Source organism: Lolium perenne, chromosome 4 (genome assembly GCF_019359855.2).
Source record: "Lolium perenne isolate Kyuss_39 chromosome 4, Kyuss_2.0, whole genome shotgun sequence".
In the NCBI taxonomy this organism is placed as follows: Eukaryota; Viridiplantae; Streptophyta; class Magnoliopsida; order Poales; family Poaceae; genus Lolium; species Lolium perenne.
The window spans coordinates 130,336,271-130,407,752 of record NC_067247.2 but is presented as its reverse complement, the minus strand read 5'-3'; the positions used below and the strand labels follow the sequence as shown (position 1 = coordinate 130,407,752).

The window sequence follows — 71,482 nt, the reverse complement described above, 5'->3', positions numbered from 1 at the left end:
GACAACAATCCTCAATCTCTTATGAGAATATTATTTGTTGTTGAATGCTTATGCATTAAAGAGGAGTCCATTATTTGTTGTCTATGTTGTCCCGGTATGGATGTCTAAGTTGAGAATAATCGAAAGCGAGAAATCCAATGCGAGCTTTCTCCTTAGACCTTTGTACAGGCGGCATAGAGGTACCCCTTTGTGATACTTGGTTAAAACATATGTATTCAAGTGATAATCCAGGTAATCCGAACTAATTAGGACAAGGTGCGGGCACTTATTGGTAATCTATGCATCAGGCTTGCAACTTGTAGGATATAATTTACATAATACATATGCTTTATTACTACCGTTGACAAAATTGTTTCTTGTTTTCAAAATAAAAATCTCTAGCACAAATATAGCAATCGATGCTTCCCTCTTTGAAGGGCCTTTCTTCTACTTTTATGTTGAGTCAGTTTGCCTACTTCCTTCCACCTCAAGAAGCAACCACTTGTGTTAACTGTGCATTGATTCTTACATACTTGCATATTTGCATTCATCATATTATTTTATGTTGACAACTATCCATGAGATATACATGTTACAAGTTGAAAGCAACCGCTGAAACTTCATCTTCCTTTGTGTTGCTTCAATGCCTTTACTATGAATTTATTGCTTTATGAGTTAACTCTTATGCAAGACTTATTGATGCTTGTCTTGAAAGTACTATTCATGAAAAGTCTTTGCTATATGATTCAGTTGTTTACTCGTTGTCTTTACCATTGCTTTGGATCGGTGCATTCATTACATGTGCTTACAATAGTATTGATCAAGATTATGATAGCATGTCACTTCAGAAATTATCTTTGTTATCGTTTACCTACTCGGGACGAGTAGGAACTAAGCTTGGGGATGCTTGATACGTCTCAAACGTATCTATAATTTCTTATGTTCCATGCTACTTTATTGATGATACTCACATGTTTTATACATAATTTATGTCATATTTATGCATTTTCCGGCACTAACCTATTAACGAGATGCCGAAGAGCCAGTTGTTGTTTTCTGCTGTTTTTAGTTTCAGAAATCCTAGTAAGGAAATATTCTCGGAATTGGACGAAATCAACGCCCAGGGGCTTATTTTTCCACGAAGCTTCCAGAACACCGAAGGGAAACGAAGTGGGGCGACGAGGCGCCGCCACACTAGGGCGGCGCGGCCCAAGGGGGCCCGCGCGGCCCTAGCGTGTGGCCCCCTCGTCAGCCCTCCGACTCCGCCCTTCCGCCTACTTAAAGTCTTCGTCGCGAATACCCCAGTACCGAGAGCCACGATACGGAAAACCTTCCGGAGACGCCGCCGCCGCCAATCCCATATCGGGGGATTCAGGAGATCGCCTTCGGCACCCTGCCGGAGAGGGGAATCATCTCCCGGAGGACTCTACACCACCATGGTCGCCTCCGGATTGATGAGTGAGTAGTTCACCCCTGGACTATGGATCCATAGCATTAGCTAGATGGTCGTCTTCTCCTCATTGTGCTATCATTGTTGGATCTTGTGAGCTGCCTAACATGATCAAGATCATCTATCTGTAATGCTACATGTTGCGTTTGTTGGGATCCGATGAATAATGAATGCTATGTTATGTTGATTATCAATCTATCATCTATGTGTTGTTTATGATCTTGCATGCTCTCCGTTGCTAGTAGAGGCTCTGGCCAAGTCGTTACTTGTAACTCCAAGAGGGAGTATTTATGCTCGATAGTGGGTTCATGCCTCCATTAAATCTGGGACAGTGATAGAAAGTTCTAAGATTGTGGATGTGATGTTGCCACTAGGGATAAAACATCAATGCTATGTCTAAGGATGTATTTGTTGATTACATTACGCACCATACTTAATGCAATTGTCTATTGTTTGCAACTTAATACTGGAGGGGGTTCGGATGATAACCTGAAGGTGGACTTTTTAGGCATAGATGCATGCTGGATAGCGGTCTATGTACTTTGTCGTAATGCCCAATTAAATCTCACACTACTAATCATGACATGTATGTGCATTGTCATGCCATCTTTATTTGTCAATTGCCCAACTGTAATTTGTTCACCCAACATGCTATTTCTTATGGGAGAGACACCACTAGTGAACTGTGGACCCTGGTCCATTCTTTTACATCAAATACAATCTGCTGCAATACTCGTTCTTACTGTTCTCTGCAAACATCATCATCCACACTATACATCTAATCCTTTGTTACAGCAAGCCGGTGAGATTGACAACCTCACTGTTAAGTTGGGGCAAAGTACTTTGGTTGTGTTGTGCAGGTTCCACGTTGGCGCCGGAATCCCTGGTGTTGCGCCGCACTACACTCCGCCGCCATCAACCTTCAACGTTCTTCTTGACTCCTACTGGTTCGATAACCTTGGTTTCTTACTGTGGGAAAAACTTGCCGCTGTATGCATCATACCTTCCTCTTGTGGTTCCCAACGGACGTGTGCTTTACCGTCACAAGCAGCAAGGCTTTTTCTGGTGCAGTTGCCGGGGAGATCAAGACACGCTGCAAGGGGAGTCTCCACTTCCAATCTCTTTACTTTGTTTTTGTCTTGCTTTACTTTATTTACTATTTTCTTTGCTGCATTATATCAAAACACAAAAAAATTAGTTGCTAGCTTTACTTTATTTATAATCTTGTTTGCGTTCTCCATATTAAAAACACACAAAAAATAGTTACTCGCATTTACTTTATCTAGTTTGCTTTATTTACTATTGCTAAAATGGGTACTCCTGAAAATACTAAGTTGCGTTACTTCACAAACACAAATAATAATGATTTCTTATGCACACCTATTGCTCCACCTGCTACTACAGCTGAATTCTTTGAAATTAAACCTGCCTTACTAAATCTTGTTATGAGAGAGCAATTTTCTGGTGTTAGTTCTGATGATGCTGCTGCCCATCTTAATAATTTTGTTGAACTATGTGAAATTCAAAAGTATAAGGATGTAGATGGTGACATTATAAAACTAAAATTGTTTCCTTTCTCATTAAGAGGAAGAGCTAAAGATTGGTTGCTATCTCTGCCTAAGAATAGTATTGATTCATGGACTAAATGCAAGGATGCTTTTATTGGTAGATATTATCCTCCTGCTAAAATTATATCTTTGAGAAGTAGCACAATGAATTTTAAAAAATTGGATAGTGAGCATGTTGCCCAAAAGAATGAAATCTTTGGTTAAAAATTGCCCAACCCATGGACTGACTACTTGGATGATCATCCAAACCTTTTATGCAGGACTGAATTTTTCTTCACGGAACCTATTGGATTCAGCTGCTGGAGGTACTTTTATGTCCATCACTCTAGGCGGCGCAACAAAGCTTCTTGATAATATGATGATTAGTTACTCTGAATGCCACACGGAAAGAGCTCCACAAGGTAAGAAGGTAAATTCTATCGAAGAAACCCCCTCCTTGAGTGATAAGATTGATGCTATTATGTCTATGCTTGTGAATGGTAGGACAAATGTTGATCCTAATAATGTTCCGTTAGCTTCATTGGTTGCCCAAGAAGAACATGTTGATGTGAACTTCATTAAAAATAATAATTTCAACAACAGTGCTTATCGGAACAATTCTAGTAAAAACTATAGGACATATCCTTATAATAATGGTAATGGTTATGGTAATTCTTATGGGAATTATTACAACAATAATAGGAATACACCCTCTGGTCTTGAAGCCATGCTTAAAGAATTTATTAGTACACAAACTGCTTTTAACAAATCTGTTGAAGAAAAGCTTGGGAAAATTGATATACTTGCTTCTAAAGTCGATAGTCTTGCTGCTGATGTTGATCTTTTGAAATCGAAAGTTATCCCTAATGAAAATAAAGATATCAAGTCATTTGCTACAGCAAACGCCATCCAAGTTAGAATTAATGAGAATATTAGATTGATGGCCGAATTGCGTGCTAGGTGGGAAAAAGAAGAAAATGCTAAAGATAACAATGTAGCTAAAGTTTGGACTATTACCACCACTAGTAATGCTAATGCTTCACATGTTGCTGAACCTCCTACTATTAATGTTAAAATAATTGGTGTTGGCAATGTTTCTACTTCTAATGCAAAGCATGAAAAACTGCCTGAAACTGCTAAAACTGCTGAAACTGCCTGTGATAAAACTGCTGAAATTTTTTCCAATGTTGGGGATAATGATCCCATTGCTTTAGATCATAATGGTTTAGATTTTTATGATTGCCATATCTCTGAAGTTATAAAGTTCCTACAAAAACTTGCTCAAAGTCCTAATGCTAGTGCTATAAATTTGGCCTTTACAAAACATATTACGAATGCTCTCATAAAAGCTAGAGAAGAGAAACTAAAACTTGAAACTTCTATTCCTAGGAAGCTAGAGGATGGTTGGGAGCCCATCATTAAGATGAAGTTCAATGATTTTGATTGTAATTCTTTATGTGATCTTGGTGCAAGTATTTCCGTTATGCCTAGGAAAATCTATAACATGCTTGACTTGCCACCATTGAAAAATTGTTATTTGGATGTTAATCTTGCTGATAATTCTACAAAGAAACCTTTGGGGAGGATTGATAATGTTCGCATTAAGGTTAACAATAATTTTGTCCCCGTTGATTTTGTTGTCTTGGATATTGAATGCAATGCATCTTGTCCCATTATATTGGGAAGACCTTTTCTTCGAACTGTTGGTGCTATTATTGATATGAAGGAAGGTAATATTAAATATCAATTTCCTCTCAAGAAAGTGGAACACTTCCCTAGAAAGAGAATGAAGTTACCTTTTGATTCTATCATTAGAACAAATTATGAGGTTGATGCTTCATCTCTTGATAATACTTGATACACACTTTCTGCGCCTAGCTGAAAGGCGTTAAAGAAAAGCGCTTATGGGAGACAACCCATGATTTTACTACATCACTTTTGTTTTATATTTGAGTCTTGGAAGTTGTTACTACTATAGCAACCTCTTCTTATCTTAATTTTGTTGCATTGTTGTGCCATGTAAAGTCTTTGATAGTAATGTTCATACTAGATTTGGATTACTGCGCAGAAACAGATTTCTTTCTGTCACGAATCTGGGTTGAATTCTCTGTAGGTAACTCAGAAAATCTGCCAATTTACGTGAGTGATCCTCAGATATGTACGCAACTTTCATTCAATTTGAGCATTTTCATCTGATCAAGTCTGGTGCCTCTTAGTAATTCGTATATACGGACTGTTCTGTTTTGACAGATTCTGCCTTTTATTTCGCATTGCCAGTTTTGCTATGCTTGATGGATTTCTTTGTTCCATTAACTTTCAATAGCTTTGTGCAATGTCCAGAAGTGTTAAGAATGATTATGTCACCTCTGAACATGTGAATTTTGACTATGCACTAACCCTCTAATGAGTTCTTTTGAGTTTGGTGTGGAGGAAGTTTTCAAGGATCAAGAGAGGAGGATGATACAATATGATCAAGGAGAGTGAAAGCTCTAAGCTTGGGGATGCCCCGGTGGTTCATCCCTGCATATCTCAAGAAGACTCAAGCATCTAAGCTTGGGGATGCCCAAGGCATCCCCTTCTTCATCGAAAGCATTATCAAGTTCCTCTAGTGAAACTATATTTTTATTCCGTCACATCTTATGTGCTTTACTTGGAGCGTCTCTTTGTTTTTGTTTTTGTTTTTGTTTTGTTTGAATAAAGTTGGATCCTAGCATTCATTGTGTGGGAGAGAGACACGCTCCGCTGTTGCATATGGACAAATATGTCCTTAGGCTTTACTCATAATGTTCATGGCGAAGGTTGAACTGCTTCGTTAATTGTTATATGGTTGGAAACGGAAAATGCTACATGTGGTAATTGGTAAAATGTCTTGAATAATTTGATACTTGGCAATTGTTGTTCTCATAAGGATCATGTTTAAGCTCTTGCATCATATACTTTGCACCTATTAGTGAAGAAATACATAGAGCTTGTTGAAATCTGGTTTGCATGATTGGTCTCTCTAAAGTCTAGATATTTTCTAGTAAGGGTTTGAGCAACAAGGATGACAGTGTAGAGTATTATAATGCTTGCAATATGTTTTTATGTGAGTTTTAATGTACCGGTTCATACTTGTGTTTGCTTCAAATAACCTTGCTAGCCTAAGCCTTGTATTGAGAGGGATTACTTCTCGTGCATCCAAATCCTTGAGCCAATAACTATGCCATTTGTGTCCACCATACCTACCTACTACATGGTATTTCTCCGCCATTCCAAAGTAAATTGCTTGAGTGATACCTTTAAACTTCTATTCTTTGTCTTTGCAATATATAGCTCATGGGACAAATAGCCTAAAAACTATTGTGGTATTGAATATGTACTTATGTATCTTATTTCTTATTAAGTTGCTTGTTGTTCGATAACCATGTTCCCGGGGACGCCATCAACTACCCTTTGTTGAATATCATGTGAGTTGCTATGCATGTTCGTCTTGTCTGAAGTAAGGGCGATTTACCATGAGTTGAATGGTTTGAGCATGCATATTGTTAGAGAAGAACATTGGGCCGCTAACTAAAGCCATGATTCATGGTGGAAGTTTCAGTTTTGGACAACAATCCTCAATCTCTTATGAGAATATTATTTGTTGTTGAATGCTTATGCATTAAAGAGGAGTCCATTATCTGTTGTCTATGTTGTCCCGGTATGGATGTCTAAGTTGAGAATAATCAAAAGTGAGAAATCCAATGCGAGCTTTCTCCTTAGACCTTTGTACATGCGGCATAGAGGTACCCCTTTGTGATACTTGGTTAAAACATATGTATTGCAATGATAATCCAGGTAATCCGATCTAATTAGGACAAGGTGCGGGCACTATTGGTAATCTATGCATGAGGCTTGCAACTTGTAGGATACTATTTACATAATATATATGCTTTATTACTACCGTTGACAAAATTGTTTCTTGTTTTCAAAATAAAAATCTCTAGCACAAATATAGCAATCGATGCTTCCCTCTTCGAAGGGCCTTTCTTCTACTTTTATGTTGAGTCAGTTTGCCTACTTCCTTCCACCTCAAGAAGCAAACACTTGTGTTAACTGTGCATTGATTCTTACATACTTGCATATTTGCATTCATCATATTATTTTATGTTGAAAACTATCCATGAGATATACATGTTACAAGTTGAAAGCAACCGCTGAAACTTCATCTTCCTTTGTGTTGCTTCAATGCCTTTACTATGAATTTATTGCTTTATGAGTTAACTCTTATGCAAGACTTATTGATGCTTGTCTTGAAAGTACTATTCATGAAAAGTCTTTGCTATATGATTCAGTTGTTTACTCATTGTCTTTACCATTGCTTTGGATCGCTGCATTCATTACATGTGCTTACAATAGTATTGATCAAGATTATGATAGCATGTCACTTCAGAAATTATCTTTGTTATCGTTTACCTACTCAGGACGAGTAGGAACTAAGCTTGGGGATGCTTGATACGTCTCAAACGTATCTATAATTTCTTATGTTCCATGCTACTTTATTGATGATACTCACATGTTTTATACATACTTTATGTCATATTTATGCATTTTCCGGCACTAACCTATTAATGAGATGCCGAAGAGCTTGTTGTTGTTTTCTGCTGTTTTTGGTTTCAGAAATCCTAGTAAGGAAATATTCTCGGAATTGGACGAAATCAACGCCCAGGGGCTTATTTTTCCACGAAGCTTCCAGAACACCGAAAGGGAAACGAAGTGGGGCGACGAGGCGCCGCCACACTAGGGCGGCGCAGCCCAAGGGGGCCCGCGCGGCCCTAGCATGTGGCCCCCTCGTCAGCCCTCCGACTCCGCCCTTCCGCCTACTTAAAGTCTTCGTCGCGAAACCCCCAGTACCGAGAGCCACGATACGTAAAACCTTCCAGAGACGCCGCTGCCACCAATCCCATCTCGGGGGATTCAGGAGATCGCCTTCGGCACCCTGCCGGAGAGGGGAATCATCTCCCGGAGGACTCTACACCGCCATGGTCGCCTCTGGATTGATGAGTGAGTAGTTCACCCCTGGACTATGGGTCCATAGCAGTAGCTAGATGGTCGTCTTCTCCTCATTGTGCTATCATTGTTGGATCTTGTGAGCTGCCTAACATGATCAAGATCATCTATCTGTAATGCTACATGTTGCGTTTGTTGGGATCCGATGAATAATGAATGCTATGTTATGTTGATTATCAATCTATCATCTATGTGTTGTTTATGATCTTGCATGCTCTCAGTTGCTAGTAGAGGCTCTGGCCAAGTCGTTACTTGTAACTCCAAGAGGGAGTATTTATGCTCGATAGTGGGTTCATGCCTCCATTAAATCTGGGACAGTGACAGAAAGTTCTAAGGTTGTGGATGTGTTGTTGCCACTAGGGATAAAACATCAATGCTATGTCTAAGGATGTATTTGTTGATTACATTACGCACCATATTTAATGCAATTGTCTGTTGTTTGCAACTTAATACTGGAGGGGGTTCAGATGATAACCTGAAGGTGGAATTTTTAGGCATAGATGCATGCTGGATAGCGGTCTATGTACTTTGTCGTAATGCCCAATTAAATCTCACACTACTCATCATAACATGTATGTGCATTGTCATGCCATCTTTATTTGTCAATTGCCCAACTGTAATTTGTTCACCCAACATGCTATTTCTTATGGGAGAGACACCACTAGTGAACTGTGGACCCCGGTCCATTCTTTTACATCAAATACAATCTACTGCAACACTCGTTCTTACTGTTCTCTGCAAACATCATCATCCACACTATACATCTAATCCTTTGTTACAGCAAGCCGGTGAGATTGACAACCTCACTGTTAAGTTGGGGCAAAGTACTTTGGTTGTGTTGTGCAGGTTCTACGTTGGCGCCGGAATCCCTGGTGTTGCGCCGCACTACACTCCGCCGCCATCAACCTTCAACGTGCTTCTTGACTCCTACTGGTTCGATAACCTTGGTTTCTTACTGAGGGAAAAAACTTGCCGCTGTACGCATCATACCTTCCTCTTGGGGTTCCCAACGGACGTGTGCTTTACCGTCACAAGCAGCAGTGACTCACGGACACGGCCGCGCTACATGAGCATCTCCATCTCCATGTAATATTCATCAATAGTCTTCACAACTTGTCTTAATAGGGTAAACTTATCATAGATATGTCACAAATAATTAGTGGGCACAAAACGATCGTGCATTGCCGCCTTCATTGCACGCCATGTGATAATAGGCGGCTCACCATCTTCTTCGCGAGCACGAACATATCCATCCCACCAACGAAATGCATAGCCATCAAATTCGGAGGAAGCAAGCTTGATCTTCCTATCTTCAATGTAATTATGTAAGCGCCATAACTTCTCAATTTTCAGCTCCCAAGTGAGGTATTCTTCTACATCAGCACCTCCTTCAAACTTGGGTATGGAGAACTTAGGCTTACCCAATCCATCTTCTTCCTCAAACCCACGACCTGGCCGTCAGAGTTTAGAAAACCCACGAGGGCGGTTACCACGTGCTGCACCACGAGCATTAGGTGCTTCATCTTCTGCTTCGTCTTCATCTTCTTGTTGCTGTTGTTGAGTGAGATTACCAACAGCTAGTCACAAATCTTGAAGACTGCGCAGGATATCCGTCATTTGATCTCGTATTGTGGTGACGGTAGCATTAGTAGCATCCACCTTTTGGGAGATCCCTTGGACCGTCCCCCTAAGCTCATCATCCTCAGTGCGGAATTCACGTCGCATCTTATTACGAAGATCTTCATACTCCCTCCATGTCATCAAATCGGCGGATTTCTTGTTTTCCTGGTTAACAATTTTCTTATCACTAGCAGACATGGTTAGTATGTTAGTGCACTAAAACAAATATATATGGTGGTACTCTCACAACTCACTCAAAACTGATAAGAAAAGAAAATCTTACCGCTCCAAAGTGAATTAGTATTGCTTACCACTTGTATTGATGACTTGTGCACGGATGTAGCGAAGTGAATATCAAGGGTATAAGAACAAATCACACGGCAAAGCAGGATATATGTGGGGCTGTAGGTGGGCTACCTATTTGCACCAATAACAAGCTTTAGCGCTGACCGTAGACAACCAATGATACTCACACAAGGCGATAAATGTGGCAATGCAACTATATGGATGAAAGGTTGCAATGCTCTCGAGAGACGCTAGCAAAACTCAATGGGACAGGCACAAGATTGCTCAACTACAGGTGCAGTAAAGAAAACTTAGGCCTTCACTTGATTCTACTAGCACTTCACTTATCTTTTTGGATTTTCTTTTGGTATAACACGCAGCTGTGTAGCTCTTTTTGTTTCTTTTCAATTTTCTCTTTTTTTGACTCAACTCCTTGATAACACGGCCAACAGATTATGCAAAGCACAAAAACCCTAATGAGCATCCTGCCGAGCGGTAAAACTAGTCTCTTCTGGGGAAGTTCCTAGTCACTTATATCGAAAGGTTGTGGCTATGGTTTGGACAAACACACTGTTTGGTATGTGGACTCGGAGAAACAAAAACTGAAACTAGATGATCGGAAAACACAAACCCTAACAACTAGATGGAAGAAAAGATACGCAAAAACAACTTCGAAAAGGAACTAAAACTCAAAATTAGTGCAATCTAAGGCTATGGCAAACCCTAACCCTAATTTTTTTTGGCTTTTTCTGGATAGGAAACACCCACAACTCAACTATGGGGAGGATTGTGGATGGATTACCGAGGAAACGCTAAAATCTAATACCAAGATGATATGGGGTAGCCCGATCTTCTCAGTAAGCAACGGTGGTGATGATGATCACGAGGCGAACACAGCGGAGATAACTTGATGAAGTGGATGATATCTTGTATGACGCAACGAGATCTCTCGATTGGTCCCTGTCGCCAATGCAACATCTGTGAACCCTGCAAAATATTCTCAACTCCACACACTTGCGCACGTAGCCGTCGACCACGAAGCGGTAAGTTGCAACCTTCTAATTCCCAATGGAACAGCAGATCACACAAGACTTTTATGATTACACCAAATCAATGCAATATGGTGTAGGGATTCAATAGAGTTGGAAAGCAATCAACTATGAACTAGGGTTTATCTTAAACATGGTCTAAAGCAACTTTGGGGGCATCCTGGGCACTTATATAGGCGTCCGGGACGACCTCAGGTGGAAAAAGTACGAAAATAACCGACCCAGAATAGATCTGGTCAAGATAGACTCAGACTCGGCCGGTCTGGGGGCCGGTCGACCGGGTCTGGGACCGGCCGGTCCGGTTCAAATCGGACCTGGTGCAGGGTGCTGACCGGGTGGCGGAAGTGCTCTGCAGTACCCCTCCCGGTTGGCATCAGCGTAGCGCCCGGTTGTCGCCGGGTTGGATCCGGCGTGCCGCCTGGTTGGACCGGGCCAGGGACCGGGCGCGCCGGCGTGGCGGCCGGTCTGACCGGATGCTGGGCCGGCCTGGACTATGTCGTCTCCTCTCGCGCATGCCTCCTGCTCCTCCCTCGCGCGTTCATGGAATATCTTCATGTCCAGCTCCATGTCCAACGATAAATTTATCAGGTTGATATGTTTCGCTAACTTTTTTCCAGGCTAAAATTTATCAACCTTCAAAATGTGATTTACGAACGATAAATTTAAAAATTTACCAACCTAAAAATTAATTTCATATAGAATAATTTGACAACTTCTTTTTTATCTCACAAGTTATCAACCATCTACCCCTTATTTATCAATAATATATGTGAAAAGGGACCCCATAAGTTAATATCATTTACAATAATATATGTGAAAAGGGACCCCATCACTTCTTTTTTATCTCACAAGTTATCAACCCTCTTGCCGGTATTTATCAACAATAATTATGAAAAATTATCGACACGAAAAGTTAATTTCCGTTACAATATTCTGGCGATATTTTTGTCTCCCAAGTTATCAATCATCTGCCCGTTATTTATCAATGGTAGATGTAAAAAGCATATGAACTTCAAAAATCGAACAGTTCTCTTGCGCGCGCTTTTTAAGTTTGTAGTTTCATATGTCATATCTGAACTGTGTGTGTTGTTGCCTAATCGACGATACCTCGGAGGAGGGATCCTCACGAGGGGAAGAAGAAGTAGGGGCCATAGGGCGGAGTGCACACGGGACGGTGGTACGCGATTTACCCAGCTTCGGAACACCTGCACGATGACAGGGCCTACTGCTGCTTGTCTGGAATTATCTGGGCGCTTTCGCGATGTTACAATGAGTTGTGGTTGTGCCTCTAGGGCTCCCGGGATCCGGCTTATAAAGGCGCACGAATCTAGGGTTTACATGGAGAGTCATATCCGGATACAGGTTGCCTAACTACGGTACAATGTCTTGCCGTGCACGTTAAGGATCCGCCTTCCCATCTATGTCGTGCCGGATCCGGGTTTCCTTAATGGGCCTTCGTGGATCCGGGTTCCTCCTCAAGGTCGGTCGGATCCGGCTCCCTGCTCCTGGGCCGGACTTCCTCCGTCAGGATCAACAGCAACTGGGCCGCCCGATGGGCCACATGCCTCATCACCATCTGTGGGCCACCAGGGCTTGCCGGATCTAGGCACTGTCGATGGTACACCCATGAAGTATACCCACAACAGTGTGTGTGCTTTTTGAACCCCAAATCCACGTTGGGGTGCCCTGGATACGCGGATTTGGGGTTTGGGGTTTGTCGTATTTGTTAGTGATGCTCTTACCAAATACACACAAGAACACCAATATTGAGAGAGGTGAGACCGAGAGGGAGGAGAAAAGAGCAGAGAGAGGGGGACATGGAGAGGGGAAGACCCGGGAGATAGGACATGGTAGAGGAAGGACGGCACCCTATCTACAAGGGTTGCCCCATCCTTTGCTCGGTGGAGGTCGACCGCAGGCTGAAAGGCCGAGGCACGAGGTCGTAGGAAGAGAAAAGAGAGCGGCAGGAGGGTGACTAAGAGGATTAGCTGCGCTGCCGGCCGCTGCGAGGTCGCTGCTTGGTCTCCGGCTTCATTGTCCAGATCCTCGTCAAGAGGATCATCATCACGTGCGGGTGATGGATTTGGAGAAGAGGAGGGAGAGAAAACTAAGCTCACAGGTGCAGCAGGATTTGGAAGGCAGGACGGAGGCGAGGATAACCGAAAACAAAACTACTACCTACGGTTGGTCGGTTGCGGACCGACAAACTGAAGAACCGCCATCGAGAAGGCAGATCGAAGAGTCTCACAAATGCACAGACAGGTAGGCCCAGGCTCAACGATAGCGACCTGTGGATTCACCTGAGACCCAACCCTGGGAGTTTATAGCTCTTGTAAGACAGTTGCGTAGCTATTATTCTCATGTTAATTCTATAAATAAATTTTAAATCTTACTACCTCCATCCCAAGCCTTAAGGCTTATATTTTTTTTTGAAAAAGTCAAAGCAAGTAAAGTTTGACCAAATTTTTAGAATAATCTATCAATAAATATGATATTTTGTAGATAGCACATGAAAATATATTTCATTATCTATCTAATAATAGTAATTTTGTATTTCACATGTTAATGATTTTTTATAAAAACTTAGTCAAACTTAACATAGTTTGACTTTCTGAAAAAGAAAATATAGACCTTAAGCCTTGGGATGGAGGTAGTATTAATTAATAAAAAGGTTTATATGATGGGGATTAACGTGGTGAATCTAGTAGATAACCGTATATTGCCATCCCTACCTGCAGGCCTTTGCATTTTCATACAATTCTCACTCCGTTCCGGTTACTTAAGCACTCTAGGCTGAAGCATAAGTCCTCTTGTTGGCTGTCAAAATAGCCCACATAGTACGAGACGGTCAAGACACTCTTGCATCGATCACCAACAATGAGAGGGTTTCAATATTCATTTTTTCCCTCTTCGCCGAGTGTTTGTGGCACACATCGAACTCTTGATTTCCCATAGTAACTAATAGTTTCTCAACTTTAATTCAAGTGCATCACCAAGCCTTATTATTTCAAGGAAGCTTGTTGTAGAATTAGGCAATATTTTCATGATTTATTCTAGAATAATAAACATGAAGACATCAGCCAGGGCCAGGCCAGTGAAATTTGAGGCCATGTGCGACATTGTAAATGGGGCCCTATTTCACTAAAAATATAATTGATGAATAACTATAATTTATATATACCTTAGATGAGTATTTAAACTGTGAATTACTTGCTTGCGCTTGTAGATTCTAAATTTGTGATAAAATCAGCTTAAAATTATTTTAAGAGGAAACATATTGTATAGCTTAAAAACCGATCATACCGGTGGTCTAACCGTAATGGTTTCCTACTTAGGTTTTAAAAGTAGGAAAATACTTTCAGAATCTCAAAGACTTCTATCCCAGTATGTAGTGCATATAACGCTATATTAACTTACCTAACAATCTATGAAATTAAAACGTAGTGCCAATTTTTATATGATTTGAATCTGAGAAATCTTGGCATGTTTAAGACTTAGAACTAGAATTTTATTTTATAGTATGTCTTAGCCATTAGTCAGAATAGCTAAAATAGGAGGGGAAAAAACTAGACGCAGCCAGCAAGAAAATCAGAGGAAAAAATACAAGACGGGGCAAGCATAAATCGAACCTGCACCTCCAATTATACGTACCCACACTTAAACCCGATTGTGCACCATTACCGCTAGAGCTGCAATACTTTTGTGGTTGTACTTCCATTTACAGACTATATAATACAAAGTCAGAAATTTTGGGCCCCCAAAATTTTGGGGCCCCGTGCGGCCGCACGGGCCGCACTCCTGCGGGCCCAGGCCTGACATCAGCTACTATTATATGAAACTCAAACATACTAGTAGGCTATTATGTACTAGTGAATGGACTGATTAGTTACAACCCTTTTCACTAGAGTTTGAATTTTCCGACAAAAGCAAATATTACACTACTAGGTGTGTTTGCTTTCTATGTATATAGCATAAATTTAAATTATTACCATTGACAAATAAATACATTAATAGCGAACAATTCACTTTCAATATTTTATTCGCATTTTAATTTTTACAACATCGGAGATACACATTAATAGCGAACAATTCACTATAAAGAAAGGTGTGAGTAACAATAGAGTATTTCTCAAAATCCTAAAAAGGAAGCACAATGACTTTTATGAGTAACACATACTTAGATTGTGAATGATTGTCCTTAAATTCATATTGAGCCCCGATAGTATTATATGTTGTGCTATTAATCAGAGTTAAATGTTGAGCAGTCTTTGGGGAGGAGTCTCGACTTGAGTTTGACAGGAAGTCCAAGATCTGGTGTAGGCTTTGGGTCCCTCATGTAGGTTTCTTGTTCACATGTCATTTTCCACCTGAATTGCCTCACTAGATAGTGCATGGCTACCATGGTTTCTACCCTTGCAAATTCATTCCCAGGACACATTCTCGAACCTCCACCAAATGGCATATAGCAATACGGTGGTATAAGTTTCTCAAACCGAGACGGATCAAACTTGCTAGGTTCATGAAAGAAATGTGAATCCATATGTGTGACGCTTTGTGCTGCGAAAACCTGCATGTTTCCAGGAACTAAAGCGTGTAAGGGTTCTTGTTTTTTGAGTGAAGGGTGTGAACAAGTTCATTCATATGAAGGAGTACTTACTTTCCAGCCTTTAGGGATATGATAGCCTTGATATTCAATGTCTTTGGTTGTTGTTCGGAAGCTCCCAAACACAGGAGGAACTGTTCGCAGTGTCTCCATCGCCACTTTCCATGTATACTTCATCTTTGCAACATCATCCCATGTCAGAGCATCCCCTAGTTTTTTATTGATTGCAATCTCATCTTGCTCTGCGGAGATCAAATGTCATAAATAGATTATTTTCATACCACGGAAGAAGAATTCTTATTTGACACAAATATCGAAGAAATGCACCGCAATGATTTATAGACCTTTAGTAACTTTGTCAAGGATCTCTGTCTCATTAGCAAGATACCGGATCATGAAGGTTATAAGAACAGAGGATGTCTCGTGCGCCCCAACGATAAGTCCCATTGCATTGTCCACAATGTCTTCTAGAGTGAGGGAGTGGACACCTTGAGATCGCAGAATAAGCATGTAGCTGATGAAGTCATTATCAGAAGTGGTAATGCATTCCTGCAGCAGCGACTCTTCTCTCTTGCGGGCAATGTTTGTAATGGACTTCCGTATCTTGGCACTTGCTGTCATACCTTTGCTGAAGCGAGTGAGAGGTATCTTCACTGGAAATGATAAGATTGACTTGCCAAGAGTAACAAAATCTGTGCAAAGGCCTTCTTTGACAGGAGCTGCCTCTTCGCCCAGGACAATCGAACATATGATACCAAGTGTAAGTCTCCTCACTGTTGGTAGGACCTGTAAAATTAGCAACTGTTCATTTCTAAACTGGTACGGCATTCATCATATAAATATTAAAAAATCAATATATGAAATAGGTCACATCGCTTTGAGAGAAATGGGTTATTACTGCTTACCAATTTTGAAGATGTGGTCATCTCTACAGAAGCTAGTCTTTCCCCGCTGGAAAGTCATCAGAAATACATGGCACGTTTTTTCCGAAAGGGGCAGCCATGTGCTCTACATCGATCTATGCGTACAACCTCTTACCTTATAATAAAATATGTTTTACTAGTTCTTTGACATGGCGCCTATTAATAAATTGCTGAAAACTTTGGTAGTAGCAGCTATAATAGGGGATATTCACTTTGGCTCATAGAAGAATTTTTTCCCGTTATGTGAATCTACATTTTGAAGTGTTCAAAAATTATAAAATAAAATTTTTCATGTACATCTACACATTTTATGTTCGTACACAAGTTTTAAAAAAAACTAAAAAAAATTGTGGCTCCTTAAAAAAGACAAATTTTGATGCTATAATTAACAGGACATTTTTTTGTTTTTTTGTACATGCCACATAAAATGTTGTTTCTCCACGAAAAATTGTGCACTAACATAGAATGCCATGATATACACCAAAAAAATTATATCAGATTTTTTTAACATTTTTAAAATTATTTTAAAATTATTTTGTATAATGGTAGCTACTTGTAATGTCCATATAGTAGCTAGTACTACTGATTTATGCACATTACAAGTAGCTACCAGTAGGACTATTTCTCCTCCTCTATCATTATTGGAGGAGCTACCGAGAAAAATACTACCTTTCATTGCTTTTGGATTCTTGTGGAAACGTTGTATCGAGATCATTGCTTCTGTCAGCTGTGGCAAGATTGGGACAAGATTGTGGTTTGTGGGTTTTTGAGCCGATGATTCTTAGGGTTGAGGCAGCATATTGTCATGGCAGCTGTCCGAAGATCTTGCTATGATGAATTAATGCATATGACGGGACATGATGGCTGTATAAAAGCAACAAGTTGTAGTATGGGTGATGGTCCATTTTCCTCAACCTACCCTTGGTGGTTTCTTTGACACTAGCATGCACAATGATTTTTTTGTGTTGGGAACCGGCTAGCACGAGGTGTATTCTTCTTCGGTGCAAGTTTTTTCGTTCTATATATTTATTTATTTAAATAGTTTTAACTTGTATCTATGTAGTGTCGCCAATGTTTCTGGCCACAGGTTATGTGGTTGGTCATACTTTGGGATTCTTGTTAGGGTGGGAATGCTATTCATATATGGTCGCTTTTGCTATGTATAAATGACACAATTTTTTAATATAAGAATTCTTCTCTTATGTATGTTATCTACCGATATACTCAATTGCTCTGTTCGTGGTTGTCTCTATAGAATATGGAGAATCAAGACTTGTTTATACATGTGTCTACACGGTGGAATTATACGGTGAGGGATATTGTTATCCCTCATGGCTGGCAGCATTATCTTTGTATTTCATAGGTGGTCTATGAGTTCTACACGAATCTTGTATTTCATTTTTTTTTGAATTCTTACTGTTTTGTGCATTTTTATCTATGCATATGTCAGGTGGAAGCTTAAAAATGTATGCTCGTGATGTTTAGTATAATAAAGTAGCTTTATTAGAAAAGTATGTTTTTTTTTCCTTAGTAAATACCAATAATATCACATCGGCATGTATGCATCATAGCCTTCATGAATATGTTGCCTAGGGTCATAATCCAAACAACAAAAATTCAAACTTACAATAATTACCTTTCTTGAGGGTGTTGTGTTGGAGGACCATGCATTTTGTTCTCTCATGGTGTATTCCATGATACACGTCTCAGGTTGTGTCTGCACCTTCTCGACGTAGACACTTCATAACACATGTCCTTTTTCATAGGTTTTTAGGGGTTAGTTTGTGCTTTATTCACCAGGAATGTCCAAACATAGCGGTCAACCACATCTGAAGCCTAGGATCATCACCATTAGAATTAATAGATAAAAGATGTGTCTTTACATGGATATCCCTGCCTTTGTGCTTCAAATAAAATACCAAAATCCCCAGAGTTATCTTTAATTTCCTTGATAATAACAATTTAACTAAAAGAACCCCCCCCCCCCCCCCCCCCCCTTAATATCCCATATGACATTCCAAACAATCAGATTGATACTACGGATGTTATCTTTAATTTCCATGACAAATGAGTTTGGGTGAGTTTGGATGTCATAAGGAATAGTGAGAGGGAGAGGTCTTCTAATTTGGCTAGACAGATTAGCTGCTAAGACTAAACTAGATGTGAACGCTATCCGGCATCACCCTGTCACTTACACCATGAATAGTTCTCGTCAAAACACCTATAAAAACTTCCTAACCATCTCGAATAATGATGACAACCGCTCTCTGGCTTTCTTATTTCTCGACAAAGCATATATATTTAGTTTTGCATGACCTGTAATTGCCTTAATCCAACCTCGACTGCAATTCGGAATAGATAAATTCTTTGTTGCCCCTAAATTACTCCTAGAAGTTCCGAGCTCCAAGATAAAATTTATGGTGAAACCAAAAGTACTCAAAGGTCTTTGGAAAATCTCTTCATAAAACACATTTCTTCTCACTTTCCTTATCTCCGAAAGGGAAATTAAAACATTGATGAAATTACCATTCATGAGTATTTTCATTAGGAACAAAAGCCATTGTTTCATATATTGACTGAGTTTTTTTTGTTGAACTAGCACTGCGAGGGCACCATCTTATTGTATCGAAAGTGTTACTTCCTTGACTGAATATTTGTATTACTTATTAGTGTATATCGAATAATGAAAATTTATATGATTTAGTTTTTCTGTTCCCATAGTCCTCACAGAAAAGGTGAGATTGCATTCAAATTCTTCGTTGTATATATAATGGGGATCCATTTTCTATTATGAAAATATCGGTTTCAACAAATCCATGATCAATACATCATCAAATCAGTTGGTTCTACAAATCAATACATGTTTTAACTCACGCAAGTCTTAGCTAGCTATTTATAATAAATAGAAGAAAAGGATTTAAATCAATAAAATGTAATTAATTTTGATGTAATTAAAGTGTAATGAAACATGATACGTGAATACAAACAAACAATCCCTATATTATTGTCTGGTTTATAGTATAAGGCTTGTGTATACTTATGTCCATTCATGTTTCTCACTATTTAACACATTTTCACTCGACGTTATTTATAAGTAAACCACACTCACAAAATAATACATCCTCTCTTTCCAAATATATAAGAAATTGAAATTAAATTTGGTCTTTCTTTTGGTTCCATAACCTCATAAATATTTATGCACTATAAGTATATCCTATAATTTGAAACACATATATTATTATATTTTAGCCATATAAAGTTAATAATTTATAGTTTATGGTACATTTAAGTGGTAATTTCTAGCTATATGTTAAGAATAATCATTGTGCTCAATGTCTTACTATTGGGACCAGATGCTTAATAGATAAAAGTCAATTGAAGGTTCATGCTTTAAACTAATATTAAAATTTGCAATTATTATTTCTTATGTCAGTGTAAAACTATCAACTTTTACTATGATGATCGATAGTAAGATGTGCGGCCTTGAGAGAAATTATAATTTTTAGTTAAATTAGAAATTTAGTTGTCACTTTATTGTTATGTTCAAGATTTTAATTTGCTGAGAGTAAGACATGCAGCCCTGAGAGAAATAGTGCATTACAAAATTATTTCCAAAACATCTATTTATTTAATTTTTTTAACTCTATTTAGAAATGTGAGTGCCTCTTAATTATTTTGTATAGTCAACCATGTGCATGCATAGATACACCGACATTATTTATATTTTTTACCTGTATTGGAAAACATTTCTATCTCTTTTATGTTTTGTACTTAAACTTAAATTGGTTTTTATGCTGAACATGAATATGTATGTGTCGATATACTCTACTACGTGCACATGCACATGTTAGTTTATACTATGTCTCCTAACACATGATTTACTTAGCTAGAGTAATTTATACTCCCTATGTCCTGAATTTCTTGTCGCAAATTTATCTGGATACGCATATATTTAGACATGTTTTAGTATATAAATAAGTACAAGTCTAGATAAATATCTGACATCTAATTCATGACAAAAGGAGTAATTTTCTGACCGCACTCACGGTGTGTGCTATTTCTTATTTTAACGGACCCAGGTAATCTTGCTAATGTACATTAACTGCCACGGCTAGAGTTTTTTTTCCTATTGTCATTTGCCAAACAAATATCAATTAGATTAATTGTCCCATTCAAGAAAAAAATAGATGCATTGAGTCCGATATCGTGGTGTAGACATGCACTTAGCACATGAGCCACTTATTTTTCCACTTTTTTTGACAAATTATTTTTACTTTTATGTGCAGATGTGGCTATATATATATGGGAAATAGTGAGATACCATGGCCTGTAGCTACGCACCCTAATCCAGCCATCCATTAGGGCATGTACAATGATGTCTAATCAGCTATCTGTAACAGGTGCCACGTCTGACTTTGGGTGAGGTGGAAGAGAGAGAACGAAGTCGTCGGTAATTCTGCAGACGGTCGATAGCCCATAAAAATCGCTCCTTAACGACAGCCAAATCCCGTTGTACGCGCAGGTGCCGGTAATTTGCGGAACCGCCCCTCCACGAACCCAATCCAGTGAAATATTTTGTTTTTCTTCCGTCGTCACCGGCTCGCCGGATCGGGACCCCAGTCGTACCTCGTCTTCATTCCCGAACAGATATTGACGTTCCGGCCTATTCCGGCGATCGCCTGCAGAGATGCGCCGCACTGCTTGGATGGACGCCGACTGCCGAGCGACCAGGACCAATGTCCACCACCGTGGCTCTGAACTTGTCTGGTTCATCCGCAAGAGCGGATCCTCAATTCAACAATTCTAGGCCGACCAGTTCCTAGTCGACGATGTACCAGCAAACAGGAACTTCAGAGCTGGCTAGCTTCGTGCGTGACCAATCTGATTGATTTTTTTTCAGTGGCCACAATCTTTATTGGACCAACAGCCGCGACGGCGCCGTCATCAGCCAGCCACTTCTCAGCATAATTTATTAATTCAGTTGATCAATTTCGTAATTTTAGAGGAGAGGCGCAGCCGGTGGTGGTGCTAGAGGTAGACGCAGATTTACTTTTCAGTTCATCAGTGTATAATTTGCTAATTTTTCGGGTGCTACAGATAGCCAAAAGAACATACCATTGTAGAGGGTGTTTTCATGGCTGTCTGCAAGGGACGTGGAAGCTGCTACCGACGGCAGTCCGTCTAAACGAATGCACATGCCCTTAGCCCTATAGGACATTTCCCATCGTAGATATAAACTAACGCCGTTAGACATTGTTTCCTCTCTCCCCTGTCCTGAGACCAAACCCACCCCACGTGCTCCTTATTTTCCTCTCCGTCGACCCAACCAGTCAACCACACATCACACCAGGCCATCCTCATCCTCTCCCGTACGACGGGGCGTCGCGCCGCCCGGCCCCAACTCCACTCCGCCTCCACCCCGGTCCGCAGACCTCATCCCGATGCCATCAGCTTCCCCGCGCCAACTGATTCCCGGCCGAGCCAGCTGCTCTGAAGTTCGAACCCGATGGAAGCAAGCTCTTTTGACTTGTGTAGCACCCGGCAGCCGTTGCCCCGGGCTTCATCGCTGGAGGCAGATGAGATCGGGTTGGCATAGTCAACCTGGATTTATCCTCGTCACGGGTCGGCCCTCCCAGCCTCTGTTTTTTTTTCTTTGAGATCCACTGGTTTTTTAGAAGTTTTCCAAATTGTTCCCAGATTTGTCATCATTTGTCTAGAACGCATTGTAAAGAATTCTTCACAGAATTTGTTCTTGGCATGTCACGGTTCCTACGCCTGTGATTTTTAGTTGACGTGAATGGAATCAGGGGTGGAGCAGGGGCACGGAGACAGCAGCGGACGGGAGCGGTGCCACCAACCCGGTGATGCAGGTCGCCGCCGCCGGCACGGGGATGCGCGCCTCCTGCGCCCTCGCCCACTCTTCTCATCAGTAGCTCGACTCACAGGGGAAACTGAGTTCGGTTCGTCTTTTTCGCGATGGAATCTTGACTCCTTGAGCTCTGCAGAAATAGCAGTCTATGACGGGATTTTTGAGTTTTAATTTATCTCTCCTAGATTTATTTCGTGATTCAGCCCCCAACCGTGTCGTATCTTTCTCTCTCCTACTGCTCTTGTTTTCGCAATTCATTCCCCGTCGTTTCTTTCATTTATTTCTGATCTGCACTTTTTTCTTTGTTCTTTGCTAGAGTGTGGGGTGGTTGTGTGATTACAGAAATGGATTTTGAGGTTGGATTTTCTCGTGTCCTCTCTTTCCATGAAGAAATTAACACTAGCGCTGAAAGCACTAACACCAGCCCCCGCTGATAGTTTGAGCATCAGGAGTGGAGGCAGGGGAACTGGATCTCGCAACATTGTCTGATATGAGCTGCGTTTCGTGCAAATTAATTCAATTCCTGCAACAATTTTTGTGCGGACGCCTTGACTCTTGATTATACAAAGGAAAATAATTCTAATCAGCCGGAGGCTTCGTGGCTAGCAACCTCCGGATCCACTACGTGACGCGTGTCCCCGAACCAACCAGAAAAGGAGCAGGCCCCACCCTATCTCATCCCGTCTTTTCCGCGGACACCAGTACCATTTCTCTTCCCCTTTGCCTTCTCTTCCTGTTCCTCACCGAGAGCCATGGTTTTCTCCCGTAGAAATTCGCTCGCCGCCGTCCCTCTCGACTGCCCGGCGCCGTTCCTCTCACAAGCAAGATCCGCCTCCACGCATATGTCTCGCTGCCGTCCTGAGATCTGCGCGGGGGCGGCGGCAAAGCCTGCATCGTTGCTACAACGGAGATGACGGTGGCCTGCGCCACCTCCTTCCCCGGTTGCATTTGTGGCCGCCGGCAACGCGGTGGGATACATCCGGCCAGCGCTGCTGCAAGATGGGCGTCGTCCCGCCAGTCCACTACCGCAAGCATCACCTGGTTCTCTACACCTCCTCCCACCTCACTGGCGTTGTTCCCCACGGGAGGTGCTTCGAAAGGAGTGCGTCGGTGCTCCCACAAGAAGGAGGTGGTGCTCCCAAGGGAGGGCGGAGGTGCTGCCACGGCGAGGGCGGCGCTTGCAGACCCCTCCTTTTGCTGGGGCAATTCCGCCGGCGCCCCTGCTGCAATCGCCTTGGCCGGAGCTTCAACAGCTTTACGCCGGAGCTGCAAAGGGCGGACGCTGATGCTACAACCGGTTATCACTGGAGCTGCAAGCTGGCGCCTTCGGGGGCTGCGAATGCGCTCCACCGGAGCTGCATTGGACCATCTTCAGAGCTGCGAAGAGCCACCGCAGATGCTACAAGGCCGACCGACGCCGGAGCTACGAAGGGCCACCACACGGAGCTGCAAAGGACCATGGTCGGAGCTACATAGGCATATCGTCGGAGCTCCAAACGGCCACCGCATATGCTACAAGGCCTTTCGGCGGAGCTACATGCAGTAAGCGGCGGTGCTGCAAGGGGCTGCCGGCGGAGCGGTGCTCCCGGCGGCGGATGATGATACTGCCATACGTGTATGGCGGAGAGGAGGGCGACGATGCTGCAACCAGCGGCTAACGATGCTACCATCAGCGGTTGGTGGTTCTGCCGGCGGCGGTCGGAGAGTTCTCGCCGGACCTTCGCTCGATGGTGTGGGCGCGGTGGTGCTGCAAGGAGCTGAAGGTGGTGCTGCCAGCTCGTGGGACGTGGTGCTGCAAGGAGAGGCGGCGGAGCTGCCGGCTGGAGTTGGCATGGCGCTGGCAGCTACGGGAAGACTGGGGCTTTGTTTCTGGGGGAGAGAGACGGGGAGGAGGACGAAGCGGTGTGAAGCACGGACTTTCTTATCTGTTTTTTTAATTATTGGAAAAGGACACGTGTCAACCTGTCGATCCGGAGGTTCTGAAGTGCAAATCCTCCGGAGGATTATCAGCAGTGCCCTTATACAAAGAAGCAAAATATTATTCTGTGATTTTTTTGCGGTTCATTTTTTTTGGTTTATGTGAGTATTTCATGGTGACGAACGATGTTGAAGCAAAGTGCATGTTCTGTCCATAAGCGTGCGTTTGGTTCTGGACCAAAACATGGATGGGATGGGATGATCCTCTTTCTTGGTATGTTTGGTTACAGATTAAGTTGGATGGGACCATCCCCATAAAGGAATATTCCTTGTAAATCATGAATCAACCCGTCCCTCCAAATCGACCGAACCTCCCGATCCACCTTTTCTTAAAAACGTGGACCGTTGCTTAATCCATCTCCCTCCTTTCTAATCGTGCACCGCGTCTTGCCCACCTCCGGCTTGCCTGCAGTGGACAGAGAAAGCATCGGCGGCCTGGGCGAGCGGAGCTGTCTCGGCCCTAGGCAAGCGCGGCGGCCTGGGCGAGCGCGGTGGTCTCGGCTGGGCAAGCGCGGCGGCCTAGGCGAGCGCGGCGGTCTCGGCCCTGGGCAAGCGCGGCGGCCTGGCGGCGCGCGACGGCCTCGGCCCTAGGCGAGCGCGTTGATTCAACCCTGGCGGGCAACACAGGCCATGTGCGAGCGCAGCCCGGCTGGGCACGGCCAGCGGCGGCGGCGGCTGCGCACGGCCGGGCGGCGGCGGCTGCGCACGGCCCGGCGGCGGCTCGTTGGGACGAAGGAGCAGCATCATCAGTGCGTGAGCTCGACAGGCGCGCGGCTCATGAAGATGACGTTTTTTTTGCTAATTGCAATTGGACGGCTGTTAATCAATTGTTATTAGTATCCTAACATAAACACACTTCATCCCATCCCACTCAGATCTTCAAACCAAACAGAATATGGGATCACCCAATATGGACCATCCCATCCCCAAAAAATCTGGATGATCCATCCCATCCCTCTCAAGTCACCAACCAAACGCACGCTTAAGCCCCGCGCCTCAACCTGCATCCCGGAGCCGGCTGCGCCCAGTGCTTCCACCTGCGAATGGAGAGAGAGGATTTGGGGCGGGCATAGCCGGACGGATAGGACGCGGCGTTGGGACACGGGTGCCCGCGGGGAAGGATCCCGGTCGCCGTGGGGGAAGGAGGTGGTGCCGGGGACACGGTTCAGCCGACGGCAGGCGGCCGCTGGGGAAGGAGGGCGGCGGGTGAATTTGGCCATTTGGGAGAGGAAGAGTGTGATGTGCGGTGCCCGTTAGCCTTTTTCTTTTCTTAATAACCGTCGATAGGAACATGGCATGGCTGTACAACACACGCCTGCTTGCCCGTGTAAGTTTTTTCTCCACTTTTTTGAAGTACAAAATGAACGGACCATGGTGCTTATTTTATGGAATAGCAACGTGTGAAGCACTGAAACCATGCACGGTTCCTTTTTTGTAGTTTTCCCCCGTGCACGGTTCCTTCCTTTTGCAGTTTTTACACGGCACGGCTCTCCCTTTTTGAATTTTGAAATGGCATGCGGAAACCTCGTTTACCAGTTTTTGCATGGCACGGCTTTGAATGGCCACGGTTGGCTCAAACGGACACCACTGACCGAATATAACGGTAGCACGAATCACAAAACCACATCTAACGATTCTATGCCTATACGTAGCTATCACCCTAGGTAGAAAATCCGCGTCGATATGTGTGTGTGTGTGTGCGCGCGTGCGCGTGCGCGTGTGCGTGCGCGTGCGCGTGTGTGTGTGTGTGTGTGACACTTTTTTCGTAAAACCTGTACGCTTTAAATCATAACCATTAAAATTAAGATCAATGCATGTAGCATATATTTTTAGCTTATGTGGTTTAACGTGGTGGTTCTATTAGACATCCTTATATTGTCTATGAATTTTTGGTCACTGATTTATCTAAATACGTGACACATTTTAATATATAAATAAACCTAAATAATCTAGACAAATCTGCAATATATAATTCAAGGAAAAAGAGTATTTTTTATCAACGCATGCACCACGTATGCAATTTCTTATTTTAATGGACCCAGATAGAGCATACTAATGTACATTAATGGCACAACTAGATTCTTTTTTATGTTGTCAATTGCTGATCAAATATCAATTAAATGCATTGTGACATTGTCCCATTCAAGAAATAAAAATAGATGTGTTGGTTTCAATACGTGTGGTAGACAAGCATGTAACACATGAGCCACTTTATTTTCCCTATTTTATTTGGCGAATTCTGTGGACGTGTTATGTCCAATACATGTGGTAGACAATCATGTAACACATGAGCCACACTTCATTTTCCCTATTTTATTTATTTGTTCGAGTCGCGGTCTCCTCACATTGCACTTTGTGAGGGTATGGCTTGCCACTAACACCTTCCCCAGACCCCGCACAGTGCGGGAGCTCTCAGCACTTGGTATTTATTTGTAAAATTCTGCGAGCATGCCTATTTATGCTAGTGTATGTCCATTATAGGCTTGTAAGTGGCACTTTTTTTTACGTAAAACATGAACATTATGAATCTTAACCATTAAAATTAAGATCGATGTAGCATATATTTTAAGCTTATGCGGCTTAACCTGGGAGCTCTATTAGACATCCATATATTGCTTTTAGTAGATAATAGATAATAAATGGTTAGTTAAATTTTCATAAACCAATATCCAACCCCACATTGCTATTCTACATTTAATAGAAAATAATGTAGCACAGAGTCGAGATCCAACGAGTTATTGCTGGACTAATCATGGCCCCGATTTTAAGCTTGGTACCCCAAGACGGTTTACCCTAGTTCTGCCAGGGCTAACAAGGTAATTGTGCACATGCTTATGTGGGAAGTAGACATAATGTGAGAACACATTTAAGGAAACCTACCAATATAGGATCCATATTAGTAGAAGATTTTGGTGTAGGTAACAGAAACATGAAAATGGTTCATAATATGGACACTGATTTTGTTAATATATTTCAATTCAAATGTTGTATCCCAATTGTTCTGATGTTTTTTTTGGTAAGGATTAAATTTGTAACAGATGATTAAATTTTCTGGTTTGAAAAAAATATGTGTTAGTAATTTCCACCTAGTTCTTATACATATATAAATATACAAAGATCATAGTGGAGAGAAAACCATAAAAAGAAAATAGGTGCACAAATTACTATTGCCGAGGACCTGTCTAAATCTAGCTAAGCTTGAACTTATATAAGTGTGTTGGTAATTTCCCAGTAATCCATACAAATTGTTCAAGTAACAGAAATATATATTCCATATGAAAAGCGTTCATACCGTGATAGAGTCGCGACCAACCCAGTAGAGCTCGATGTGTCTCCTCACCTCGTCGTCCATCTTGCGCACGTATCTCCTCACCATGTCCGGCCTCAGGTATCCCTGCAGGGCGCCGCGGACCTGCTTCAGCTCGTCGCCGGTGAGCGTCAGCACCGACCGCCCGACGAGGGTTCTCAGCGCAGTGGTCTGCGTCAAGATGAGCCCGTCGTTGCTGAATATGAACCGGTTCGCCGCCGGCCCGGCCAGCAGGACGGTCGGCGAGCCCAGCAGCGACATGATGGAGACAGGACCGTATTTCTTGATCCGGTCTCTGAACCATTGGTCGTCGGTGTTGCTGCGGAATGCACGGAGCAGGGAGAAGGTTCTGCCGATAATCGGCACGCCGAGGCTACCGGGAGGCAGGTTGTAGGCTGAGTAGTACCTGTTGCGTCTGTAGAGGAGTAGGAGGATTGCAGGTACCAGCGACGCAACTAGTGCCCCGAGCACAACAATGGCGTAAGCCATAGGAGATTATACGGTGACGACTTGAGGTTAGGTCTGCCTGGTTCTGTGCGTAATCTTTATAGGAAAACCGAACGAATGTCCACTGAAGGCTCACTTTGCTGGAGCGAATTATAGCTGTTTAACTTATATATGCATGAGCTTAAACACTACTTAGGAATTTATTTATTTTTACGAATAGGACTCTGGCATTAAAATAAACAAGGAAGAGTACAAAGCATCCTAATAAAAACGAAAATTACAACGAGATCCTTGAGAAGCACTTCATCTTCAACCTCTAGATTGTGTCGACGACACGTCGCCGCTGCCGCTCCTCCCTGAGTCGGCCTAACGTTGTTGGTTACGGACGGGAAGTCGCCAAACGGATCAAAAAGACCACATCCACCCCAAAGACGAAGAAGAAGGAAGAACTACCGATGAAGCACCTTGATGATCCAAAGATCCCCACAGCCAAACGAAATCCTCGAAGACCACACCGCTCCCACAAGCCTCTTGACGTTGCCGCCGAGATGGGGTTGGAGCCGGAAAAACCTTATTGCATGAGACGCCTTCACCACCACCTGAGTGCTGCCCCTACAAACATTGACCCTAAAAACGAAGAACGGAACCCTCGAATTAGGGATGGATCCCTCCCACCGATGATGGCTGAGATCCACCACGCATCCCTGGCCCAAAGGCCACTGAGACAAGGCGATCAGCGGTGGCGCTGGTAGGAGGCAGGATGCCGAGATCCAATCACCTGCCCGTAAGTTCATTCTATAGGTTCTTACCGTAGGCCTAGGATTATTGATAACACTACTTAGGAATTAAGAGATGGAATATCTCCACTAGTAGAAAATAGGCCTTTTGTCCAGCACCCCTGGGAGCTTTAGTCCCGGTTTAAGAATGAACCGGAATTAATGGGGGACATTGGTCCTGGTTTATCGTGGAAACCCTTTAGTCCCGGTTGGTAATACCAACCGGGACTAAAGGGGTGGCCGCCGGGGCAAAAGTATTTAGTCCCGGTTGGTAATAAGGTCTACCCTTTGGTCCCGGTTCGTTTTACCAACTGGGACTAAAGGAAATTTTTGTTTTTTGGCTCCCCACGCACCTCCAGCACTACCTCCCCCCCCCCCCCCCCCCATCGTCCTTTTTAGCTCTGTAAAATATAAAAAATGATAGAAAATTCAAAAAATAAAATCTTTTGAGATTCATGTATGTTATGCAACCTACTATTTAGGGAAAATTGCCAAATTTGAATTTTGACTGTTTTTGCATAAAAAGTTTAGAAAAAGGTAAAACGGCATTAACTTTTGCATACGACGTCAGAAAAAAGCGTATAATATATCAAATGATCATGGAAAAAAATTACATCCGAATTTTTAGATTCTTAAAACTCCAAGAAAAAATATGAAAGCAGGAAGATTTTAGTTTTTGCTAGAAAGTCAGGATTTTAAATTTTTTAAAATTTTTAAATTAAAAATTTCATCCTATACATTGACCATGTTAGCCAATTTTTAGATTCTCAAATTTTCAGGTTTGGTAAAAACAATTAAAAAAATTAAAATTTAAAAAACAATTATAATACAAATTAAACAATTAATATTTAAAGGAAATTAAAATTATAATACAAGAAATTATAATCCAAGATTATTATATCATTAGTTTTGTTTATTAAAAGAATTGTTTGGAATTCAAACAATAAAGAAGTGTGACATCGATCAACATGTTAATAAGATTGATATGATACTAATATCAACAACATGCACGAAGCACTTGAAATCAGGATGGAAAAAGAACTTGAAAGTTAAGCGTGCTAGTGCTGGAGTAGTGGAAGGATGGGTGACCAAGCAGGAAGTTAGAAATTTGATCACGGGTAAGTAATTTGACTAGACATTAAGTGTAGTTAGAGACTAACTGAACTACTAGAAATTCTGAAAAAACTAGAAAAAAAGGAACAAAAAATAATGAGGTTAACAAAAATGGATATTTTTTTTAACAAAATAGCCTTTAGTCCCGGTTGGTGTTACAAACCGGGACGAAAGATCATTTTCCTCGATGCTCGCCAGCATCCCATGTGGCGAGACCTTTAGTCCCGGTTTGTTTTACAACCGAACTAATCAACTAAAGGATTGGGTTTTTTTCTTACCGCGGGTGGCTTGTATTTTTTGTTATTGTGGTTACAGGATGGTTGCTGGAAATTACCGGACAAAAGTTTCAAAGCGAAATCTCTATAATCTTTACTATTAAATTAGAGTTGGTCGTTTGACACTTAATGCATTTGATGGTCATCATTAGAGCCATCATGTCCCTTCAATCAAATCTCACGGTCTTCGATTCATCCAATCAAATTAGGAAACAATCTCACGGATGGTATCAATCGCACAGGCATTAAAATAGTTACCAAATTTTGTTGAAACGTTTGCCACAATGTGTTCTCTCACAAATTACCAATAATTCATATCTCAACCTTTGTTTTTCTCTAGCGCATAAGGAAAGAAATATTCGTGCATGAGATAGTTTCCATTTTACATGCATCGATTCATTACTTTCGATCGCTGGATTGGGAAGTTATGCATCGCAAAGTTTCTTTAAGAAGCCGGGGCCTAGACCAACTCTAATGAACCACCCGTAGCATTCTCAATCTGAAAGTGCACGATGCGTCAATGCCTGATTTTAGGTAGCTATAAAGCTTGTACGTATTTTTCGTCTAGCATTTAACTGGTATATGATCAAATACGACACACCATGAAACGGTTTCCTATCAGACAGCCCAATCTCTGGCGTCGTCGACAAGTAATCTCTAGGGATAGGGACGGGTGATCTCTGCTGGTCCGGGATTTTTAGCATGGCAAGGACTACGGCGCATCCTCGCTGCCGCGGCTAGCAAGGATGAGGACAAGGAGGAAGACGATGACGACAAAGAGGAGGACGACGTGCTTCCCGCTATGGTGAAGCAAGAGGCGCTCGTCCCCGATGGCTACGATGAGGCAGCCGTCATCGCCCGAGCCATGTGGAAGAGTCCAAGGCCAAGGAGGATGTGATGTGGCCATCGGTCGGCCTAGACGAGGTCGTTCGCCTCACGACGATGGTGGCTGTCCACATCGCTTCGTAGGTAACCGCGTGGGACAGTCAAATGGTGCCTTCACCTCCGTAGTACGTGCTTCTTCCGACTCGGCTGTTGTACGCGCCGCATCTGCCACACTACGCGTTGCCGCAGCCATAGAACGGGTGTCGATGATTCCTACGTGGGTGTAATAGGGGCCTTGGATGCCTCCACCGTCCGTCGACCTCACTGCCGATGATGTAGAAGATGGCTGCGCTAGAAGCTAGGGATTAGTTTTAAAAAAATCCTATGTAAATTATATTTGATTGAATACAATATTTTCATAATTTCGTGTCCTTCTAACTTACATTTGAATTCAGTTTGAATTGTTGTCTGTGGCCAACGGGTCAAAATGGCCAGCGTGAATCAAATGGGTCGTGTTGCTATGGGAACAGATCTGGTAGGTCGGACTATCGAAATTATATTCGCGGCGCGAACCAAACGAACCAAAATGAAATGAATGTGTAACTGTTTTAGGTCGCCTCGTTGGAGATGCCTTACAACCGCGAAGAACGGGGGTCTTGTGGTACTTCCGTATTCGGTCGAGCGTGCACAAGATCATGAGCCAAAGCCGCCAACGACTCTTCCACGCTTTTTAGTGCATGTTGCTTCTCTCATAATTGTACAAGCATGGTTAGCAAATTAAGTGTACTGCAAAAGTTAATGAAATTAAAAAACAAGCATGTATCTAAGAACTTGTATCACCATTTTTTGTTCCGTTGTTGTCAGCATGGGCGTAAGAATATACTGATAAAGATGATCAGACATCATGTTAGTGAACCATTGCATCGTCTTGTCGCAGTGGTCATGAATCCTTACCTGATCTTTTCGCCGGCGCTTGGCGACAGCCGCTTTAACCACAATGATGCCGTGTGTGGATTGCGGTCGTGTCGTAACACTGCTAGATTATATCATGTCCTATATCTACAAACACTGACCCGAGAGACAAATATGTTAACTTAAAATCACCCTTTTTCTATATCCATTAGGTACATATTATTTGTTAACTATTATGTAAAAGATTATAACAGTTAACGAGAAATATGTTAACTTTCAGCATGTACCGATTGGTGTTCTTTGTGCTTGATTCCATTTTCTGGTCAATCTTCAATGATAATTTTGGTGTAGAGTAAGAAGACAATCTTCAATGCCAAACTTGGTGTAAAGTTAATGCCCTGCGCACCCGCGCACACACAAATGATGGCATAATATTATGGTGTAGATCAAAGGGAAACGAAGATAACCCAAATAGATGCAACTGTATTAAAGGTTGCATTGATATATTGAGCATAACAACATGCATCAAGCCAATATAAACCAAAATAAGGTGCCTTTGACATGATCATTGAGTGTGTCGTAGCTCATTAGTGAAGGCAACCTAAAGCGAAGTAAGGTTCTTTGAAATTCATTAATACAATGAGCTTATGATAGAGCCATAAGTTTATTAAAGATATAAATACAAACAAAGAATACCATGTCATCTTGCGAGGAAAGACATCAGAGAAAGTAAGAAGATGATGCAAGTGTTTATGGTGACATGGTTTGATGACTCCGGCCTAATTACGGAGTAAAATAAAATATTGATGTTTTGTATTTCGTACCAATGCACGGTTGTGCACAACGCTAGATGATAGAACAAAAATATATAAAAATGTATATGCTGACGAAATAATTTAAGAAACCGTAGCAACGCACGGGCATTCAACTAGTAGTGCCAGTTTTCGCGAAGGTCCATTTCAGCGTGTTCTACTTGCGGCAAGTGTTGTTTTTCTCCTTCACCGTGTCTTCTGGTTTCTGTCGCTTTCGCCGTCACCCGGTCTGCAATTCTGCAAACATGTTCCCCAAGTATCTTAATGAGGACCGAATTATATTGTGAACTTTCACTTTTAAGTTTCTCGTGTGGAGATTTTGGAAATTATATCTCACTTTTCTGGGTTTTAAGAAACTTTTTTCGTACTTCTACAACTCCTAAGTAATTTCAATACACCATTTGGGGACATGAGGGGTGGAAGATGCACTTTTCTTTTCCTTTTATATTTTAATCAAAAATTTGAATTTTTTATCTTCAGAACCGTTTTCACTTTTATGTTCCTCACGTCGAGATTCTCAAAATTATATCTCATGTAGAATTTAAAACTAGATCACATGTTGATATGTTTCGATAAACTCTATTTTTCTTCTAAATTACTGCATTGTGTGAGTGTATTCCTTTTTCAAAGTATTTGTACTTTAGGTGTATATACTTTGTACTTCCATTTTAGCATAATTGTGTCTTTTCTTTTAGTTAAGAACGGCGTTCACATTTTGGTTAAGCCAAAGAAGGAGATCATGTAAGAGGATAGTGCGGCTGAGTTCGTGGAAGCGAGCTGGCCGAATAGACAACATGAATATCAAAGTTGACGCTCCCACGGCTGCCAAAGAAAGGGCCAAAGCATTGGCAATGGCTGCCCTAGTTTAGGCATACGCTTACGCCGAGGCCATGGCCGCCCAAGCGGCGCTTATTGCCAACGGCAAGGGGTTTGCCAACACCCTGGTTGTCATGTTACGTGCTCGTTAGCGTACAAGCCCCGCGCTTGTCAGGTTACATGCCGACGGCATCCCGCTTGTCTAGGGACAAGTCGCTAGAGATCGGCGAGTCTTTCCCGCCCACGCCGGCCAATCCTAACATTTAACTCAACATCCCTATGAGCTGGTTGTCCGTGAGCGTGCAAAGGAAGCTGGTGAAACGCTTGTCGCCGGATGCCCTACCCATCACTCGCAACCTGCTCGACCAAATGCCGGCGCAGCCCAGTTCACCCTCCCAACCGATATATTCTTCTATTTTGCTAACGTCAATCCGTTCATATATCTAGCATTCTTGCGTCTTACCCAATGGCATGTGTACAAGACCTTCTTCGATGGAGATGGGGCCATGGAGGCCATGATGAATGAAGGAGGAGGCACCGAGACCCAACATGTCACCCAATTCGACACACAAACAACCTTGATTGGTATTGAGGACGAGCTATTATTCGATGCGAGCCCGTTGCTCTCTCCCAAAGGCTTGCTCCCCAAGCCACAGGATGGTCCAGGAGGACTAGAGGCTACACCGAGCTTTAGGATGTGCCTTTGCAAGGCGTGGATGGAGATTGGACATGGTCCAATTTGTGGTGCCCAATAAAAGGGTGGCACATTTTGGAGGAAGATCTACAACACTATTTCCACGAGCAAAAACACTTGGGTGATCACCCTTTTATGAGTGATTGTATCGATGACTCTCATAAAAAGGTGGTGGTTGTTGATTCAAAAGCAATGCACCAAGTTCAACACCCCATACAACTAGATGAAAAAGCAAAAAGTTAATTTTCTATTTTTAGCTCTTAATTAAAATTATTTAACGTTTGAAATGTGAGCATGAAATTGGCTAAATTTACGAGGGCGCCGACCAAATGCGATGTGCCGTTGAGATCCCTGGCAACTACAAACCGATGCCGACCTCTTTCGTATCTGCGTAGCGTAAACAAACCCAAACGATCGTCCGTCGATCATAGATAGGAAAAACCACAATCGGCCCATTATGTCACGCGGAGAGGAACAACTACCACGTTCTCTCCCGCTCCAACCCTAGCCCCCACCACACCCTCCTCCTCCCGCCGCCGGGGGAAGCCCGGGTGGCATGGCAGTGGTGGGGGGTCATCTCCTGTTGCGCCGGGTAGTGACTCGGCTTGGATTTTACTAGGGTTTTAAGGGACATCGTCGGGATGGTGGAGGCGGCGTCGCATCGGAATAAGGGTGCTGGAGCTCGATCCCCATCTCGGAGAGGCTACTTGTGGCGGCATCGGCGAGCTGCTGGTCTGGCGTCCTCTTAGATCTAGCACCACCGTCTTCCTTTTTAGGGTTGTTTGTGTTCTTCTCGTGGTGTGCGGTTGTCGTGTCTTGCAGCTTCTTCCGGCCCACCTTGGTGGCGAGGGGAGGAGGCGGCTCAATGTGTCGACGCCTAAACCTGTCAGATGGTGGAGCATTCTGTTGGTGGTTTGAGTCTACTGCTTGGGGATGTTCATTTGGAGGTACTGCTTTCTCTTCCACATCTCCTGCATGCCCGATGGTCTGGAAAAGATTCTTAGCTCTCATCCCCCGGGGTGGACACCCCTAAGGTGTCCAAAGCCCAGTATGGCGATGACGGAGGGGGTGATACGATTGTATTGGAAGATGTGTCGTTTCTGGATCCGGTCCATGTACTTGGTTGGTCACGACGAGGACGATGGCTTTGATTGCATTTTGGAAGTACGATGCGAGGTCCTTCTTGCAAAATTCTAGGATCATATTGTATTTTTCTTTATTTTTGGATTTGTTTGTAATCGGTTTCGCCAATAAATTTCATCAGTTGTTATCTAAAAAAAACCCAAACGATCAGATTAACTGTCTGAAATCTGTTCGACCGTTGGGATTGGCCTTACCGGGCTGTAACCGGTCAGGCAACCAAAACACCCATAACACAGACAGGTGTTGCTTCTCCTTGATCGAGCATGTCGCAAGCGACCACAGAAGCATTATATTTATGTTTTATTCGTAGTGCAGGTTGGAAATGGAAGCAAAGAACCAGCGTCGCGATGGATACGTGTAGGTGCAGTTTTACTAATTTTCGGTCCAAAGTAGTTTTTTGTTTGTTTGTGTGCTAATAGTCTTCTGATCTTAGGTACTTACGTTACGTATAACAATCAATCTAGTATCAGTCATCCTCCATAAATTCCACATTTTCTGATGTTTCCCAGTTGATTGAATCATGAGATCGAAGTAATTTGCAATCCCTGCTTAGTGTTAGCTCCTCGTAAATGACCCCGTACCAACATGGGTGTAAAAATTTTGTTCGAGCTATCACTATATATATTAAACGAAATCACTGACGTGATATCTGATAGCTCATCCACAGGTTCCGTTTCAAAAAAAGAAAAAAAAAGCTCATCCACAGGTGATCGATGTGAAACCCTGGAGGTAATCCGCTCTCTTCTCAGGGTTATCGCTCAGATATTCTTATCACCCCAGCCGCCTCTAGTTACTGATCTTATACTTACCCAATATAAGAATGGCAAAAACTTAACATTTGCAGTAATTTATTTGCACGCCAAACACGCGGCAGCGCGGTCAGTTATCAGAGGATGTAAAAAATGACAATACATCGTACTGTCCTAACCGGCTGTCCCGTCGATACCATCAGCATTTTCCCTCATCGTGTTCCACGAGAAAATATTTGGCCACTTCCTCTTCTGTACGGAAAATCTAAAGAACGTCCAGACGGATAGATGCATTCTTGGACTGGACTGGAACAGGACAATTCATACAGTTTAATTTATTTTCAAGCATACAGTTTAAGATTCTTTCTGTTTTTGCCTCCAGGATACCTGCATAGCCATTTATTCCACCTCAAGCTATTCATTTTCTTCTCCAGCTCCATCTTGTTCCTTCCTGAGCATGGCGTATCTCTCTCGTTGAGCTAGTAATTTATCACACAGTGGCACGGAATTTGCTCCATAGAACGAAAACCTGGATGGTCTGACATTATATATGTTCTGGTATATAGTCTTACTCAAAGTCGAATCTCCTTGCATTTCTATATAATAGTAAAGATTCTGGGGTGATGAACTGAACTACTCCCCATTAGACGGACCTTAGACATAGGATCCATGTTAGATGAAACTATTTCATATTAATAGTGCGTTTGAGACTCGATTTGAAATCTTATGCTCTGATAGCATAGTAGACGGATGTGATAACCAACTATTTCAGAAGTCCAATGGGCTAGACAACATAATTTAACACTCCCCACGAAAAAAGATTACTTCCTTCCACATTTGAACATATGATGCGACGGTGATAGTTCATCGAGCCTACAAACAAGAGGCAACTTAGTTAGCAAAATTCTTGCTATGTCCACAATAGAGACACGTAGACATCAAGCCAGCACCAATCGGCCCCCTTTTCTCTCCCCCGTGAACAGTAGTGAGAGAGGCGACTCCAGTTTCCTCCCTTTTCTCGCCGGCGAGCCGCGGGTTCTCTCCCCCTCCGCCGGCCGCTCCGGCGGCGGGAGGGTGGGGGAACCCCGGATCTCTGCTCTGGCTTGTAAATAGGGTAGGATTAGGTAGGTCTTCGGCCGGCATCGCTGTGGAGGTGGTGGTGATGTCGGGGCGAGGTGTGGTGCCGCCGATCCTTCCCCTCTCCGACGGCGTCCTGGGTGGCGTCGTGGGGGATCTGGCGGCTTTTGGTGCTCGGAGGTCTTCGGGTCTTCTGAGCCTCCGTTCCCTGCATCTGGCCGGCAAGGCGTCGGCGCCGACCAGATGCGATGGGGATTCCGTCCTCCGGCTTCGTCCTCGTTCCGCTGTTGCCTCCTCCAGCGGCGGCGGGAAGCTTGTGAGGTGGTGTGTAGGAGGATTAGCGGCGCCAGCAAGCAGGCTTCGCCGTCTTCGTCGGCGGTGGAGGAGTCTAGGCGGTGGTGCAGTTGGTGGGAGAGGGTGCTGGTCGTGGTCGTTCACCGTCTCAGGTCCTGTCACGGCGTGGCAGGCGGATCTTGCGGCCGTTCTTCATGCGTGGAGGTGCTCTCGGGTTGCGGCTTCGAGGTGGTTCGGTTCCTTCTGCTCCGACGACGGCGGTGCGGCTGATGCTTTGCGTTGCGTCGTGTACTCTTTTCGTATGTATTTGGCTGTTCCTGTATCGGTGTTTGTACTCTGTTTCTGATGAATACATGCGAAATTTCAAAAAAAAAAAAAAAAAGAGACACGTAGACATCATAGGGTACTGTGTTTATGAAAGCTTCACATCATCCTTATCTTCACTCCACCTCCAAACTCCACTTTATCTCTATGATCTAGAGTTATAAAATTGTGGTTGGCTAACAAGCCTCCTGGATTGAAATCTAAATTTGAGACATTTTGTTCGGAAGCATATAAATTACCAATTTTATGTTTTCTATTTTCCCTTGTAGATAATGTCGAGTTCTTGTGTCTATCAATGGTTTGCTTGTTTTCTGTTTTTTCTTGATTTGCATCATCTCTATTTTAGCACGTGATGCCTATATGAATGCGTATCTTTCACATGTTATTATTTTGCATCTTCATATCTCATTGATGAATTGCTATTGTCCACTACAAATTAAAAGAGAAAATAGTCAAGTGAACACATGAACCCCTGTCCACTTTTTGTCATAAGAAACACATTTATCTTGCTTTTATCTTGTTTTCTATTTCCTGCACTATTTAATTCGAAAATATAAAAATATTTATTTTTCTTATTTGCATCCAAAACACCAAAAACAACCAACCATTTTACTTCTTTTACTTAGTTACTTTATTCTATCTAGTTTTTTTACTTACGCGAAATGTTGTGCTTTACAACAACACAACGAAAGTTGGGACACAAGTCTTTTATTTTATTTTGCAGAATTGCTAAAAAAGAGAGGGAGAGATTACTCTTTCCTCGGTTTCCCGATAGTTTGATATAAACCCTCGAGTCATCCTTGTGGGGAAAATACTCAGCTAACACAACAATCTACATTTGGAGTCCCAACGTCATCAGTGTTTCATGTGAAACTGACCGCTAAAGTGGTAATCCTAGATCATACACGTGGAGGAAGGTTGTTACCATTTCCACGTCATGAAGAAGCGGATAAAAATTCATCGATGTGAAAGGCCTAGGTTTTAACACAATACAAGAGGAATCATACGATTAACATATTGAGTAAAATATCTTTAAGCATGCATATTCGAACAAGTATTCACAAAATATGTTGAAAAAACAATGGATAACCATACGATAGAAATATGTGTAGTTTGTTGCGACAAAAAAAGGTTGCATTCTCTTGGAAAATATCAATGTAGATCTTGTTGCCGAACTCATCCTTGTGGGCTTTGCAGAAGACGGACATTGATATATCGATCAATTATGGAATGGTCCTACTGGATTCACTTCGAGAAATTGCATCTTGTTGGTTCACACCTAATTGTGGTCTCAATCGTATTCTATTGAAGAGCACATCCATACATTGATGCTCGCGCGCGGGCCTTGTCATATTATGAATACACGATTGGTGCGCCTTACTGGACTGTATAATACCTGAGCGTGATAGATGCCACCACCTGTCCTATCATTGGTGATTTGCTTGCATGCCCCTGGCTGAGATTAGCATACTTTGGTCGGTGTGCCATCCGTTGGAAGAGATAGCCGAGATAAATTTTACTCCCTCCAGTTTAATGAATAAGACATCATCGTTTTGTGTGTTTTTAACTAAGAAATATTTTAAATATATAAACATTACTCACACAAAATTAGCATCATTAGGAAGTATTTTCCAATACAAATCCGAAGATACTACTACCTCCGATTCAAGGAATAAGGCTTCCTCGTTTTACGTGTTTTTCGTTTGACTATGAATTACTCTAAATATATAAAGATTGTTTGTATGAAATTAACATCATTAGAAAGTGCTTTTCAATACGAATCCAACGATACTAATTACATATAATATAACCAAGATTTTGTTGTTCAATTTGTATGGTCAAAGTTCGTCTTGGAATACGCGTGCGCCTTATTCCTTGGGACGGAGGTAGTAATTAACATACACTATAATTAATATCTTGGTCAAAGTTCGTCTTGAAATGTGTGTGTCTTATTCACTAAAATAGAGGTAGTATGATTCAATCAAGGAATCAATTGTTTCCGTGTGAGTAAAATTTAGAACTAGTACAATGGAGGTTTAGTACGTATTTGGTTTATTGGGAGTTGAAATGCTTGGTTTTATTGTCTAAACTTAGGATCCAAAGTTACAACGGAGTATTTGAGTGTGTAGGGGTTCTAATGTTAGTTTCTGTTTTGAGCCGCGACCTATGATTTTTAACACCTTTTTGGAGCTGTGATATAAGGAGGCCGGAATTTCCGAGAGGTCCAGGCCGAAAAATCAGCCTTAGAGCAGGTCTAACAGACCCCGTAAAAGGGGCAAACCCGTATAATAACCGCCGATTTGAGGGTTTCGGCTCTTCCCGGCTGTCTAGCACGCCCCGTAAAAACGGCCCCGCATCATTTTTTGTTGTTTTGGATTACGGGGCGGGTCGTCGCCCGCTACTTGTGCGGGGTGGGAGCGGGGATAGTGGGCGAAACCAGTATCCCAATTCCGAAAGCGCGCGCGGACATTTCAGTTCCCTCCACCCGTTTTCCCCGCGCGCCGCCGCAGCCACCCGCGCGCCGCCACCCAAATCCGTCAGATCCGCGCCCCTCCGCCGTCCGCCGAGCCGCGGCGAGCTGCGTCGACGCCCGCCGCACCTCCGCCGCACCCCCGCCGAAGGTCCGCGTCCCTCCGCGCGCTCCGCCGCCCTCCCGCCGTGGTCTTCTCCGCCGTTTTTCGCCGGTGAGTATTCCACCGCGTTCTTCTTCGTTGCCGCCGGTAAAATGGTCGGATTTGGGGCTGATGTATGGTACACCGTGGTAGATGGCTTCGGAGGATGTGCACATGGCGGATTTGGACGACGTCGACCGATTGGTCCTCGTCGGATTCCGACGATTCGGACATCGACAAGTTGCTCAACGACGACGAGACCATTTGTTTAATTCTTCCATTAGAACATTTGTTGACATTTCCGAAAAACATTATTGTAATAATTATGACGATTATTGTGTGATGTAAAACATTTATTTTATGTGAATGGTGTGTTGGTTCTAATATGCAATTTGTCAAAAAAAAACCTGTTTTGAGGGGTTGAAAACCCGGACGAGCTAGCAGACCCCGTATCCCCATCCCGTAAAACAGAATATTTTGTTTTACCGGGTGGAGATACGGGGTCTGCTAGCTCGTCCGAGTTTTCGGCCGGTGAAAAGTGAATACAGGGTCCTCTACTCGCGTTTTAACGGTTGAAAAAATACGGGGCCTGTTAGATATGCTCTTAGCAGACAGTGAAAAATCAGTCCTACCAATGGGCCGCACGACGTCCTCCCTATATAATTCCTCTGATGGAATTGATCGCTATGCAAATAAGAAGTGATGGCTAGCTCGATCTCCTGGGTCCTGCTACTCTCATCGGCCCTGCTAGCCGCAACCGCCTACATCGGCCGCGACGCCGGCCAAGCGGCCGGAAACGTCGCCACCACGCACCTCCACTTCTACATGCACGACGCCTACGACGGCCCGTTTCCCACGGCCGCGCTCGTCGTCACCGGACGAGCGCCGCTCTCATTGCCGCCTGACGCTAACGCCGCCGGTGAGGCAACGCCTCCCTCCGCCCACAGTCGCAGGTTCGGCGACATCGCCGTGATGAACAACGCGCTCACGGAGGGGCCTGAGCGCGGCAGCGCGCGCGTCGGCACGGCACAGGGGTTCACCGTGCGCGTCGCGGAGCACGGCGCCGTGAACGACCTGAGCCTGTACCTGGTTTTCCAGGCCGGCGAGTACGCGGGCAGCTCGCTGTCGGTGAAGGGCAGGGTAGATACCGACACCGGGGTGCGCGAGTCGGTGGTCATCGGCGGCACCGGCCGCTTCCGGTTCGCCAGGGGCTACGCGCTCAGCAGGAGCTACGACTACGACTTGGCCAATGGAGGCGTCGTGGAGATCGACGTGTACGTTCAGCTGCCACCAGTTTAACCATCTGCTTCTCTCTGTGTTCGCCGCATGACGTCGAGTGTGCTTACTGAATTTGAAACAATGGCGTTCCAGGAAATAAATACTGTATACATAATTCGCTATGTGGTCGGTACTCCCTAGCTGGCCGACTTCGGCAGCGAATAGTGAGGTGTCTGCGCCTACAGATCGGCGAGGTCCCGATCTGCTCCCTATTTGATGCAGATACAACCATTCCAACTAGATCGACCATATATAGAAGGAAATGGATTGCTGGCATACCTGGCCATGGGCAGCCCGGCCCGAGGCCCGGCCCGAAGCCCGGCCCGAAAAACTCGGGCCTGGGCCGAGAAATGTTGGCCCGACACCCGGGCCTACGGCCCGGCTCACGGCCTGATGGCCCGACGAGCTTGGTGGGTATTTGGCCGGGCCGGGCTTAGGCCGGATTTTTCTGCATCAGGCTTACCTCGGGCCGGCCCGAGGCCCGGCCCGGCCCGACACATGCCCAGCTATAATTGCTGGGCAGCTGGCAAATAAAGACCACCTTTTGTATTGTGCTCCGAATTAGCACGCATACATATGTAATCTATGTGTTCTTATGAAGAAGTAGCACAAAGCGTTGATACGGTTATACTTTCTCCGTTCTTTTTTAATTGACTCAAATTTAGTACCAATTTTTACTAAATCCGAGTCAATTAAAAGAGATCGGAGGAAGTATTTGACATATTTTTTAGGCCATGCATTGAGAAGTTCACTACTTTAAATCTTGTTGACAGGGCGGAACCATATACATGGGCGGAGCCAGGATGAGAATTAAGAGGGGGCAAAAATGTGCTTATTGAAGAAAAAATATTTTTTAAGTGGGGGCAAAGCTCTATTTAAGCTAGACTTTACAAAGAGATTACAAATTTAAGTGGGGGCAGCTGCTCCCCTTGCCAATAGGCTAGATCCGCCCATGACCATATATATGGGGCGGAGAAGGTGCCGGCTCTAGATTTTCAGAGACCCCAGGGCAAACTCTTTTAATGGGCCCTATGGAAGAAAAATGTGGGTTCCACACACAATGGATAAAATCGTTGTAAATCCTTAAGCATCGATAATTTTTATTAGTTGCAATGCAAATATTTGATATTTTTCCTGCTATTGTTCTGAGCCAACTACCATATAAGTTACGACGCACAAAAAAGAGAAATAAGATGCTAAGAGCATCTCCAGCCGCGTCCCCCAAACCGTCCCCTAAAGGGCGCCGGATCGAGCGTTTGGAGGACGTGTTTTGTTCGTGCCACGTTTGGGGGACGTCGCTCCCCAGCCGCGTCCTCCAAACGCCGCCCCCAAACATTAAAAATAATTTAAATAGATAGAAGAAAACTCTTTACTATAATATTCAAATCGGTTCAACTTAAAATTACATATAAAACTTCAAAAAAACATAATTAAATTACATATAAATTATTTTAAACTACTTCGTCTTCTTCTTCGATGATGGCCCCGCCTCGTCGTCGTCATCACGGTGGCGCTTTCTGCTCGTCACCTCTTCCGAAGAGGCGGTGTCGGCCGACTCGTCGGAGGAACTAGTGTCCTCCTCGTCGTCGCCGGTGCTCACCGGCTTCGCCTTGGCCTTGGCCTTGACCTTGGCATTGGCCTTCGCTTTCGCGTCCGCCTCCGCCTTCGCACGGGCCGCCGCCGCCTCCTCTGACCCCAGCCATTCCTCCTCGCTGTCAAGTGCCGGCAGGGAATCATCACCGCTGCTGGACGTCTGGGTTCTGTCCCACCAATGGCGAAATCCAGCAGACTTGCCCTCGCTGGAGGTGTCGGATGGAAGCTGCGAGATGTGGCTCATCGTCGCTGGAAGCTTGGATCAATGGCGGACGGTTGAAGATCCGAAAGCGCCTACGTACGGGTCTTCTTATTGAGCGCGGATGAACGGCGGCGCAGAAGTCGAAGAGAGCGGCGGTTGCTCTTCCGAGTAGTCCGCGCTCCATTCCGGCGGTTGGGGCATCGGGGGACGCGGTTGCCAATGCGACGGTTCCGCTTCCGGGCAATTGCACCGTCGCTACGTAGGCGGCGGTTGAGCATCCGAGCCGCTGACGGGTCGGGCCCGCGTCGCTTTGCCTTGCTTTTCGTTGTGTCCGGCGTGCCCGGAGCGTCCCCTGTGGGACGGGGACGGGCTCGGGGCGCCGGACACCGTATGTGGGCGCGCCGAACAAAAATGAGCTTTGGAGGACGCAGCTGGAACGGTTTTTTTGTCCGGCCCGCCCCAAATCGTTTTGGGGACGCTTTGGGAGACGCGGCTGGAGATGCTCTAACAAACATCCAAGCGATGTAACTAGATCTAACTATCTTCTTCAATTGTCAACTGAGTGAACCGATGAACGCTACCAGGCGGAAGCAGCTGCAAGTGTGTTGCAAAAAGAAAGACAACTCGATTGTCAGATGGCAACCGGGAACAGCAAAAAAAATTAGAGCGTTGGTGGTCCAGGAAATACCGATTGATCACTTAGTTACTCTCTCCCTAATTCAAGAATAGACACGAGCGCACGGCAAAGATACGATTCACGGCAACGACGGAAGAGGCCGCACGGCAAAGAAAGGTGCACGGCAATGATCCAACACACCGCACGGCAAAGATTCGGTGCACGGCAAAGGCGTTAGGCATTGCCGTGCAACGTTGGCGCACGGCAAAGCAACCTTTGCCTAGTGTTTTTAACAAACGCACGGTAAAGAAGGCTTTGCCTAGTGTAAGCGCACAGCAAAGGTGTAAAAACTGGATTTCTTCTCATCTCAAAAGGTATGGCGTGACATAGTTATCACCAAACAAAAACTTAGCCTAGTAGCAAGGTCGCATGCTTTCCCTACGCTGTGTTCTAGGTTTGATTCCCAGACCAGCCAAATTGTACATTTTTTTAGATAAAACATGTTTGGCACACGGCAAAGAAGCGACCTTTGCCGTGCGGCGTCGCACGGCAAAGCCTTTGCCGTGCAATATTGGCGAGTCACACGGACCTTTGCCGTGCATATAGGACCCTTTGCCGTGCAAATAGTTGCACGGCAAAGATATATTTTCCCATAGTGATTCCTAACCCTAGGGCAAAACAGGGTCCATTCCGCGTTCCCAATGTGTGGGAAACTAAGAAGCGATTGTGGGGGGGGGCGGGGGGGGGAATTAAGGAATCCGGCCTAGGAAACGAAAGCGAACGAAAGGTCTTTTGTATCTGTGTCTAATGGGAGCCCGGAGCCCCTATATGCCGACATGGTTGGTGTGTACCACCCACTACACACCCCACCTCGGGTAAGTTCAATCGGCCCAATTTCCCTTTTTCTTAATTTTTCATTTTTTCTATAGCGAAAATTTTGAAATTTGAATATTTTTCGAGGTTGACAATTTTTTTAAAAATGGATATTTTTCAAAATTTAATTTTTGATATTTGAACATTTCTAAAAATGAATATATTATTAAAAATTTAAAACTATTCGATATCTGAACATTTTTCGAGATTGAACATTTTCGAAAATAGTTTTTCAAAAAAAAAATACGTTTCCAAATTTGAAACTTTTCAAATTTTAAATTTTTTCATTTAAACCTTTTTTCAAATCTGAAAATTCATATAATCTGCACAATTTTGAAAATTGTACGTTATTTTGAATCTTAACAATTTTCAAATCTTAAAAAAGAAACATAAAGACAAAAGAAACAAAAAAAAAAGGGGAAAAAAACAGAAAAAACGTCAACGCCTAACTAAGCCGGTCCATACCACGCGTGGGGAGGGTCCGACTTCAGTGTGCATACATGATAGATGGGCCTCTTTTCTTTATATTCTAGGTTGCATCTACTAACCAATGTTGGTCTCGTATTCTATACTTAGTCTGGTGTATTTGACATGAGCCCCTAGTTTTTTTTTTTTTTGCCCCAAACCGTCGCCAGAATCAGCCTTGAGTATGAAGTCCAAGTCATAGTTAGTCTGTAGTATTAGAGCATCTCCAACAGACGCGCTAAAAGCCCCGCGCGGCAAAAAAACCGCCGGTTTGCCGCGCGCGGGCGCTGTCGCGCTGCTCCAGCGGAGGCGGGAAAAAGGCGCGCGCCCTAAAAAATTTGCCACCCACGCGCTTTCGCGCTATCCCGCGCGGGAAACTTGCCGCGTGCGCTGCCGCGCGCGCTATAAACACGCCACGCGCGAACGCGTCCAACTGTCACTTCCTCCACGCGTCTGTCTCCCTCCTCGCCTCTCTCCCTCCCGCACCGCTCCACCTCCGGCCGCTCCGCCTCCGACCGCGTCGCCTCCGCGAGATGCCTCCGCGCCGCCGCCCCTCCTCCGGCTACCACGGCGTCCGGGCGCGGCCGAGCGGCCGGTTAGACGCGGAAATCCGCTCCGGCGAGGAGAGGATCCGCCTCGACACGTTCGACACCGCGCACGAGGCGGCGCGGGCGTACGACGCCGTCGCCTGGCGGCTCGGCCGCTCCCGGGGGACGATGAACTTCCACGACGTCTTCACGCGGGAGCAAGCGGAGATGTTGGCGCCGCCGCCGCCGATGATCACGCGCGAACAGCAGCGCCGACATCGGGAGCTGGAGCAGCACCTCCTCATCGCCGAGCGCGACGAGGCCCTGCGCCTCGAATGGGCGCGCCGCTTCCCCGAGGACGTCACCGCCACGGAGGCCTTCTACGCGCAGAAGGAGGAGGAGAAGGCGGCGATGAAAGCGAAGAAAAAGGCGAGCCGCGAGAAGCGCCGCGCCGAGTCCGCGGCGAGGAAGAAGGAGAGGGCCGAGGCGGCGGCGAGGAGGAAGGAGGAAAAGAAGAACAGCGCAGGGCCGTCGACCATCGTCCTCTCCTCCTCCTCCTCCGACTTTCAGTGGACGACGACGTCGACGCCGGTGTTGGACACGACACTGAGCAGCTCCGACTTCGACTCCCAGTCGAAGGAGTAGTTTATTTTAGTATTTTCGTTTAAATGTCGCATTGTATCGTTGCACTTTTAAAATATATTCGTATTTTCGATCATATTTTCATAGTTCGTTTGATGAATTTTCAAAAAAAACGGTCGGATTAGCAGTTTGTGACGCGCGCGCGCTGCAAAATAGAGCCTCTGCCGGAGGTGCGTTTTTCGCACACCAACGCGCGCTGCAAAATAGAGCCTCTGCCGGAGGCAAATTCGCTATGCCGCGCGCCAGCGATATACAGCACGCCCAATCGCCGGTATAGCGCGCCGCGATTTAGCGCGTCTGTTGTAGATGCTCTTAGGCAAGTGTGCCCTACATGTCGACTGCGTTTTGTCTCGGAATTAATCGATCAGTTTGGCTCTTGGAAGTTGGATCTGCTCAATCAGTATTTTATACCTGCTAATGTGTCTGAAATAGTAAATCTCGCACCTTCCTCTAGACTTGGACCAGATCATCTTGCTTGGGCCCCTGTTAAACATGGTATCTTTACGGTGCGTAGTGCATATGACCTTGTTATGGATGAAGTCTGGCATGCCTCGACGGAATCGTCTAGTTCAGCTCCGAATGGTATGCGAAAAATCTGGGACCTCATCTGGAAATCTTCTGTCCCTCCAAAGGTACAAAATTTTGCTTGGCGCCTAGCCACAGATTCTCTTCCGACATGAAAAAATAAATGCAAACGTAAGCTCGAAGTTACTGATCAATGCCCGGTTTGTGGTACTGAAACAGAAGACAATTTCCATCCCTTTGTTAGATGTCCACTGGCTCGACAACTCTGGAATTTCATGGCAGAAAAATGGGTTTTACCAGCTTTGGATTCTACTAGTACAAATGCCCGTGCGTTGCTACGGGTACTCAAATTTCATTTCGCACATAAATAATTCACAACTCACTATAAAATAATAAAAATAACTTTTATCTATTCTGAGAAAAAAAAGCATGATAATCATATGTATAAGTCAATGAACTTTTGCCCTCCATGTGGTTCCATATAATAAATGTTTGCCCTCCATGTGGTTCCATACAATTTATCCCTTTCTTTCGAGCACTACTCGAACATCAATCAGGAATTCCAAGCCAATTTGCCATCATCAAGGCAATTCTGAGCATGCATCACCCAAAACGTATAATCATATTCACACGTTCCCCAGACGAAGCCTCCTCTCTACGCCTCTTGACACAAGTAGATGCTGCCTCCGCACTCCCATATGCTCAGCACCCTTCTTTAAATATCTAAATACAATAAGGAAATCATTTCTGGTAAAGTAAGAGGGAAAACTACAGCTGTATTTAGCTTAATTTCGTATCTTTACAAAGATAGTTAAAATGCCCGTGCGTTGCCACGGAAAAACGAAATATGGAGAAAGATGGTTTTATTTTTTGGTGCAAGCATGGTGACTTCAAGTTTTTGAATACGCCATACTATATACCGGCATTTTTACCCCTCTTACTAACCCTCTGAAGACCAACAACCCTCTTACTAACCCTCTAAGGACCAACAACACACATATTTTTTCTGTTCCTTTTGACCCACATATTCTGGATAAGATGTACCCACAAATTATGATTCTACCAATTCATGTTGGAAGGGAGGATATATGTTAAAAATTAAAAATAGCCCATGAAAATGTGTCTCCTTAAATCATATCGGACGATTTTAGTCAAATTTGTAATACTCAATGGACAAACTCCTACTCAGCTTCCGCAGTTGTGTTCATATATTTTACAGGAGAGGCATATATGCAATTATAATTACATTACTTGATTTGAACAAGCGACTAAAGTAAAGATTCAGTCGGCTCATCTTGAAAGACTTGCATAAAAAATCAAGGATCCAGATTTTGACAACAATTTGCAAAATATTTCACTTACAAAGTTAAGAGTCAGCCTAAATACCCATCAGCTACGGATGCAATTGTGTGTCAAGAACTTAAGTAGATTTCACAGAAATCACATTGTGTATTACACATTGCCTAGCAGGTCTGATAGCCAAAACTGAACCTAAAAAAAATACTACCAAAGACACAAATCTTCATTTGTTAATGCCAACCTCTTGGCATGCACACTCTCTTAGAAAATGATTAAGCATATTCAGTGCAAGGAAACTGAGGCAAGATTGTAAAAACTAAGATGAGATGTGTTGAATGAACCCTTATAGTGGATTTTGTTTAAGGCATAAACAATACTTCAAACACCTACAACTTCATATATGGAATTCATTCTGAAACGTACAGAAGTTTTACTATCAAATGGAATACTACATTTTAGAAGATATCTAAACCGATGTAGATTGAATAAATAATTTAGGCGATGCAATTATCTTAAAGGGAGGAAGACGACACAACCACTCGCACCAATTTTCATTTCAGAAATTAAGCCCATATTTTGCATGTCTTCCTTGTACCAACATTGAAAGGAGAAAAACCTAACTAACCAGGCAATCATAAGATAAATGAGTATCAGCAAAAAAAGAGGATCAACTTATCCTTCCTGCCTTTCTACTTAGCTTCTCATCTTCATCTCCGAGGTCAACTTGACTTGTTTCCTTTATTCTCTTGTGGATCGGGGCACCCATGACCTTCACCCTGTGCACCGCCAAGCATAAAGGGTGCACACTGGCGATCCACATGTGCGGCCGTGCTGCCACCTATCGGAGGGCAGGCCATGCATGCGCACCCACTTGTCCCCGGGTTCCTCACCGGTGTGGATTTTCACATGCGCTGGTCTTGTTCGACGTCCAGCTCGGCCTTGTCAAGCCCTTGTGCAAGCGCTGCCTCACATTAAAAAAACAAAATAATCAAGAAAATGGGAAAATACCATGGATAGCTTCTTAAAAGGGTGACAAGAATTTGAAATAACAAACCTATTCATGTTGGATTGCTCGACTATGATATTCTCCGCACATGAAAAAACAAAAAAATAAGTCGCTATGTTTGGAAAAACTCTTATCTGATGCAATCACAACACATGACTACAAACATACACAATTATACTTAAGTTATATATTGACAAACTTAACTGTGCCTGGTTCGTACGTCTAAATGATGACACTGGGGATGACAAAAGATAGGAAAACATATTGTTTGTCTGAACTAATGGCACAGAGAAGTAATCACAGCTGGTTTTCTAATACTAAACTAATGGCACATAGAAGTAAAAAAATCTGAACTAATGGAAAGAGATTAAAGTGGCATTTGTAAGTTCTTTCCACGTAGTACTATAATCCTGAAAAGGAGTACCATAGTTGATATGCTCCACCAACTTATCTACCACACTTTCAGGATACAACATCAGTATTACTAAATAACAGGTTTGAAAAATCTTGCAGCTCAAAAAGAAGATTTGGAAAATCTTAGGTAGGGTAGAGAATCATATGATAAATCTTAGGTGATAAATCATTCAGTAGAACAATATGGTGTTGTTGATGACTTGATGTGTGAAATCCCTGAAATCATGGAGTCTCGTGGACTTTCCTCCAGTCCTATGTGGTTGATTTGGTGTGTTGATGAGTTGATATGTGAAATCCCCGGAATCATGGAGTCTGACGGAAAAATGTACGTGATTTGGTGGAAGGGTAAAAATGTCTTATTGAAATTATGTTGGATGAAATCTCGTACCGGAGGAAACAGAACACATGTTTGTTCAATACATGCTTCATTTTGATAGGGACACCTATATATCTGATAGCCATACTAATAGGTCTAAGATGGTTAAAACAACCACAAGTCGTGCCGATCCCGAGATGGTCATGGGCGGCCAAAGCCTCATGGAACACCTTGTCCGACTCTGGGTCGAGGAGCGCCATGCTCTCCTTGAAGAGCGCCGCACCGTGCACATGCTCAAATGGCGACGGCAATGGTGGTGAGACGTCCTTCTTGAACCAGTCGGCAAGCCCCAAGGCGGCCTCCAAGTAATGTCGTGAGCTCGTGGCGAGCACGATTGCCTTCTGGCTAGCCTCACCGTCGACGACTATGCCATCTACCAGGAGGTACGATATATACCGCGTTAAGGCAGTAGACCCCTGCATCGGGTGCCTTGACGTTCACAAGGCACAGCTTGCCTTGTGGCCTCTCATCTACCATCCATCCAGATCCAAAGGCAACAAATGGATCAAGACTAAATCAACCAGTTGACTACCAGACCCAGCTTCATCCTCATACGCTCGAGGATCGACGCAACTCCCACCCGCTGCAGCGGATAGAGATCGGCGCGGCGCTCGCGCCGCCGGTAAGGAATAGAGCTCCGGCGGCCTTGCCATTCAGAGCTCTGCGGGAAGGCCAGAGGCCTAGTCCAACTGCTCCTCCATGGTGAGCTCCGACGCCCACCTCATGCTGCTCCGTCCGCCTCCCCGACGGCTGCTTCCACCCGTTCCTACGACCCTCCCACCAATGGCGGCCCGCTCCGTTCATCACGGGCTTCCTGGAGCTCACAGGCAACATGAGCAAATGAACAATAATGCTCTGGACCTTGATGGCTACTGGCGGCAGCTGCTGGCGGCGTCTACCGGCAAGAGGATTCGACATGTGCAGAGGACTTCGCCGGAGCGGGGCACAGGGCGTCGTCGAGTTGGGGCGAGACGGGGCAGAGCGAAGGAGCCAGTCGTAGTGGGCGCGAAGGGCATGCCAGCGTCGTATTCTCCGGCTGCAGCCGCCCGAGGTCCCTCCCGTCCTTCTCCCACAGTCCCACGACGGCGCCGGCGGCAGAGCTCTGCACAGGAAGCCGGCGCAACTTTTCCCCCTTTCCGCGTCGAGGACGAAGCTGGGTCGGTGGTGACTCATCTGGTAAACTGGTTAATTTAGTCTTCTATTTGTTGCCGTTGGATCTGCATGGATGGTGGATGAGAGGCCACAAGGCAAGCTGTGCCTTGTGAACGTCAAGGCACCCGATCTCTGTCCCCCGACGTGACCAGCATCCGCAAGAGACGATCGAGGTATGGCGTCTTCGACGGCGGGAGGGACAGTGCGGTGACCAGATCGGGCAGCGATGTCGTGCCACCGAGACGGTGGATCGCAGTAGGGATGCCCAGCTGGATTGCGCACCTGAGTGCCATGGGCGTGAGGAAGCACAGGCTCTGGCGCCACAGGTCGGCCTGCGCCTGGATAAGCTGGGCGTCGGTGGGCACTGCCATGGTGGGGACCTGAGCTGCCATTGCTTTGTCGATCTTTGAACGCAGTGTCTTGTGTGTGTGGAATAAACTGCTTAGGCGGGAGCACATATATATACCATGCAAAAGCTACTTGTACGTACTAGTACCTACCAGAACTTAGTGTTGATGTAATTATTCGCTCGTCGAAAACGCCCATGCTATTGATTCAGTCTTTCTTCTTGGAAAATATTGATCCAGCTTATCTACGCACGAAAAAGCGTGAGTGTGGATTATTAGAGCAGGTGCGCGGTGCACATGCAAAATTTGTCTTCTTCCTATGAATTTGTTTGGATGAGAGAGCCACATGAGAGAAAAGAGTTGCCTGCATGAGAGAAGGTTTTGTCTTTTATGGAAGAGATGACTCCGAATTTTGGATTATGTGCATGCAAGAGAGAGAGTGGAACTAGGAAAAGTCAAAGCCACAGAATCTCAAAGAAAAATGGAGGGTGGAGATACCCGTGCGCAGGGCGCACCTGCGCTGTTACACTTTTTCCTTAGATACATAGAAATCTAGGTAAATCTGAATCATTTATTTTCAGATGAAGGGAGTAAAGTTTTTGTTTGTTGAAGAGAAAGCATTAAGGAAAGCACTATGATATTCATAAGCTCAAGCTTGCGGTATTTTTTTTTTTTTGGAGCAACCGGCAGGAGCACTACCTTTTCATTAAGCACGAGGGAACAACAAGGACCAAACTGTACAAAGAGAGGGCATTTTTAGATTAAGGTGGTAAAATGCCCAGAACCCACCATGAAGGACGAGCTACCAAAAAAGAGAACTAAGCCGGATCGGCCGGGATGGCCGTGCCGAAGCCATTTATAGCACGATCCCTTTGGAGGATATCCTCGTTTGCTATGCTTGCGACCTCAAGGTAGGTAAGACGTTGTCCAGTGAAAATGTGCCGGTTTCGTTCCTTCCAAGCGTTCCAGAGCACAAATAAGAACCGGCCGCTGATGCGCTTCTTTTCTTTCTGTGGCTTTTCCTTTATCTTGTCGTTCCACCAGTCAGATATGGATTGGAAGTCAAGGCGTCGGTCATCAGAGGAGTGGCCATCCCAAGATTTGACAAGGTTCCAGACAGCCGCCGTGAACGGGCAGTTTCTGCAAAGGTGGTCAGCTGTCTCAGGATCGCTGAGGCACAATGGGCATCGAGGGTCGTGAGGCCATCCTTGGATGGCAAGCATATCGGCGGTAAGGAGCTTTCCATGAAGGGCTAGCCAGCCAAACAACTTGCATTTGGGCTCGGCGTGTGCCCACCAAATCTTCATGGCATCGAAGCGGGCATGGGAGCCAAGGAATTGTGCCTCGTAGGCGGAGCTAGCGGTGTAGGTTGAATCGGCATTAAGCATCTAGACGATGGTGTCCGGAAACTCGGGGGCAAGGTTGATGGAGTGAACGGCCTCCCAAACGTCGATATATTGCGCCAGCTGTTGAGGCGAGTTGAGGGACGCGACAGAGCGGATCCAGTTGTTTTCACTTAGCTCTTTGGCTACCGTACGGTTCTTCCTCGTGGCAATTCTGTAGAGGTCGGGCGCCCATTGAGATAGAGGGCCCCGAGCATACCAGTTGTCGTGCCAGAATTTGGCCGTCTCCCCGTTTCCAATGGTAACTTTAGTGGCGGCTCTGAAGAGGGACATGTCGGTGTCGTCGCATGAAAGTTTTGAGCCAGACCAATCGCGGTCCGGATCAGTCCACTGGAGCCAAGGCCAACGTAATCGTAGGGCACGTCCAGATCTCTCAATGTCCGGAATGCCGAGGCCCCCCAGCTTCTTTGGCCTGCATATCGTTCTCCAATTCACAAGAGCTTTCCCCTGGGCGGCATGTTCGCCCTCTTCACCGGCCCAGACGAATGTCCTAGCAATCTTGTTGATCCTCTCACGAGCCCATTTTGGCAGAGGAATGGCAGTGGCGTGGTAAGTGCTAGTGGCCATGAGCACCGTCTTCGCAAGGATGACCCTTCCAGGTCTAGCAAGGTTCTTGCCGATCCAACCCGGGAGCTTTCCGGCGATCTTGTCGATTAGGGGCTGTAGGTCCACCTTCCGAAGACGGCGAAAATGCAGAGGGAGCCCCAAATATATGCCAGGGAAGCAGGCAAGCTTCGCGGGAAAGTTATTGAGAATTTCCTGAAGGTCCACGTCAGCACAGCGCACCGGGAAAATTTCCGTCTTGGTCATGTTGGTGACAAGTCCACTGGCCTTTCCGAAGCAGTCTAGAATGGAAGAGATGGCGCGAAGGTCCTCCTTACTGGGGTTTACGAAGATTCCAGCGTCGTCCGCATAAAGAGAGATGCGGCATCGGTTGGTCCTAGAGCGTATGGGACTCAGAATGCCCAATTGAGTGGCCGAGGAAAGGATGCGTTGTAGGGGGTCGATGGCGAGGATGAAAAGCATGGGTGATAGCGGATCCCCCTGTCTGAGACCGCGGGCGTGGCAGAAAGGGGTGCCAGGTTCACCATTTAGCAACACTCTGGACGTGGCCGAGGAGAGGGAAAGACACACCCAGTCCCGCCAAGCTTGGCCAAACCCCAGCGCTGACATGACGTCAAGAAGGTAAGCCCATCCTACGGAATCGAAGGCCTTGGAGATATCAAGCTTGAGGAATAGGCTCGGGGTCTTGTTAGCATGAAGTTCCCGTATGAGGTTTTGAACATGTAAGAAGTTGTCGTGAATGCTTCTTTTCTTGATGAAGGCGCTTTGGCACTTGGAGACGATATCTGGGAGCATTGGAGCCAGGCGGTTGGCCAGAAGCTTGGAGAAAATCTTTGAAAGACTATGGATGAGGCTAATCGGCCTGTAGTCGCCCACTGAAGTGGCCTCAGCTTTCTTGGGGATGAGGATGATGTTGGCGGAGTTGACAAGGCTGGCACAGCCCACCCGAAGATGGGACATGTGCATGATGGCGGCGATAATGTCATTCTTGCGGTATATATTTTCTTTCCTATTTTGAGTCCGAGCAGCAATGTGTCTGCTGTTGGTTGCAGTGTGGAGCCCAAAGGCCCTAATTATCCTAACAGAAACCAATAGACATCGTCATAAAAACTAGATAACGTTTTCTGAGGTCCATTGACTACCAATCTACTATTTATAAAAGTGGTTGAGAACACTAGCAACTTCTAAATTAATTTATAGTATGTTACATGTGCTAACAAAGTTGATCAACATACACAATTATGCAACATATTGCCCACAAAAATTCTACCGTACATCCTCCTCTCATTTGCATAAACAGCAAGTCAGAAATTCAATCCGCACTGGACTCACTATGGGAAAAACAGGGGCTGCCGTGCAGCAAATCATTGTTTGTGAGCCCACGCACGGTAAAGATTTCTTTATCGTGAGCACCGAGCAGAACGCACGGCAAAGAGAAGGCGCATGGCAACATCGGAAGAGAGTGCACGGCAAAGAAGCGGTGCACGACAAAGTCTGAAGATAGCGCACGGCAAAGAAATCTTCACGGCAATGGCCCAACACACCGCACGGAAAAGATTAGATGCACGGCAAAGGCATTGGGCATTGCCGTGCCTCACCCTTTGCTGTGCGCGTAGCTGGGATGCACGGCAACGCAGCCTTTGCCGTGCGTTCTTGCCTTTGCCATGCGCAATATGATATTTTCCTTTGTTTTTTTCTACTTTATTTCATCTAATACTTATATTTATTTTTTTAATTAGTTTTACTTTTTGTTGACTATTTATTAGTGTTACTTAAGACAATGTGTGTATATACCCATACTATTTGCAATACAAAAGTACTCTCCATCTTCATCCCCCACATATATCAGGGTTTCGGAGCAATCCGCGATGCGGAGAATCTGGTAAGTGTTATAGTCCGAATGTGAGAAATGTCACACCGGGGAGCTATTTTTGCACCATTACACCTTCCACTACACTTTCACACATATCATAAGTCCACGTGCAATTTTGGTGGGATTCCGGTGCTCCGGCAGTTATTCTCCTGTCACTTTCACCACACTTTCACACATATCATAGGTCCACGTGTCGTCAGCCTGTGCTCCTGGCACATAGGAGGGTGTGCCTGGAGGAGGCTTTGCCGTGCACGCAAGGGACAGGGCGCACGGGCACGGCAAAGCATAGTTGCACGGCACTGCGCTGGTGCATAGCAAAGCCCCAAAGCACGGCAACGACGGCGACGCACAACAGCGTCTGAGCGCACGGCAAAGAAAATCGAGCGCACAGCAAAGATTTCCATCACAGCAACGCGCTGGGCTCACGGCAGCGATCGAGGCGCACGGCAAAGACTTTGACGTGCAACGTTGGCGAGCCGCACTGCAAAGAAGTCGTTGCCGTCGATGGCACTGCCGTGCGATCTTTGCCGTGCGGAGTCGCATGGCAAAGGCTTTGTCGTGCATATAGGGCTCTTTGCCGTGCAAATCATTGCACGGCAAAGTGCTGTTTTCCCGTAGTGACTACCATAAACATCGATATGTGCTCTTTGCATGGGGCACGTGGAAGTAGCGGCGGTCTTGGCAGTTTGGCCACACTTATCAAGGTGTCATAGTGAAGTAGTCGTACATCACCGACAGGGAAGAGTTTTTGCTTAGAAGCAGTCTCGTTCAGAAGCTTCTTACAAACCTGGCTTATCTCGCTCGTCATTCGGTGTTAGTTCCCAAGAAACTGATTACTGAAGTAGTTTGGAGTAGCGGAAGACTCAAAACTAGGTGGTTGATGTATGTTAACCTCCTCTTCAAGAACACCATCAAGGAACGTGTTTTTGACATCTAACTGTCGTAAGCTCCAACCTCGAGAGATAGAAATAGAAAGCACAAGCCTGATAGTAGCAATTTTAACAACAGGACTGAAGGTATCTTTATATTCTATACCATACCATTGCTTGAACCCTTTAGTAACAAGTCGTGTGATAAGTTGCAAACGTATCTATAATTTTTGATGCTTCATGCTTGTTTTACACCAATTTCTATACGTTTTGTTTACACTTCGTGGTATTTTTATACATTTTATCGAACTAACCTATTAACAAGATGCCACAGTACCCGTTCATGTTTTATGTTGTTTTTGTATTTCAGAAAAATTGTACAGGAAATATTTTCGAAATTGGACGAAACAAAAGCCAAAGTTCCTATTTTGATGTCACGACGACGGAGTCCAAAGGGGGACGAAGAAGATCCAGGAAGTGGCCACACCACCCCTAGGCGCGGCCCACCCCTGGCCGCGTCTAGGTATGGTGTGGGACCCTCGGGCGCCCACCGACCTCGCCTTTTCGCCTATAAATTCACATCCTCGGGAAAAACCTAAACACCCGAGCCTCCATCCACGAAAAGTTCCGTAGCCGCCGCCATCGTCGACCATATTTCGGGAGGGTACATCTGTTATCACCAGATTTTGGACAAATCCAGAGGTGGGCCGTAAGAGAGATGGGCTTAGAGGACTACACGTGGAAGATCTCTGAAGCGGCCTTGCACGGAGAATTTGGGCTAGTTTGCCCGTGTATCTTTAATTGTAGTAGGTTATATCTTAGATCAAGATTTAGAGTTTGTATCGCACACGGTGGGATATTCCCACGTTAGAAAGTCCATTTGGACTATAAATATGTATCTAGGGTTTATGGAATAAACAACAACACAACGTTCACCCCAAAAACAAACCAATCTCGGCGCATCGCCAACTCCTTCGTCTCGAGGGTTTCAATCGGGTAAGCGACATCTTTGCCTAGATCGCATCTTGCGATCTAGGCAGCACAAGCTCCACGTTGTTCATGCGTTGCCCGTACTGAAGCGTCTTTGATGGCGGGCAACGTAGTTATCATAGATGTGTTAGGGTTAGCATAGTTCTTCGTATAACATGCTTACGTAGTGCAACCCTTGCATGTCTAGCCGCCCTCACGCCTATCTCAGGCGTGGGGGCGGCACCCTGCTTGTTCATCATCTAGTAGATCTGATCTGTTACGATTGCTCCTTGTTATGCAAGGATTAGTTTAATATCTGCAATAGTTAGGCCTTACAAAGGGGGGGAGGATCCAGTGGCACGTAGGGTGGCATTCGCAAGTCCTAAACAGGATGTTCCGCGGATCAACTTCTTTGTTGGTTCTTTGGCCTTGTTTAGGATCGGCTTATGAGCACCGTGCGTGGCCGCGAGGCCCAACCTGGAGTAGGATGATCCGATTATGCGGTGAAAACCCTAAATCGTCGTAGATCTAATTAGCTTCATCTTGATCAAGCAGGATCCCCAAGTATTCGTGCACCCCGTACGGATCATGGGTGGATCGGCTCTTTGAGCCGATTCACAGGATAACCTGAGAGCCGATCGAGGCTCGTATTTAATGTTTACGTGTATGCCATGCGGGGAACTAAGCGAGGCATCCCCATCACCTTCTGACCAGGTATAGGTCAGGTGGCACGCCCTGCACTTCGCATCGCCGCGTGTGACCGGAGAAGAGCATTGCGGGCCGTCGCTCGGAGGGTCTCAGCCAGCCGCAGCTCTAGGCTCTTCCCGGCTCTACCGTGTTGATAGGCCGCTGCCCGCCGGTGGGTTTTGGCGATCAACACATTCTGGCACGCCCGGTGGGACAATCGTCTACATCAACCACATCGCCATCTACATCTGAGATGGCGACGGACGGCACGCCAGTCACCTACGAGGAGCTGCCTGCTGGGCTCAAGAAGAAACATGACGAGATCAAGGCCACCCTCGAAGCCGACCTCATCGGCTCTTTTCAGAGAACCCGTACCCATGGCATCAGATGGAAGGGGTTCTCACCACAAGGTGCACTCGATGGGATAGATCTCTCTGCCCCGTCGGAGGAACGCACCGAGGGCCTACGGCAGGAGATCAACTACTTGGTGGCTCACTCGCTACACCGCCACTCGAAAACTTGGTCAACGTGTTGGAGCGTCTCGCTCTGCGCGTGATCCGAGGAGATCATGAGCCACCGGTACTCGCCGTCGGGACCAGCTCTCGGGACGCACCAAGGAGAGTTGCCACTCCGGTCCCGTCCACCGCTGCCATATGCGTTGGCGGCACCACTGAAAGTGCCGGCTACACCGGCATTCGTCGTCTACAAGATCGGTGGTGACCCTAGTGACTACCGAGTTCTTGGCTGACGCGCCGAAGGAGAACCCTCAAGGATACGCGTGCACGGATGTGCCAGATTGTGGCAACTGGGCACTCTCAAACCAGGCCACAACGTCGGGGACTCCGGCGCGAGACGGGGAGGGACGTCGGCGACGAGCTTGAGAAGCGAGACGTGGCTAACTAAGTACGCCACCCCGACGAAACTCCAGAGCCCGGCTCCTGCGGTTGGCTCGAGCTGGAAAAGCAAACATGGCTGGCTAAGTACGCCACCCCGGCGAATCTTCGAGTGCATCTCCTGCGGCCCGGCACGGCGGATCGAGATCGATACCATGCGAGAGACCGATTCGGCATTATGCCGAAAAGGAGGGCAATCGGCTATTCCAAGCCGTACCCCGACGAGTACGAGATGATCCCGCTGCCACCTAAATATCGGCTCCACGACTTCTCCAAATTCGGTGGATCGAGATGGCTCCAGCTCCATCGAGCACATCGGCCGATATTTGGCGCAACTAGGACCGGCTTCGGTGTCGGTTCTGCTACGTGTGAGGCTCTTTTCACGGTCCCTCACAGGATCGGCTTTTGGATGGTATACCTCTTTGCCGACAAACTCCATCCGATCTTGGAAGCAATTGGAAGAACAGTTCCATATGCAATATCATTCGAAGCTTCCGAGTCTAGCATTGCCGATCTAGCACAACTACGTCGAAGCGCGGAGAAACGGTGACAGAGTACATCCGAGCGCTTCGGGAATCTTAGGAACCGATGTTATTCGGTTCGTATAAGCGAAAAGGAAGCGATCGAGTTGGCGATGGCTGGCCTTGCAACACAGCTCAAGGACATGGCCTCCCAAGCAGATTATCCCTCGGGCGCACATGGTTCGAAACTATCAGCATATGAACGGCGCCACCCGGACACTGTACCAAGACAAGTTCAAGCGTGCGATGGTCATGGTCGATACGAGAGGAAGGTGAAGTGCTGCGGGAGACCAAGAAGTAGCGATGGCTGAATGGACTCGGGGAGGAACCCTGTGTCCTGCAAATGGGTAAAGCCACCGGGGCCGCCCGGGGGATTTGATTTTGACGTGACCAAGACTGAACAAATCTTCGACCTCCTGCTCAAGGAGAAACGATTGACGATTCACTGAAGGTCTCAAGTTCCCTACGGCGCAAGAGCTAAACGGAAAGCCATACGCAAGTTCCACAACTCGCTTTCCCATGCCACCAACGACCGGGGTGTGGCGTCGGCACATCCAAGCGGCGATAGAGAAGGGGCGTTTAATTTTCAACCGATACGCCATGAAGGTAGACACCCAGCCCTTCCCCGCCGTTAACATGGTAGAAGTCATCTACCACGAGAGTTGCCGACCAGGTCCCACGTTCGGCATCAACATGGTAGGACCTAGGAACCACTCGGCAAAGATGGAGATGAGGGCAGCTGCTCTCATAGCAAGGATACGAGAGGAGGCCGCTCCACGCGATCGGCTCCATCATGATGGCAAGCGCTACGTTACGAGAGGAGAAGTGAAGAACATAAGATATCAACGACCTCTCTCGATCACCTCCTCAACAAATATGTGAGACAAGGTATGACCAACGCCGACGGTCCAACTATGATGATGAAGCGGATCGTGCGGCTAGAGAAGCCGAGAAGACATCGTCGGCGGGATCGCTATGAGGAGGAGCACGAGCGCCGTGCCACGGACACATCAAGGGAGCAAGATGACAACGCCGGACACTTTGGGACTGCCCTTTCTTCGGACAACTTCTTGGGATTCGGGAATGAGCCGATTGCCCACAATCGGCAATTGCCCGAGAATGCAACAAGAAGAAGAAGGAGGCAGCCAACGTGTCTGTGTTTGAGCGCTTAGGGCCTCTCCCACCACCAAGCAAACGTGCTTTGAGTCACTTCGTTGGGCAAATTTTGAGGATTCCGAAGACGAAGGACTTGAAGAAGAAGAAGACAGGTGCCACCGTCCGAGGTGGTGCCACGACGGACTCAGCCGTTCACAAAAACGCAGGGTTCAGCGGTTGCGCGGCCTGGAGGAAGCCGAAAGGTTATACCTGCATACGCTAAGGAAGGCACGGCCTGATCTGGCCGCAAAGGTTCAGCGAGCCCTGGATGAAGAGGGTCGTCCACGAAGAATGGAGTGGCGTCCCAAGCAAAAGAAAGCCGATGATGAAACATCGGCTGGCACAAACATGGTGCTTGTCTTGCCGACGGAGCTTAGTGTTCCACGATTATACGATGCACTTAAGGTGGACGACAGCGGGCGCGTCAAGTCGAGAGGTTGGGTTGGTTTTATCCAGCCTAACCGAGTAGCAAGATTAAACCAATGAGCAAACCGTGCGAGGCTGATCCTTGTGATCGGCCCCAAAAGTTTATGGAGGGACATTACAAAACCTTCATCGAGCGAGCAAGGTGGAGGCCGATTCCGGCAATCGGCCAAAATTATCTTACGCACATATTCTCGTTTGTGGTCGACAACGATCTCTTGGGCGGTGGCCACGTCGGCGGATGAAAGTCAGCATAAGTCTTTGCGAAGCCGACGTGCAAGTACGGTGCACGACTAACCAAGAAAGCCGATATCTGCGATCATTCGGCGATTCGGCTCGGGGGCATATAGTCGGATGAACATATGCGAGATAAACATGTGCGAGACATGCGTGCGGTGGAACATTGGGGGCCGGTTAAGGAAAAATCGGCCAAATAAAAAAAATTCAGAAGCAAAGCCGATGCGCAGCCATCGACTTTAGTACGATTACAGGACCAAGACCTACGGCTATGTGCTCAAGGGTTTACATCAACGTAGATGTTCGGTAGAAAGAAAGCTGATCAACGACTTATGCATCCTCGCCGGTATTCTTGCCTTGATGAAAGCTCGGGGGCAGCTCGCCCTGGAAGTTCTTCGAGAGCCGATTTTGATGGAATCGGTACATTTTCTGCGTTACGATTCGGAGGCTGATGGTGACACATGTGGTTGGCTCACGATTGTCCTCGCCTTGATGAAGACTCGGGGGGCAACGGACTACATGAAGATTTGGTTCTTTAGAAACCAATTGGAGTTGCATCGGTTGATCCTGCGTCGTGATCCTCTCTGGAAGCGATTACGGTCGCGAAAGAAGATTGCTGAAGCTATGGAGAGGAATCGGGAAGGGAGGCCGTCGGCTTTTACAGATTTTGGATTGTCTGTCGCTGCAAAGGGATTGGATTCTCAAAATAGCCGATGAGTGGTCATCGGCTAAGGGATTGCGAAGAAAATATGGTCGGATACCAAATCGCAGCCTGAAATTGAGAAGTTCTCGGCCTACGAGCTAATCGACATGAGAATCCAGCTTCATGGGCGTCCAAAAGAAGAAAAATCGATACATTGCTATCGGTCTTGATATGACGGGCGGAAGGAATGAAATTGGGGCAATTGAAGGATGAATCAAAAGAACAATTTCATTAATTCAGAGGAGCGGCTTTACAAGAAAGAGCCGATGGCTCTCAAAAGAGGGATCTAGTGCCTAGCGCACTGCTACTACTAGTCCTATTCTACTAGTCGTCATTTGTCCTCGTCGTCACCGCCGTCGATGTCGTCGGCGCTGCTCCCGGGGAGCTCCTCGTCGCTGCTACCCCAGCCCATGGCCGGAGCCTCTTCCTCCTCGTCATCATCATCGTCCTCGCTGTCCGCCCGGGAGCGGAAGCGCTTGGTTGGCGGGTACCCGGCGGAAGAGGAAGATTCATCTTCCTCCTCCTCTTCTTCTTCTTCGTCGTCATCTTCATCCTCGCTGTCCGCCCACATGCGGGAGCGCTTCTTCAGCGGGAGCTTGGCGGAGGGAAGGTCTTGGCCTTTGCTACTTCTCCTTTTTTCTTCTCATCATCGGAGGGAGGGGGTCCACTTCGGAAGAAGGTTTGTCCTCGTTCTTCTTCGGCGAGAATGGGGGAAGAGGTTTGAGAAGGAGGAGGAAGAGGAAGACATTGCTTTGAGGGAGAAGAGGGTTTTTTGGGTGCCGATGGGCTGGAACAGAGGAAGGGGATGAAGAAAGCTAATCGATCGGCACGGTTAAATAATGAGGAGCCTGGTGGAAATTTCTTGTCATTACGGTTTCCAAGGAGATGACGCCTTGAGCTATCGAATTTTGCGGAGAAGCTGAGAAGACGGGGCATAATGATAACGGATATCGCAACAGCTCTGCTCTGCCACGACATGACCCGACGGAGGAACGCTTAATGATTTTGGAAAAATTATTTCCAAAACCGAGGGGGCATGTGTTATCACCAGATTTTGGACAAATCCAGAGGTGGGCCGTAAGAGAGATGGGCTTAGAGGACTACACGTGGAAGATCTCTCGAAGCGGCCTTGCACGGAGAATTTGGGCTAGTTTGCCCGTGTATCTTTAATTGTAGTAGGTTATATCTTAGATCAAGATTTAGAGTTTGTATCGCACACGGTGGGATATTCCCACGTTAGAAAGTCCGCTGGACTATAAATATGTATCTAGGGTTTATGGAATAAACAACAACACAACGTTCACCCCAAAAACAATGCAATCTCGGCGCCTCGCCATCTCCTGCGTCTGGAGGGTTTCCAATCGGGTAGCGACATGCTGCCTAGATCGCATCTTGCGATCTAGGCAGCACAACCTCCACGTTGTTCATGCGTTGCCCGTCTTGAAGCGTCTTTGATGGCGGGCAACGTAGTTATCATAGATGTGTTAGGGTTAGCATAGTTCTTCGTATAACATGCTTACGTAGTGCAACCCTTGCATGTCTAGCCGCCCTCACGCCTATCTCAGGCGTGGGGGCGGCACCCTGCTTGTTCATCATCTAGTAGATCTGATCTGTTACGATTGCTCCTTGTTATGCAAGGATTAGTTTAATATCTGCAATAGTTAGGCCTTACAAAGGGGGGGAGGATCCAGTGGCACGTAGGGTGGCGTTCGCAAGTCCTAAACAGGATGTTCCGCGGATCAACTTCTTTGTTGGTTCTTTGGCCTTGTTTAGGATCGGCTTATGAGCACCGTGCGTGGCCGCGAGGCCCAACCTGGAGTAGGATGATCCGATTATGCGGTGAAAACCCTAAATCGTCGTAGATCTAATTAGCTTCATCTTGATCAAGCAGGATCCCCAAGTATTCGTGCACCCCGTACGGATCATGGGTGGATCGGCTCTTTGAGCCGATTCACAGGATAACCTGAGAGCCGATCGAGGCTCGTATTTAATGTTTACGTGTATGCCATGCAGGAACTAAGCGAGGCATCCCCATCACCTTCCTGACCAGGTATAGGTCAGGTGGCACGCCCTTGCACTTCGCATCGCCGCGTGTGACCAGAAGAGCATTGCGGGCCGTCGCTCGGAGGGGTCTCAGCCAGCCGCAGCTCTAGGCTCTTCCCGGCTCTACCGTGTTGATAGGCCGCTGCCCGCCGGTGGGTTTTGGCGATCAACAACATCATCACCGGAGGCCTCTTCATCACCATGCCCGCCTCCGAAGTGATGCGTGAGTAGTTCATCTCTGGACTGCGGGTCCATAGCAGTAGCTAGATGGTTGTCTTCTCCTCCATATGCTTCGTGTTTAGATCTTGTGAGATGTCTATTATGATCAAGATCATCTTTATGTAATACTACATGTTGTGTCTGCTGAGATCCGATGAATATTGAATACTATGGTTGAGTTGATTATGGACCTGTTTATATGTTATTTGTGATCTTGCATGCTCTCCGTTGCTAGTAGATGCTCCGGCCAAGTATGTGCTTGTGACTCCAACAGGGAATATTTATGCTCGATAGTGGGTTCATGCCTCTAGTAATCTAGGAGAGTGACAGTAACTCCTAAGGTTGTAGATGTGTTGTTGCTAGTAGGGAGAAAACAACACTGCTTTATCCAAGGATAATTTTATTGTTTACTTTACCTTTTTACTAGAAAAAGGGCGTCCTTTAGGGGAGGGCGCTCGGCTTCGCACTGCGTGCTGACAAGTGGCGTGACCTGGTGCGTTTGAAGCCCCCGCAGATCATCCCCAGCGTGACACGTGGCGGGCGCGGAGTAGGTCGTTCCATGACTTTTCCCTTTTTCCGTAGATTCGAATACGAAAACTGAAATATCTTGCAAACCGATTGTCCAAATAAAGTTTCATTTTCATGGTTGTGCTAGTCGCGTCGAGATCTACAAAACTAGATCCCATCCTGCTGTCTGCGCACGGCAAAGATTAGTAGCTCACGGCAAAGAAAAGCCTCACGGTGACACCTATTTTTCCCGTAGTGCGTGCCATATATTTTATTTTGTACTGCATGTTATATTGTTGTGTGTAACACTTTCATCTTTAATCGCATATGTTAAGATTAAAATCATCGATTTATATGTCTTTAGTATACGTGGATTAATCTGGTGTCTCGAAAACATACCTTAAGGTATTAACAAAGTTTACATCATCTTATTAGAGCATACCAACATGACACGTGCATATATATATGAAACTCACACAGAGTGTTTAAACACTACACAAACTAAAGTTGCATACAACAGCTCTGAAGTGACCAAACCTAACACTTCAGCTACCATATAATCATGTACATTCTCGTACAATTAGGTGAGGCCCTTACTTATTTATTTATTTATTACACAATACATATTAATACCAGGTGATCGCATGGGCAGCACGCCTTATGGGTAAACCTCGATGATACCCCGAGCACCCAGCATCTTGACAATCTTATAGTCACTAAACCCTGCTTTCGTAAATATTGAGCTCCAGTCGTTTTCATCCCGCTGCCGTCCTCTCGTGCATACTAACATGAGCACATCCATTAGCAGTTGGGTTTCCAACATTTCCCCTGAAGAAGGGTGGTCGACCACTATATCTATGATGATCAATTTGCCTCCCGCTTCTCGGGAAGGAATTGCCTTCTTGCAGTGAGATAGGATGTTAACGCAATCCTCGTCGCTCCAGAAGTGCAGAACAAGCTAGCATGTACAAATTCGACATGGTTAAGTAGTGCAATACCAATGAGATTAATTGTTAGCACGATATAACTATACACAAGCGCCATGGTAGTTTTCATATGAAAAATAAATAATTTTGTCAAAGTATGTGTAGAAAACCATTTCCAACCTCTCAAATCTCCTCTTGGTATAGAATCCGCGCAATTTCTATTTTATTTTTCCAAATGGGACTTTAATTTTAGAAAAATCACGTCATACCTTGAGCATCACAGCTTGAGCGGACGGGATGGAATGGAACAGGTCACCGGCCACATAGTTAACTGCCTCACTCGGCGGGGCTTTCTCGATGACCTTTGGAAGGTCCAACACATGGCACTTGATATGTGGGAAGGCTTCGACGATGGCCCTGGCCGTTGTTCCATCACCACCGCAACAGTCAGTGAGGGAGTCCAGTCCCTTGAATAGGTCATGGCATTCCCGCAATATGGTGCCGATCCCCATGTGGTCATGGGCAGCTACGGCTTGATGGAACAGCTTGTCCGACTCTGGGTCGAGGAGCGTCATGCTCTCCTCGAGGATCGTCGCACCATGCACTTCCTCGAATGGTGATGGCAACGGCAGTGCCAGGTCCTTTTTGAACCAGTCGGCCAGCCCCAGGGCCGCCTCCAGGTAATGGCGCGACGTCGCGGCAAGCACAATGGCCTCCTGATGGGCCTCACCGTCGATGAGTACGCCTTCCACCAGGAGGTACGACAGCGGGAGGAGGCAGTAGATCCCATCCTCGGGGGACGACAAGACATCCGATGTGACCAGCAGCCGCATGATGCGGCCGAGGTACGGCGTCTTCGATTCCGGCAGGGACAATGCCGTGACGAGGTCGGAGAGCGACGCCGTGCCGCCGAGGCGGTGGATCGCGGTAGGGATGCCAAGCTGGACGGCGCACCGGAGTGCCATGGGCGTGAAGTAGCACAGGCTGTGGCGCCACAGATCTGCCTGCGCCTTGATCAGCTGCGCGTCGGTAGGGACTGCCATCGTCGGTGCGTGACCTGCCATTGCTCTGTCTGTCTTTGAGTGCGGTGTAGTAGTGTGTATTGGCTGGTGAGGCAGGAGCACCGATACATATAGCATGCATCTGCAATCTTTTGTACGCTACCTAGTTGACATATATTTAATTATTCACTCGTGGAACACGAGATGTGCCGTGCTTATGCTCTGTTGATCGGGACAAATATCTTATCCTAAGATGTACAGCTCCAATCATCCAAGGATTCTATTAGTGCAACTTTATATACTTACTTAGTCTCTGGATCATAGATACCGCATATATAAACGAAAACCTACGGGAGTGGTGTTTTGGCACATGGGATCATATGATCTCTTTATCATCAAAAAAATTGAAACAAAAAATTCGCACGAACATCTTCACATGCTACACGTCCACAAAGTTGTTTGGTCAAAATTCAACTTGCCTTGTGGCGTGTGTAAAAAGACAAAATTCAGTGCTTAAAATAAAGCTTGTCACAACATAAATTTTCTCTTTTTTATATAGACCACAAAACATATCGATTTTTTCTCGAAACTTGGCTTACGAACATATATTGTGGAGATCTAGAGGTAGAATTTTTTGTCAAAATTTTTCGACACTTCAAAATATATTTCTTGGTAGAGGGAGCATACGCACCCGGAAGCCAAATTGAATTTCCGTATACTACGTTCATTCTATAGCTTAAGCTTTATATTCTTTTTGAAGAGTCAAGCCGAGTAAAGTATATATATAAATCGCTTGATTTTTTTAGATAAAGGAAATTTATTAATATTGAGAGATACCAATTACACCCAACCTCTGAAACAACACAATACCCACCAAAAAAAGAAAAAAAAACTAAGAAAATAAAAAAATCCGCTACGGTATTCGTGCCCTAGCAGTAACAATATATCCACCACCAAGAGAACTTCAGGCTCTCAAAAACAACGGCTCCAATAAGGAAACAGTGCACAAGTGTCGTCGTCGTTCCATCAAAAGATGTTAGGTTTCACCCTGAAGATAGTCACTGCTTTCAAAACAATACCTTCAACAAGGCCATCAACCAATTAAGCATAGACCTTGGATTTTCACTATGAAAGGTAAGACTCTGAACTTCACCTACGCTGCCGCCCCCACTTACATAATGTCGCTACGAAACCCATAACACCAAGCAAGTCCATCAACATCACACAGACTCGAACCTCCATTGCTAGTCCTCGGTCCTCCAAATCGGCCTTCATGATATTCTCCGCCTCTGATTTCACATGGATCAGAATATCATCCGATAACAACACAGAAGAGAGCTTTGTGTCGCTCCCTCCAGAACCAACCAGTCGGAATAAAAGCATGGGTGCAAACGACCGAATATCAGCCGATCCAACAAACTTTAGGCATAAGGAGCGTTGTTACATTTGTTGGTGGAGCCTTCCGGAACTGACCACTCCGTCCATATGAAGAAGGACCGACCTCAGGAAGGTCACCATCTTCACAGAAGAAGAACCAATGACAACCGCCTTTATTAGGCAGATTGACTGGCCCCCACGCCACTGCCCACCGGTCGACCTCATCAGAAGAGGAGGCCGCCACCGACCACAGACTCGTCGACAAGTCGTCCTCCGCCACCCCCAACACCGAAGAATGCCACCACCGTGAGCCGCGGGAAGGAGTGGTGCCGGAAGCCCGTAAACCACCGCCGAGCGCGGCCGTGCCGCTAGGGGTGTCAGAGCTGCACCGCACGGGACCTCCGTCGTCGTGTAAGGCACCACCAGCCACGGCATGAGCCCACCTCCCCGCTGCCATGGCAGGTTGCTGCGCGATGCGCCGCCGAAACCACCTTCCCAGGGCTACCGCCCCGACGTTCGCGCCAGATCAAGCCGCGACACCCCAAACCAGCCTTTCAACTCACTTCGCCGTAGACCAGAAGATACCACCTCCGCACCTAATGCCTGCCTCCACGCCGCGGCGTGAGAGCAGATCCATGATGCCGCCCACTGCCGCACGGGCTTTGCCCGTCGGAGCACACCGGTGGCGACAGAGGGGAGCCGGCTGGCCTAGCAGCTAGGGTAATTTCTGTCACCCGAGTCGCCCGTGCGGGGACGATGCGGGGAAAAATCACTTAATTACTAGCACCAAACATCGAGGCAGTTGTTAATTTGTTGCAGGGCACATGCACAACAACAAGATTCTATGGTGCAGCTTACTTAGTCTCACGGGCTCATGTATATAGATAGCACGTGTATCAGTGTATGGATACATTACTAGCTACTCCTTCCTTCCAAAATAATTGAAGTCAAATATCTGAAGTAAAAACTATTTTAAGTTTGTGAAAAACTGTAAGAGCATCTCCACCGGTAGCCCTCAAATAGGCACCCGCAGAGGCGCCGGCATCTCCGTTTGGAAGACGCCGGCACTGCATCCTCTATTTGGGGGAGTTGTTCCACACCGGCGGCCCCAAACAGGCGGCCCCGATAGAAGTTTTTTTACACAAACTATATTATGCTTAAAGTTTTATTTTAATATCATTCAGGATCGAGGAATGAATAATATTTTCGGGCAAATCCGAGTAAAACATTATTCACTCCTCAACCCCGGATGACATATGAAACCTGCTTCATCTCTAGCCTACTACCTACTAGCCACTTGGCTCTATGGAGGTGGACGATCGCCCGATGCTCTCTCCGGTGGTCTCTCGCCTGCTCTCTCCGTTGCTCCTCCATCGATGATCCCCTGCTCTCTCTGCCACGAACGTCAAGTAGGCGGCTCTATCCGCGGCCACCGCCTCCTGACGCAGCTGCCGCTCCAGGTCCTCCCGCCGCTGACGGTGACCCAACTCCTGCCTCTGTAGGAGGAGCTGCATCTCCGCCAAACGCCGCCGCTCGCAGACTTCCTCCTGAATCTGCGTCTCCTCCCGCTGCAACCGCCGCAGCGCAAGCTCCTCCCACCCCTTCTGCTGGAGCACCTCCCACCCGCGCCGGGTCAGCTCCTCCCGCCGCCGCCGCGCCTCCAGGAACTCTAGCCGCTCCGCCTCCTCCGCCTCCTCCCGCTGCCGCCGCTCCGCCTCCTCCCGCTGCTGCGCCACCTCCTGCCGCGCCACCCGCCGCCGTCACGCCTCCTCGGTCACCCGTAGCCGCCGCTCCACCTCCTGGCCCTGCCGCTCGTCCGCGACATAGGCATCTACGGTCGCCGTTAGCGCCGCCTCCTCCCACACCTCATACTCTGCGAGCTGCGGGTCCGCCTCCACGACTTCTACGGCCGCCTCTAGCGTCGCCTCGTCCCACGAATCGAACATTGTGCTATTTTTCTAGAGTTTTTGCACCATAATGAGGCAGGGGAGGAGGGATAATATAGACATCGGCGAGGCGGGAAACCTCCCGCGTGGTGTCGCGGCGGGAGAATTTCCCGCGCGGCGTCGTGGTGGGAGCTTCGTGGCGGTAAAATATCCCGCGCAGCGCCCTGGCGTCACTGACAGGCAGCTCCCACGCCCAAAAAATTTAGCCTCGCGAGGCGCCGGCGCGTCCGATTCGCGCCCTTCGCGAAGGGGCCGGCACGCGGTTGCCGGCGCTTCTATTGGGCTCGAAAAATCGCCGGCGCCGTATGGGGCGCGCCGGTGTGAGCCTATTTTCGCTTTCGGCCCCTAAAAAGCTATCGGGACCGCTATCGAGGACGCCAGTGGAGATGCTCTAAGAGACTAAGTATATGTTATGCATGCATGGTACTGTGTACTTGTGTGCCATTTTAATTAGTATATCCACTGAGTGTCTGAGTATATATGTGGTAAACATATGGCAAAACTCTAGAAAACTTAGCCGTTGAGGTATGTACATTTTAGCTTGTAACTTTGTCTACATGTATTAAGATCTGGTTCTCCTAACCCATCAGTTCGATCGAAACCGAGCAGCCCTACAGTTTTATTGGTTGAGACTAGCACATGTGCCCTACATGTCACACAACACACAACGGTAGGCATGCGACATCATCATAAATCATAAACACTAAACAGCGTAGACGACCAAAGAACGATCTGCCACGTCTTGCTAGCAATAACAAGTAGCATTATGTGAGGTCCCTGATTATATCGATCATACAAGCTAGCATAAAATAGTTACAAGGCAACGCGTGATGCACGGGCAAGTTTCTTATATTATGTATGTACAGGGAGGCTCAACAAAGTTTTTTGGCACCACATGAAAAGAATTTATGAAGGAGAACCAACTTGCGGTTGGATTGATAAGAGAGCAGTGGTACCTAGTTCATCAGAGGAGTGAGTATACAAACATATGGGTAAGCGTCCGCGTCTGTATTGTGTTTCTTAAAAAAAATTGGGGCAACAATATTTGCAGTTACCTAAAAGTGTGGTGCACAGATCTTTATGGATGAATTTGAACTCAAAATTTTAAAACTACAAATTCAAATAGGCTCGAACCCTGTTTGTACCTGAACATCACCGTAGTGTAGTGGAACTCCAGTATGTTCTTGTCCATTAGAACCAATCTCTCTGTTTTGTCATTGATTGTCTCTTTTTTTCCTTTCTCTGGGTTTCTTCAAGCCTTGATAAATATGTAAGCCATACTCGAGCACCTGTTCAGTCAAGCTTCAGTCCTTGTCTGTAAAGTATATACGTATGTCCAAAACCT

The 71,482-nt window shown here is 45.8% G+C and overlaps 5 protein-coding genes and 1 long non-coding RNA gene across 7 annotated transcripts; 3 read left to right on the top strand and 3 right to left on the bottom strand.

Annotated features, from left to right (window-relative positions):
- Nucleotides 1–14,949: 14,949 nt before the first annotated feature.
- On the bottom strand, nt 14,950–28,210 carry LOC127293905 (cytochrome P450 716A1). Of its 2 annotated transcripts, XM_051323615.2 has the most exons (5): nt 27,623–28,210; nt 16,185–16,347; nt 15,906–16,049; nt 15,616–15,803; nt 14,950–15,525 (listed from the first exon to the last, which is right to left on the bottom strand). In XM_051323615.2, exons 1-5 carry the CDS (start codon nt 28,124–28,126, stop codon nt 15,199–15,201), a joined length of 1,326 nt encoding a protein of 441 aa, XP_051179575.1. In that variant the 5' UTR covers nt 28,127–28,210; the 3' UTR covers nt 14,950–15,198. The 2 variants fall into 2 exon arrangements, with proteins under 2 accessions (XP_051179575.1, XP_051179574.1); XM_051323614.2 differs by having other exon boundaries at nt 15,906–16,347.
- On the top strand, nt 21,694–24,417 carry LOC139830528 (uncharacterized). Its single transcript, XR_011742813.1, has 2 exons — nt 21,694–22,106; nt 22,292–24,417. It is a non-coding gene; the product is annotated as an uncharacterized lncRNA (long non-coding RNA).
- Nucleotides 28,211–41,177: 12,967 nt separating the features above from the next.
- On the top strand, nt 41,178–41,906 carry LOC127293904 (dirigent protein 1-like). Its single transcript, XM_051323613.2, has one exon. The coding sequence runs from the start codon at nt 41,209–41,211 to the stop codon at nt 41,803–41,805; it is 597 nt and encodes a 198-aa protein (XP_051179573.1). The 5' UTR covers nt 41,178–41,208; the 3' UTR covers nt 41,806–41,906.
- Nucleotides 41,907–46,066: 4,160 nt separating this feature from the next.
- LOC127347192 (uncharacterized) lies at nt 46,067–46,705 on the top strand. The gene is made up of 2 exons (XM_051373407.1): nt 46,067–46,540; nt 46,631–46,705. The coding sequence occupies exons 1-2, from the start codon at nt 46,067–46,069 to the stop codon at nt 46,703–46,705; spliced, it is 549 nt and encodes a 182-aa protein (XP_051229367.1).
- Nucleotides 46,706–52,639: 5,934 nt separating this feature from the next.
- LOC139839123 (uncharacterized) lies at nt 52,640–53,209 on the bottom strand. Its single transcript, XM_071829169.1, has one exon. It carries the CDS (start codon nt 53,207–53,209, stop codon nt 52,640–52,642), a length of 570 nt encoding a protein of 189 aa, XP_071685270.1.
- A 12,086-nt stretch (nt 53,210–65,295) lies between these two features.
- On the bottom strand, nt 65,296–66,931 carry LOC127293903 (flavonoid O-methyltransferase-like protein Os11g0303600). Its single transcript, XM_051323612.2, has 2 exons — nt 66,083–66,931; nt 65,296–65,845 (listed from the first exon to the last, which is right to left on the bottom strand). Exons 1-2 carry the CDS (start codon nt 66,875–66,877, stop codon nt 65,546–65,548), a joined length of 1,095 nt encoding a protein of 364 aa, XP_051179572.1. The 5' UTR covers nt 66,878–66,931; the 3' UTR covers nt 65,296–65,545.
- Between the last annotated feature and the right edge of the window lie 4,551 nt (nt 66,932–71,482).

Coding starts and splice junctions, on each gene's coding strand:
- LOC127293905 (XM_051323614.2), bottom strand. CDS start 28,126: ATGGCTTACGCCATTGTTGTGCTCGGGGCACTAGTTGCGTCGCTGGTA. Junction 15,804..15,905: donor CCTTGACAAAGTTACTAAAG/GTCTATAAATCA, acceptor TGATCTCCGCAG/AGCAAGATGAGATTGCAATC. Junction 15,526..15,615: donor ATATCCCTAAAGGCTGGAAA/GTAAGTACTCCT, acceptor GGAAACATGCAG/GTTTTCGCAGCACAAAGCGT.
- LOC127293904 (XM_051323613.2), top strand. CDS start 41,209: ATGGCTAGCTCGATCTCCTGGGTCCTGCTACTCTCATCGGCCCTGCTA.
- LOC127347192 (XM_051373407.1), top strand. CDS start 46,067: ATGCCTCCGCGCCGCCGCCCCTCCTCCGGCTACCACGGCGTCCGGGCG. Junction 46,541..46,630: donor CGGCGAGGAAGAAGGAGAGG/GCCGAGGCGGCG, acceptor TCCGACTTTCAG/TGGACGACGACGTCGACGCC.
- LOC139839123 (XM_071829169.1), bottom strand. CDS start 53,209: ATGCTTAATGCCGATTCAACCTACACCGCTAGCTCCGCCTACGAGGCA.
- LOC127293903 (XM_051323612.2), bottom strand. CDS start 66,877: ATGGCAGGTCACGCACCGACGATGGCAGTCCCTACCGACGCGCAGCTG. Junction 65,846..66,082: donor CTCAAGCTGTGATGCTCAAG/GTATGACGTGAT, acceptor TGTACATGCTAG/CTTGTTCTGCACTTCTGGAG.